Source organism: Phaseolus vulgaris, chromosome 8 (genome assembly GCF_000499845.2).
Source record: "Phaseolus vulgaris cultivar G19833 chromosome 8, P. vulgaris v2.0, whole genome shotgun sequence".
Classification (NCBI taxonomy): domain Eukaryota; kingdom Viridiplantae; phylum Streptophyta; class Magnoliopsida; order Fabales; family Fabaceae; genus Phaseolus; species Phaseolus vulgaris.
This window is the reverse complement of record NC_023752.2, coordinates 53,159,896-53,231,984: the sequence shown is the minus strand read 5'-3', so window position 1 is coordinate 53,231,984 and position 72,089 is coordinate 53,159,896. Positions and strand designations below refer to the sequence as shown.

The 72,089-nt window shown below is 31.0% G+C and overlaps 4 protein-coding genes, 1 long non-coding RNA gene, 1 other non-coding gene and 1 pseudogene across 6 annotated transcripts; 5 read left to right on the top strand and 2 right to left on the bottom strand.

Moving 5' to 3' along the window:
* Window positions 1–7,708: 7,708 nt before the first annotated feature.
* LOC137824495 (uncharacterized) lies at window positions 7,709–9,268 on the top strand. The gene is made up of 2 exons (XR_011083262.1): window positions 7,709–7,845; window positions 8,049–9,268. It is a non-coding gene; the product is annotated as an uncharacterized lncRNA (long non-coding RNA).
* A 2,342-nt stretch (window positions 9,269–11,610) lies between these two features.
* On the top strand, window positions 11,611–14,190 carry LOC137826421 (glycerol-3-phosphate acyltransferase 5). The gene is made up of 2 exons (XM_068632382.1): window positions 11,611–12,421; window positions 13,091–14,190. Exons 1-2 carry the CDS (start codon window positions 11,912–11,914, stop codon window positions 13,997–13,999), a joined length of 1,419 nt encoding a protein of 472 aa, XP_068488483.1. The 5' UTR covers window positions 11,611–11,911; the 3' UTR covers window positions 14,000–14,190.
* A 6,634-nt stretch (window positions 14,191–20,824) lies between these two features.
* Window positions 20,825–22,555, top strand: LOC137826035 (probable E3 ubiquitin-protein ligase RHC2A). Its single transcript, XM_068631879.1, has one exon. The coding sequence runs from the start codon at window positions 21,112–21,114 to the stop codon at window positions 22,255–22,257; it is 1,146 nt and encodes a 381-aa protein (XP_068487980.1). The 5' UTR covers window positions 20,825–21,111; the 3' UTR covers window positions 22,258–22,555.
* Window positions 22,556–27,123: 4,568 nt separating this feature from the next.
* Window positions 27,124–27,229, bottom strand: LOC137827395 (small nucleolar RNA R71; annotated as a pseudogene).
* A 9,758-nt stretch (window positions 27,230–36,987) lies between these two features.
* TRNAF-GAA (transfer RNA phenylalanine (anticodon GAA)) lies at window positions 36,988–37,060 on the top strand. The gene has a single exon. It is a non-coding gene; the product is annotated as a tRNA-Phe (tRNA).
* Window positions 37,061–38,604: 1,544 nt separating this feature from the next.
* Window positions 38,605–41,388, top strand: LOC137826701 (aspartic proteinase PCS1-like). Its single transcript, XM_068632789.1, has one exon. It carries the CDS (start codon window positions 39,613–39,615, stop codon window positions 41,038–41,040), a length of 1,428 nt encoding a protein of 475 aa, XP_068488890.1. The 5' UTR covers window positions 38,605–39,612; the 3' UTR covers window positions 41,041–41,388.
* A 9,283-nt stretch (window positions 41,389–50,671) lies between these two features.
* Window positions 50,672–51,486, bottom strand: LOC137826700 (small polypeptide DEVIL 11). The gene has a single exon (XM_068632788.1). The coding sequence runs from the start codon at window positions 51,449–51,451 to the stop codon at window positions 51,017–51,019; it is 435 nt and encodes a 144-aa protein (XP_068488889.1). The 5' UTR covers window positions 51,452–51,486; the 3' UTR covers window positions 50,672–51,016.
* Between the last annotated feature and the right edge of the window lie 20,603 nt (window positions 51,487–72,089).

Sequence of the window (72,089 nt, the reverse complement as noted above, 5' to 3'; positions counted from 1 at the left end):
ACATCATAATAACTTTAGTTAGTGTGAATCACACAGTTATACATAAGCCATCTTGTAATAATTAGTTGAGTTACAAAACTTATATTTTATGAAACCTACAATTAATCAATTATATATAAATAAATAAATAAACAGTTTTTCATATTCTATACATATTTGTACATACACGTTCTTTCATATAAATACAATGTTTGGTACACATATTCAATGTGACTGCATTTCACTTTCTAATAAGAGTAAATAATTATTGAAACACGATGATCAAGAGAAATCAACTACTATATACAATCTAGTTAAAAAAAATGGATAAAAAAAATATTTTTAGTTGAGTTTGGTCCAACAAGTTCTATGTATGTTTCTCTTTTAAAAAAAAAATAATAATTCTAGTTCTGATTCAATAAAAAATTGATCTTACACATCTTATTTTTCATATTTCCAGCCAAACTCAGAAATTTCTGAATTTTCATCAAATAACCATTTAGTTTAGTGTTTTGTCCAGATTATTTAGTTTAGTATTTTGTCCAGGTGAAAGGGTTTTTTTTATTAGTAAATAATGAATTTAATAAAATGAACATAAAAGTATGTCCACACCCTTTACAAAAAAGTCATTCATTTTAGCGTTTTGTCTAGGTGAAAGTATATTTTCATGAGTAGAGAATGAATTTTAAAAACTTATCGGTATTTTTGGACTTTGATTTACTATATTTTTGCAATTATGTATTTATTGTGGCATATCTGGAACACATAGCAGATTGAAGCATAATACTTTCTGGATTTTGGTTGCCACAGTTGCAAACTACCAAGAAAACTAAGTACTCTAGATAGCTTGTGATTTTGATCTTTTTTGTTAGTCATTGCATCACTATGTGATGTCTTAGGCTTCTAATTAGGTTGTTATGTTTAAGTCATTATATAGGTTTTTGAAATGGTATATTGCTGGATTGTAATGAGATTTTGCTTAACGGCATCTAGCCTCTTTTATATATATGGATTAGTACATTCCTTAATTATCTAATTTTATTTAATGTAATTAGTTCATTGCAGATAAAAATAATAATTATGAACCTTAAAAACCTATTGACATATAGGTGTGAAGAATTTCTCTCCCTCCAAAAATTTCTCACTATTTGTAGACACTACACAAATATATAGTGGCAGAGAGACTTATAAAATCCTAAACTTAAACAATCTAGATTTTTGTTTGCTCAGCAAAGAACAAAAATGAGACATTAATTTAAGGGATGTCTCAAACCTCATGTTCACACATGACCTTACAACCTTACGCCATACACAAAAATGGTCTAAATATTGGATCATCAATACTACCTGCTAATATCTTCCCATACCCCACAAATCAATACCAACCAGAAGACAACATATCTCATATCAACCTAAAAAATACCAATTCAAGTTGTGTTATTTGCTCGACACAACTTCAGTTGCTTAAGTTATAGAAGCTGACACATATCAACACTCCCAAGATGATTTGTGCGAAGCTGATGAAATGTTTCATCCATTGTGCAACTTTAACCATTCTCAACTTGCATGCATATGTTATATATTTCCAACCAAAGAGTTTTTCTATTAAGGTTAAAATGATGATTCTTGATCACCTTATCCCACATGGTTAGATTGTATACATAAACACTATAAAATTGAAAACAACAGACATGCATGTCCTTACAAAATCAATTCAGATTAATTACATATCTCATTCTCTAGTTAGATAAATTGAGACTTACACAGACTTGAGATAGATGATAAGACAAAGGTATCAATCTGATATCAGAAAGTAGTTTTGGGATAATTACTGGTTATCCATCCCCAACACCTCAATTATGTCACAGTAAACATTCCAACAGAATCTGTCACGCCATTTCTTAATAATATTATTCCTATGGTCCTACAAATCTCATATAATGGTCATCCACATACATTTCGAGACCCTATTATATTCAACACTGAGTTCTAAAAATTAAAAATGACAAAAGTGTAGATTTGGTTGAGAATGTGTAATCATACATGTCTATCTAGTGCACTTGCCCCAAACCTCCCTAACAAAATTGCAGATGAAAAACAGGTGTTTGACATTCTCATCACTTTTTATACACAGAGGACATAAGTTATTTACAACACTAAAATATTTTCTCACTTATTGATCTTTTGTGGACAACTTATTCACCAAAATCTTTCACACATAGAATGGAATTCACCAAACCCTTCCACACTTAGAATTGGATTATTCATAGAGATATAATTTTTATGTTTGTAAATAGAGATGTATCTCACTTATCAATTATAGAAAAGTGTAATTACTTAAACTACAAAGACGCTAAATAGAGATGTAGCATACTTATCATATTACAGGAAAATATAATTACTTAAACAACACAAATGGCACTAACTAGTACAAGAAAATCATGAAATAAAAATTAATTTTAGAGACAAAAAATAATTAGTAGTTATAGTAACTAAATTAGAAACCATTTTAGAAACTAAAAATATTTTTGGTTTCTAAATTAGTTTTTATTATTGTTTAATGATTTCTAAATTGGTATCTAATTAGCAACCAAAGTTTTTGCTATCAAATTTATAATTTAAATAATAGAAACTATTTATAAATTTATAATATCTAAAATGGTCTCTAATTTAATCAATATAACAACTAATTTTTTTTAGTTTCTAAAATTGATTTCAATTTAATGTTTTTTGTAGTGATATTTTTTTATTAACGTAATTTTGTAAGTGAAAGTGTTTCTGAATCACTTTTTTTAATCACTCCAGATTTTCTAAATCAACATTAATAAAAATAAGAGGTATAAGATGTAACCCAGGAAATCAAGTATGTAAAATAAACTTAACTATTTCAAAAATTAAGATTGAACCAGTAAAACACCACTCTAAAAGTGAAAAAAAAAGTTTGATTAATTAGCTTACACATAACATAAGGTGAAATTTAATTATTTAAGACACATATCAATAATTTTTCAACAACACTCATTTATTTTTTTTAAATGTTATCGATTAACCATCAAAATTAACAATTACGATTTTTTTTTATGATCAATAATAACATATAATTTTTTAAATGAAGTTAATTTTCATAGATTTTTATTATAACTAAAAATATTATTCACTTTTTAAAATTTATTCCAAAATATTTTATTTACAATTTAAATGGGTTGAAATGAATACTTTTTAATTGCTAAATTTACACAATAAGATAATGTAAGATATTATACCATTCTTGTCCATTTTTATCTCTCCAACTTAAAATCTTTTAAAAAAATGGTTTTGTGAATAAGAAATTTTTACAATGTGTTTTTTAATCAACCTCTGGTAAATATATTTTGAATTCATAATTATGTTTTTTAAGCTTTAATCCAACTTTACTAATAAGGAAAATATTTTAAAATAAAAGATTTGGGTTAAGTCTTAGTTAAGATTTATGTTTTTGTGGGGACAAGAGCACATGATTCTACTGAGTAAAAGTTCAGCAAGAAACTGAAAAGAAAAATCATATTATTCTTTTTGCTTCATCTAATATATACATGACTATACTACTCAAATGTTAGAGTCATTTTTGTTCCCCACTCTCATTCAGATTTAACTTTAATTCTGTTGTTATTGAGTGGCTTATATATCTATATATCTTCTTTCTTATTCTTTTTTAAATTAATATTTAATCTATATGTTGTAATCTATACATGACTATAGTGATTAGAAATTAAGCATGCACATGATAATTTAATTTTATATTATATGTATATAAAATAAAGTTTGCTATAAAACATTAAATCTATTTTAATTTTTTTTTTAAGTTTAAGAGAAAATAATGTGAATAAAAAGAGATAACATTTTATATCAGATAGTTATGAATGAGGCTCACGTGCTAGTATTAACAAAAGCGCACCCACCCAAAAAAGTTGTTGTAGCTAATTCTTATTATTATACTTTGTATATTAATTTTATTTTTGTTATTTTTTATTAACTAAAAATGAATAATAAAATATAATTTAACAGTTTTTTTTATCTCATGTTTGTTGAGACAATATTTATAGGATCAATTATGTATTTAAATTTTATCTGTTTTTAAGTTTGAAACTCTATGATTTTTCTTAAGATGTTTCACAGAATAAAAGGTATTGAAATTGTTGTTCTTTTTAACTCTAAATGATTTAATATTATTAAACTATTGGAATAGTTTTATTGACTTTAGAGTAGTTTATATTAAGGAAGAGGATTTTGAGCCAATTAAGTTTTTAAGAATTTACAAAGAAACAGATTGGAAGATTAAGGAATGAAAAAACTCATCATAAAATTCAAAGTCATACAAGACAATTTTTTTAAGTTAAAATTTAGTAATTTTTAAGAAAAAAAAGTATATCTAAGATCCAGCAACAAATCTGATCATTAAAAATTTCAAATACAAAACTTACTTAATTTAACACTATTGGAAAAATATATTATATTAATATGTAAACTAGATCAATTGACCATGTACATCCATGAACGAAATAAAGACCAATGTTTTTGTAAATATATATATATATATATATATATATATATATATATATATATATATATCACGAGTTATTATACAACAATACCAGTGTTAATATTGAAAATGAAAATTGATTGAAAAAATATATTTATTGACCTAATAAATGTTTATCTTTTGAAACATGATCTAATGACCCTATAATTCGTAATGAGAAAATATACTTAATTATGTTTAGATTAAATAAATTATTTACTTTTAAATTAATTTGAAATCAAATTTGAATTGTCATGTTTTTAATTAAAATCAGCTAAATTAATTATTTGTTATTTATAAAAAAGGGTGGAAAACGTTTTAAGGCAGCACGGCCCATGGGATAGTGAATGATCAAAAAAAAAATCGGTGAGGCCCATTTTGCTTCAAGCACTTTTAGCTTATGAAATGAAATGCAATGCAACTTTTCCCAACTTCTTTCATCCATTTTTCATTGGATAAAAAATGAATGAATTATTCTCCATGTATAAAAAAATAAAATTAAAATACTTATAATTGTAAAGGTCAAAATTAAACACTTACTCAATCAATATTACCAGGTTTGTAAGAGTTTAGTATTGAAAAGTCAACCATAAAAACCCTTTGAATATAAATAGGTTGAGATTGGAGATTTTCATGGAGTTGAAACTAGCAGGGATTCTGAGCTTACTTATATAACTATAGCCAAGAAACAAATTTACTTGCATTTAAGTTGATCCTAATGTGGAAAACTTTAGAATAATGTAAAGAGAGCATTAATATATATATTTTTGTTGGTGGTGGAGTCTTATTACATGGCACCAAAAGAAATAAATTCTAAAGTACAAAAGGGCTTAGATTTCAATTTTCTTATCAACCTTACCTAATGGGTAGATCAAATTTTCCACAGGAACAATATGACAAATTTTGTTTGAATAAGTAAAATAACTTTGTACATTTTTTTTTTGAAATGTTGGCACATATATTACAAACAATTAATTTTAGTTGAGCAATTGTGTACTTGTTTACAAGATAGAGAGGTATTGGGGTACATTTTCTGACCTACTTTCAATTCTCTTACCAAACTTGTTGTTTTGGGTTAAGCCATTTTTAGCAGCACCAAACATATTTCCTACCAACTTTGACTTTAACCATTATCATGGATTGTTAAATTTAAAGTCTATCGCATAACTTATAAGCAAAACATTAGGATAAAATTTTATCATTCTGTTGTTGGTCATCCTAGAATTAATTTGAATGCAAATGATATAAAGAACTTACTTTTCTTAGGAGAAAAAAACAAAAACAAAAAAATCAAGTAAATTATTCTTTTAAGAATTTAAAATGTTTTTCAATAACAAATAACACATACTTTATTAATTTTCATATATATATATATATAAACTTGATAAATCAAATATCAAATTAAATTTACTCATTTTTTATTATTTTTTAGTTTGGTAGAAAACTCTTCTCCCTCCAAAAAAGTATTTTTAAGATCTAAGTTAAAGTGCGTCATGAGTTATTTGTAGTTTAGAGTTATTTGTCGTGGATATTGATTAGAATTTTTGTTATTAATATTAATAGGAGTTATTTTTTATTTATATTGTTATAATTAATTTTGTCATTGTTGTAGATCACTATTATATCTTGATTGATATTATATTAATCATAGTACACATCTTTGCATCTTCTTGAAAGAATGAATGATAAAGAGATTATTACTATGCAATTATATTGAACTCTATAGAAAGCTGGTGTTGAATACATTTGAATTAATCTTGTTATAAAATTCACAATAATTGTGAGGAAAGAGAATATTGATGAATGTTATACGTTCATATGAGGGCATGGTAATTGATTTATGTCATATATTTTTCCCTAGTTCTCGATGTTTCTTGGAGTCTCATGATTGCTTTAACCTGCGGGATCAAAACTGGTTGTAGGTGTTTGTATTTGTCTCTGTTTTTTTAGGAAATGGTAATAGATGGATTCGTGAATGGGCTAGTTATCTGATTCCATGATTTCGGTATAAGAAGAACAAAGACGATCAACTTTTTTTTTTTCTTTTGTATATTGGTTAGTGTTCTTTTTTTAAGTAATTAATTTAATTATTTATTGATAAATAAAAGAGAATAAATAACTGTTAGATTATTTCTGAATAAATATAGAGTATATTTTTTTATATTAAGATTATTTTTGTTATTGTTGTTGTAGATAACTATTATTTCTTATTTTTTTATAAAAAAAAATAAATAATAGATGTATTTTAAAGATATATCAACTCTCGTATACAAAGGAGGCGTATATAAATTAAACCGTTAACGTCTTTTACCTATAAACAAAATTATTATTCCTTACCTCACTATTTATTTTTTTTTAATTTTTTTTAATGTAACTCATACAAACCAAAATGTAACCTTGATCAAAGAATTGGTATACAAAATTTTGATCCAAAAAAAGTTACTAAAAATAATTTATTTAACAAAGAATAAAATAAATTAAAAAGGTTAGAAAACCTCGAAATACAAAGACCTATCTATACATACAAAATAATACTTGGGTATATAGAGTACATCATTCCTTTGGAAGCTCTTTTGCGTTTGTTGGGAATCCAATAGCATAATGAAAACTATGCAACAGGTCGGTGGCTGGACTGATATGGGGTGAGATTGAAATCTCGAATGGAGAAGACAACTTTTTGAATGGAAAGAGAACAATTATCACAATTATAGAACGATAATAACAATATTTAAATCCAAAGGGAGGTTCAAGATAGGTTGATATGGCTCGTTGATTAAGGAGGTGTATACACAATCAAATATGCTTATAATGCCTTACAACAATCTAACTCTGAAATCTCTTGTTGTGCCTTGGAAACTTTGTGGAATATAAAAGCTCTCCTTAATGCTTTTACATTAGCTTGGAGAATCTTGAAAGGAAAAATTCCAACTAGGATGAACTTGATATAAGAAGAGGGGTCACCATTCCCTCCACCTTTTGCCCTTTATGTGATAAATTATATGAAATTGTACACCATCTCTTTTTGAATTGTTGGGTTGCATATCAGGTATGGTCTATGTGTTCAAAGTGGGCAGGGTCTAGGTTGCTTGTCACAATGATATAAAAATTCATCTTCACAATTTCACCTATTTCAGTTCATTTATTTATAAGAAGAATAGGGTTTGGAAAGTTGTTTGGGTTGTTGTCTTGTGGTGTATTTGGAATCACATAAATAAAGTAGTTTTCAAATAAGGGAAGGTAGATGTTGCAGAGATATTTCACCTACCATAGTTACAGGCATGATCTTGGTTGAAGTATAAAGTTCTCAGGTAAGCTTTTCTTTTTCAGAATGAGTTTTATACCCTATGTCTTGTCAGCAATCCCTGAGGTAGCTTAGGTCTTTGTTTTAAGCATGGAAAGTTTTTATGCTTCTGATGACTCTGGTAGGGTTGGTAAAGGTGACATGTTGGTTCATCCTGTTTCATTGTTCTGTTTTAACTTGAATTGTTTGGTCATGGTTTCTCTGTTTTAGCTTGTTTTGGTTGGGAAAGGTACTCCATGTGGGTACAAGGCTCAGTTGAGGGAGGGAGAAGAGGAACAAAATTTGTAAAGCAGATAGACCAAGCAGTGCATCAAGTTTGGGAGCCCAGTCTTGGTAATCGGTGGGTTGCTGCTACATTGAATCATGAAGAAATCATGTAGAAGTGGTGTGGTGTGGCGAGGTAGATGTATGATCTTGTCACTAATGTTTGAGGGAGAGTATGCACTCTGGAATAAAGTTCTATTATCTGGTTTATGCTTTGTTGAACTATTTCTATTTTGTTGTTCTTGGATCATGGGCATGGTCTCGATGTTTGGTCATTTATGGGTCGTTTTTCGACCTGTGTATCTAACATTATGAGGGAGCACAAGTCAAGAGATCTTAATCAATCAGACTTAATCATCTTTAATGACTCAATTAAGACAAAATCATGACTAAATGTGAAGAGGTTACAATTCAGTCTATATATACCTGATTATCCTCTACAGAAAGAGATCATCTAAACATTTAATCAACAACACAGGGAGTACTTTCAATTCCTATTTCTATTTCATATTATACTCATTATATTTATGCTCTTACTGACTTGAGCGTTGGAGTGGCATGGCAGGAGGAGCCCCTCTCGTTCCAGAAGACATTGCTCATCCAGATTCCGACCGATCTTAAGTTTGCTAGAACAGTTGTTATGCCCATGATTTTTCTCTGGTTTTACTCCCACCTACACGATTGGGAAAAAATGTCTTTGTTTGTTTTGCAGCTTTTGGAAGGCAATCTTGAGCTTCACATAAGCCATGTATGGGTATGACTCTTTAGGATGGTCTAGTGCAAACTATTATACGTGCAGCAACAAGGAGAACATGGTCGTTTGGGCTTCTGCTAGTAGAACAACCAAGCTATTTAACGTACCATGATACCATGGACAAGAACTTGAATGACACTAGAATGCAATTACAAGAACAACTGGGAGCAAACAAAGAAGCATAAAGTTTGAAAAAAGCAGCTCAAGTTACGACAAATGTATAAAGTGTGAAAACAACCCAAAAATTGATAGATTTAGCATCCAACAAATGTGATCTATCCCCAAATTAGTACCACAGTTTCAAATGTTAAGTCTAGGTGTATTCCACTTAGTTGTGGCAACTTGATGCACTGAATTGGACACTTAACCCAATCATAATAAGAAAAGTTTAGTTGAGGTATCTTATGATTCATCTCTTCAAGTATGTAAGTCATAGTAAGAATTATTAATATTAATATTCTGGAATTTTTAATAATTATTTACTACTTAAATAACTTTTTACCTTTCATGATATTTGAAGTCTTAAAAAAAAAAAATTTAATAAATCTACCTTGCTAAAAAAAAACATTTAAAAAGTTAGATAATTGAAATGATACCCTTAACCTATTTTAAGTCATCTTAATGATTATTAGTTTTCCCTATATTCTATAACGTATTTGAATGTCTTAAGTCATCTTCATGATTTATTAGTTTTGCATATATTATAACGTATTTGAATGTATTAAGTCATCTTCATGATTTATTAGTTTTCCAAATATTCTATCCCATTGATCGGCAAAAATATTCTATGCCTGAAGTTGTAACCTATACCAGAATGTCGTATAACTCTCAAACCACACGAGAAAAGTTAAATTGAGACTCCAGTAAAAGCACGATATCACAAGATAAAAATAACGTTATTTTTATAAGATTTTTGTCGTAATATTCTTTTTCCTACTTTCCCACACCATTTCATTCATCTTATTTTATATTTGTTTACCCTTGATATTTCTCTCTTTATTGTAAGATTTTCTTGTTATAATGTTTCGTAAAATCTAACTCTTAAAACAATTGGGCGCCCCACTGTTTGATTCTTATAACCCTATCGTTTTATTTTTTTAAAAAGTTTTTCTATTAATATTTTATTTGGCTCAATTAAAGATTTGGAGTTGGTTATTACTTAAAATACCATCATTTAATTATTCTTATTCTGGTTGGACGTTGAACGTTGAATCCTTAAATTGATTGGTTTTATTGATGAAAGTTTATTGGGATAAAATTTCAAATGTGTTATGCTGTGCTATGATTTTACCGTACCCGATTCAAAAGTGATTTTTTTTTTTTTCTGTGCTGATGGAAAAAAATATTTTTTTTTATTAGCAAAGATGGAAAAAACATTTATAAAGGCTGCACGGCCAGGGTAATCTTTGCATGTCTCTGTTTTCTATCAGCAACAATACACATCCTTCGAGGATGTTGTTATTTTTTATGGTTTGAAAATGCATGGTTCAAATATGCTACTTCTTTGCTTTTGAGAAAAAGGTTCTTTTTTTTATTATGATGGACTAAATTGAAGTTATTTTGGAATTTTTATTTTGATTTTGGTATGGATTTAATATAATCTTGATAACTGAACTCATGATATAATCTTTAATTGTAAAGGTAGATGATTATAAATTTAGGGTCTTTGAGATGGTTTCATGTTTTGACATATACAAGATGGATGGATGTAAGTTTGATGGTATTTTGTTTTTTTGTGTCGTTATGCATGCATATAGATGACGTGTTTGATTGTAATAAACTTGAGATATCTTTAAAATATCCTATTTATTTTGTTATTTCTTTTATTGATAAACAAAATTTAAACTGTTGCAAGCATATATATATATATATTAAAACAAATAAACACATAATTACTATAGTCATGGTTTAAGACTTAAAGGGTTGAGAGGTACATTAAATGCTTCAAAGTCTAGTACGTATGTAGAAGGTTGAAGGTTTTAGATCACATACACACTTGAATACGTAAAACATACGGTTATTGTATATGTAGCATACACTACTGACATAGATACAAAACAGATATAAATACAAAAATATGTATAATTTTTAAAATATAGGATTCGAGGATACGGATCTATAAAATTATATAATTATAAGTTATATAATTTGACAATAAAGAATTATATGCACAATTATGTTTTAGAATTTTTTTTAATAGAGAGATGTTTTTTATAGTTCATTCAAAATTATTTGTTTCTTATTTTTATAATTATAATAAAAATTTATTCAATAAGTTTAAGTTTTTAAAAAATTAATATATTTATTCTTTTTAAAATTGTGTTAGAACTGTGTTTGAATTGTTAGAAATTCAACAAATATTTTTTAAATTAGACACTTCACGAATACGTGTCCTACAAGTATCTATATATATGATACGTGTATCCGATACATACACTTTATTTAAAACAATATTCAAACTTCATAGAGGTTATTGATAATTAAAGATAATTTTGAATGCAAAGCTAACTAGTATTGATTATATCAACTTTGTATCTAGAGAATAGTCAACAGTAGTATGAGGGGATGGATATTTTATGTTATGAAACAAAAATATTGGTGAAAAGATACGTATTCTTCATCTTTAGTAATGGTAAGTAACCTAAAAATACTCGTAAAGAGACGCGTTAATTTTAATTAGGTGCCCAAAGACCAAAAGTACGTATCGCTTACCAACAGCGTTTTTTATTTGTTGGGGTTAAGTCATCCATCTTTGCGTATAAAAGTGGCTTCTAAACCTCTATTCTTCGCGGATATATCCACCCAAAAACAAAGACAAAGCAAAGGAAAAGCCAAAGTCCAGAGAAGGTGGTTGTGAAACCGCTAAACTGCTTTGTGTTAGAGACCAGTCAAATAAACCACACCCTATTTCCTTATACTCTTGTATATATATATACAAGTCATAACCATAAAAAACCAATTCATTTCATAAGGTGAAGCTTTGAAACTCAAAAATCACAAACCAAAGAATATTGTTGCAGAACAGCAAAGATCAATCAGAGTAAATCAATCTTTTATGGAGTCTGTGGTGTCAGAGCTAGAAGGAACGCTTCTGAAGGACTCGGATGCATTCTCCTACTTCATGTTGGTGGCGTTTGAAGCGTCAGGTTTGGTTCGTTTTGCCTTGTTGCTAGCACTATGGCCCGTGATTCGGTTCCTTGACATGGTTGGCATGGACGATGTGTCTCTCAAGTTGATGATCTTTGTGGCTGTGGCTGGGGTTCCCAAGTCCGAGATTGAGTCTGTGGCCAGGGCAGTTTTGCCCAAGTTCTACATGGATGATCTTGACATGGAGAAGTGGAAGGTGTTCAGCTCCTATGAGAAGAGGGTTGTGGTCACCAAGACGCCAGAAATCATGGTGGAGATGTTCGTGAAGGAGCATCTACATGCAGATGAGGTCGTCGGAACCCAACTCTCCTTCAATAGGTTTGACCTCGCCACTGGTTTTGTCCATGGTCACTCCAGTAATACCATTTCTCAAAGGGTTGCCAACCTTCTCAGCAATGGCGCACCCACTTTGGTTATGGTAAGTCTTATTCCACTGTCAACTCAAACATGCATGGAAGAGGAGCCTAAAAGCTACTTTACTTTTCTTTATCTATATAGGTAAATTGGAAAATAACTTCACACCTCTTTCTTTTTAACAATCATTTCACAATTATTTTGATGATAAAATATTATATTCAAATAATTATAATAATAATAAATATAAAGAACAATTTGAAATAAATAATAATATAAATAGTTGTATATTATATACCAGTCATCACCAATAAGTAGTTTGGTTGAATTTCAATTTTATTTTAGGTTTTAGCTGGTTTAGTATTAGATCAACACCTAGGGAGTTTTTTTATATAAGTTGGTCCTGCGGTTTAAAGTGACGTTTTGTCTATCTCGTGGGCTTATTTTTAGCAATTTTATGATATTTTCTTGATTGATGATGAATACTCTAACTTGATATTTTTTTTTATATTTGTACTAAAATTAAGACAAAAAAGTACTCAAGCAATAATATAAATTTTTATATATTATCATTCAATTACAAATCATCATTTTATTCAATTTTTTAATTTTATATTAAAATATCGTAGTATTTTTTATTAATTTAGGGTATAATTAATTTTATTGCTTTACGGTGCATGTGATAACTAAGTTATCTAAATATATACTAAGTATTTTCCTCCATTACATGCAGGACCAATCACATCCACCGGTTTTGACTGACCAAAACTACGACCACCAGCTGCTCCGGCCACTTCCGGTGATTTTCCACGACGGCCGCCTTGTGAAGCGGCCAACGCCGTCCACCTCCCTACTAATCCTCCTATGGATGCCGGTGGGCATTGTACTCGCCATATTCCGCATCGCCCTTGGCTCCATTCTACCCTTTTGGTCTATTCCCTACACGTCAAGGCTATTCACTGGCAAGATCATCGTAAAGGGCAAACCACCCGTCCCTCCCTCCGGCAGCAACTCCGGCGTCCTCTTCGTCTGCACCCACCGCACCCTACTGGACCCCGTCGTCCTCTCCTCCGTCCTCCGCCGCAGAATCCCGGCGGTCACGTACTCCATCTCGCGGTTGTCGGAGATCCTCTCCCCCATCCCCACCGTAAGGCTGACGAGAACACGCCATGTGGATGCTGAGAAAATCAAACAAGAGTTATCCAAAGGTGACTTAGTAGTGTGTCCCGAAGGAACAACATGTCGCGAGCCTTTCCTTTTGAGGTTCAGTGCCCTCTTCGCCGAGCTCACAGACCGAATAGTGCCCGTGGCCATGAACTACAGGGTAGGGTTCTTCCACGCGACAACTGCGAGGGGTTGGAAGGGTTTGGACCCCATTTTCTTCTTCATGAACCCTAGACCGGTGTACGAGGTTACTTTCTTGAACCAGTTGCCGGTAGAAGCCACTTGTTCTTCGGGGAAGAGTCCACACGACGTGGCTAACTACGTGCAGAGGCTACTAGCGGCGACGCTAGGGTTTGAGTGCACCAACTTTACTCGGAAGGACAAGTACAAGGTGTTGGCCGGGAATGATGGCACGGCGTCTCCCACTTTTTCATTGGTGGATCAGATGGTGAAGGTGGTGAGAACGTTCATACTGTGAAAAATTAATTATGCTACTAATTATTATCATTATAAGACTGTATGATTGATTAATTGTTTTATTTTGTTAATATGTATCTATGGATGGATGCTAGCTTGTCTACTGGACATCATAAATTTGTATTTTGTATAATCTTCCTTTTCGATTGTAGATTAATGGGTTGTTAATTTGGATTTCTTTTTCTTCTCCAACCACATACGTGTTTATATATATATACCATTATATATATATATATATATATATATATATATACCATTATATAAAGAGATATACCATTTGCTAATTTTCTTTTGGTTTCATCTTTTAATGCAATAATTTTATCTTTTAATAAATAAAAGATAAATTATTAAATTTATTTATTTAACAAAATAATTAAATAATTTTTTTATTTCAAAATAGCTAAATAAAAAAAAGTTCAGCCTCATAAAGTATTTCCAAAATGCATTGTAGTGGTTAGTATGATATTTCTAAATTTTATGTAAACAATGACTTTATCAGATTTTTTTTTTAAAGAGATTTGGTGCTGTTGTGTTGATAAAGTAGGTTACACAACAATATTTTATACAACTAGGTTTATTGGTTCAGTTATCTTTGATGTTGATATAGTTTGGAAGGCCTTTTCTATCTTCAAGTTGATATAGTTTGGAAGTCCTTCACTATTTTCTATCTTCCAGTCTTCCATGTTAATTTAATTATTTTTTCGTAAAAAAATTATTATTTTTTAAAATTATAATAACTATATAATTTTTTAATACTATTTTATATAAAATTATATTTATATATTTATATTATTTTTAAATTAGTTATTCATAAAAATAATAAATTAGAAATTATATATATTTTAATCTAATAAAAAAATGTGAATACAATATACGTATTTTTGATATATATATATATATTTAAATTGTTTTTATTTTATCTTTAATTATATATTTAAACCACAATACAAAATTTACAAAGAATCTAGGTAGATAAATTCACATTCTACGTATAATTAGGGTATGATAACTTTTTTAATATAATATAACTTACCTATAATGCATAATAAATAATAAATTTAATTATTTTTTTTATATATAATAAATATAATCACATAAAATAAAAATCATTTATATTTTATTTTTGAAAACAATTTAATGCATGAGAATGCTTTCGCTAATAAAAATAATTTATGTAGAGAGAAAATGAGATTACATGAGAGTTTTAAACCATGGGGTTTTAAGTGGCCGGAACTTTAGGAGGGTTTTCAATTTTAAATAGTAGTTAACCCATCAGGGACGAAGATGATGTGCGTAAAGAGTCTAAGAGCAGATGTTTATTTTTAACAAAGAATAAATAAATTAAAAACGAAGCATTTTAAAATATTCTAACCCTTATACATAACATCAGTTAAACAAATATAATTCCTGCTGGCTAAAGAAATATAACCTTTCAAATGTTGTTTAGTGTTCTTCTTAGTATAATTAATTATTTTAAAACATTTTCATTTATTTCTATTATAGGTAAAAAAACCTTAAATTGTAATCATTATCATACTATAGTGAAATATATAACATACTTTTACTTAATTATTAAGTTTTGAGTTCTATTAGTCTATACAATATTTAGGTATCATTTATCTTATTCCACACTCATTTTTTTATCTCTTAATAACAAAATGAATTTAATAACAATGTGTAAAAAATGTAGTTTTTTTTTATCAGCAGCAATGAATTAATTAGTAAAAAAATGTAGTTGTTAGATTGGTTTTGCATCCCACTTAATTTTGAAGTGTTTAAAAGTTTGGTGGGACATTGATTCATAGTTTACAAGTCCTTGTTCATCCTCTTATCAATCAAGAACAGATTTCAAAATTGTTGAAATTGCGTGCTTCACGACATGTTTGTCATTAGAGGACATGTTTGTCATTATAGGACTAATTTCTCAGACCACACACCAACTCAATCAGAATGTCACATTGAAGGGAATGCTACGTCATCTCTCTTATATAATCACTCATATTTTTCATAAATACATAAAACCTATTCAAACTATAAAAATAAAAAGTAAAATTATGCAAGTATAAGGGTCAACTAATTTGCTAAGATTGACAAATAGAAAACTAAGAATTAATTCAATATAAAAAAATATAATCCTTAAAACCCTTTTTATTTTTCTTTTCCTTTTTCACTCTTCAATTTTTTCTCTGACTAGTTTTTTCCTTCTTTTCTTATATTTTTCTCACCGCAATCCACTGCTTATAATCACTCTTCAATATATTAGGATTTACATTAATTAAAGAGAGCCTATATAATTATTTCCCCATATTATAAGATAGGAATATCTATCTTATTTTGTTGCCATTAAGTTAAGTTTCCTCCTATTTTTATTATAATAATAATAATAATTATTATTATTACTATTTTCAATTATATTGTTATTACTATTTTTACTTTCTTTTTTATGTCACTCTATATTTATTAGTTTTTTTCATTAATGTCACCATGTTGTCTATAATAAGTATTAGTTCATCCTTAATATCATTAACATTGTGAATTATGTTTTTTTATTGATAAAATAGAAAAAAATTATCAGAAAAGAAAATTGAATTAAATTGTGGACTTGAGTGCTTCAACTTTTATAAAAATCTAAACTCTTATAAAAAAATAAAAAATAAATAAATAAATATATATATATATATATATATATATATATATATATATAGTCTATCAGTATGTGAGTCATACACACCTACTGTCAAAATGTAAGTCTAAAACAAAAAATACATTGATCCCATTCCAATTGAATTGAGGATGTATGTTATAATTCCACACCCTTACAAAAAATTGCAACAAAGGTCTGAAGAACATTCAAATCACAAATTCCAATTATCCATAAACCTTTTCAAACCAAATTCTGGGGTTATGACTAAGATGTATGATGTGAAACTGTTTGAAATGTCACCTAAGGATGTCATGATGAAGGACCGTAATGCCTAACCAATTCCAACATTTATTCCAGAATTTGAATGCAATGTTACAGTTTAACAACAAGTGCTTGACAGATTCCTCATGCTCCCAGCACAAAGGGCCTTCATTGGATTCCTTGCTGGTTGCTTGTTTTGTGACTCTTTACTCCTTCACACTGACAAAACATTACCCATCCCTGGCCATATAAATAAAATCGTGTAGAGAAATACAAAGTGAAAATTGGTATGTGGTTCAATTTATGCAGTTGGAACTTCTTTCCTAAAGAAACGTTTAAACATAATTTATGGGATTAAGATACCAATCTCAATATGCAAATTGTGATCTAAGGAATTTGTTCTTTATACATGCTTATACCTCACGTATTATCTATTCAGAATTAACACTCACATTTTAAAAAACAATCAAATTTCATTGTTTCCAAATAGTACAAACCACCCCTTTCCAAACCAAATTCTGTTTAGAGCAGTGCTCTAACCCATTTACAAAATCTGTACAAGGTTAAACCACAAACCAACTCATTGCTTCTTACTACATACATGATTCTCCTTGCTCATACAAGGTAACATATCTATGTACTTAATCATCCCATGCAAGCTATGTTAGAAAAGTGGATCTATGGTTAAAAAGAAGACACCTTCGAAACTTAGGGGAGAGCTACTGAAGCGGCAAGCTTTCTGGATAATACTGTTGAATCTCCATCCCCTTGACTGATCCTTCTAAGACTACTGAATGGATAAAAAAGAACAGGGTTGTGGAGGGCCCCTAGATACACTGACACACGGGTTGATGAAGTGAAGTATTTGCTGCAAAAAAGCCCAGGTTTAAATTGCATATGGAAAGGAAAATGCAAAGGAAATTTCATTTTTAGGACAAACAAGTTACTGAAAAATCTTTCAGTTTAAAATCTATGTGACTAGACACTGTGCTGACTAAATTGGAGAACTTGTAGGTGTTTGTGTTGGATGTATAGTTCTGTTACAGGATCTAGGAATAAGTATGGACATACATACGTGCAATGATACAGTTTTGTGGTCCACGATAGATGCGATATGCAATTTCTTGAAGGGAGAAATATGCATATGAATTTCTCTAACAATGTCGACGAATTGCGCAAAGCTAATATCTTTATTATGGGATGGTTACTCTTTTATGCATGAGTGTGAGGTGCAGTCAGTGTGCAATTAAGCAAGTCCAGTGAAAGGTGGCAGGGACTCCAGTTTTGTTACCTATTATTTGGGCAGGTGGGTATGAGGCTCCTGTGTAGTATAGCAGAACGTGGAGACAATGAATGCACTTTTGTATCACTGATCTATGTTATAAAGTGTTTAGCGTTGTTAACAATGTGCCCTTTGTGTAATCAGTTTGAGGAAACGATTCATCATCTTTTTGTGGAATGTAAGATAGCATATCAGGTTTGGATGATGGTGGCTAGGTGGGTCGGAACACATGTAGTATACCACAACAACCTCAAATTCCACTTGTTACCATTCAACTTGTCACATTTTAATTCTAAAAGGAACAGAGTGTGGAAAGGTGTATGGGTTGCAATCTTATGGAGCATCTGGAGTCGAGGGAAGAAAGAAGGAAAGTTGGATGAATAAGAGATTTTTCACTTAAGCAAAATTACAAGCTTAGTCTTGAATGAAGAGAAAATCTCTGTTTGTAGCTTTTTTATTTTGATTGGGTCTTATATCTTCTGAATTGTCTATATTTTCTAGGTAGTTGAGGTTTAGATTTATGGTTGGCAGCCAGTGTCTTGGTCTAGTTGATGGGTTCTTTACAGGCTGTGAACAACAAACTTGTTTTAATATATAATGTGCTCTGTGAAGTTTTTTCTGCTAAGGCCAGGTGATGTTGCCATAGAAAAATAGGTTTTGCTCTTGGTTCCTTTCTCTGTGTCCGAAGGGAGTAGATAGGGAGGAGAGGTATAAATCTAAGGTGGAACGTGTGAAGGCAGAGAAGGAGGTTGGGAAGGAATCATGACATGAACGCTGATCAAGTTTGGAAGGGAGGAAGAATGTAAAGATGCTGGCAGTGAACGGTTAGTTGAGGAGGATGCAACCGAGTCCGTTGCTAAGCTGAGATGGAAGGCCTCTTTGGCTGGAAAACTTGGTTAAGCACTGGAAACTTCATCAGGTTTGTAAGATGTTTGAATATGAATTGAGGATTTTGATCTGGGATAGAAAGGTATGTATGTGCAGGTTACGTATCAAAGGAGTCGAAGATGATCTTTGAAGACAGATGCATCTAGGAGGAAGGAAGGTTGAACAGGAAGTTTTTGGCATGTAATCTTGTAGCTGCGATGATGCAGTGCTGCAGTATGTGGAAGCAAGTGCTTAATGCAATCGGCTGTCATGTATTTTTGCTCTGCAAATTCTACAGGATTGCTCAATGCTAGCATAGACGAGGGATGAGAACAAAGACACGAGATTGCTGCTCTAGGCTCAAAAGACTTGTGGTTTAGTGTTCGTGGTTGATGGGGGTGAAGGAAAATATACTGCTGGTAAATATAGAGAAGAAAATGTTGGAAGAACAAAGGCAGAATCATGGACAAAGAGCACAACTGTTAAGCTTTCAAAGGGGATGCAGAGTAGTTGGACCCTTGCTCTTGTACTCATGCTTACTGTTTTTGCAAGCATGGAAGGAACCTACTTTTGGATAAGTGTTGTCTGACTCTGCTAAGTATTTAGACAACAAGGTTTGGTTCTGTAGTTTATGCAGAGGAAGAGGAAAGAATTTGTCTTCTCCGTTGCAGGCTATGTTGATATGACTTTGCATACTATTGTTGGAATTTCTTAGAATCAATAGAGCTCTTTTGGGAAGGAACTTGGGAGTGCAAGTGTAAGGAAATGTAAGGGTAATTGTGCTGTAAAGGCATTGTGATATGAAACTTGTTAGTGCTGGAAAATAGGTTATGCAGAATTTGCTGCATAAATCTGCCATGAAAGTGCAGTGGAGACTAAAGTGTGCTAAAAAAGCATAAGCTTATATAAAGCTTTTTGTTGTTTTGTAATGCTTTTTTTTGAATTGTATAAAGATTTGAACATCTGTTATTTTTTAATTTTTTTCTTTTTATAAATGAGACAATCTCTTAATTGGATGTAATTTCAAAATTATGATTCCTTGAAATATTTGTTTTAATTTATTTTATTCTTTGTATAAAAAAAAACTAAATCAAACTCTTTAAACCTTCATTATAATAAGTAAATACGTAATGTACTTTGGTACACACATAAAAAAAATATAAATTTTGACCAACAAAATGTGGATTTTAACCAAATTCTATAAAGTCATTTAAAAAAGTCAATTATAAGATAAATTAAATTTACTAATGAAGTAATAAGTAAAGAAAATACTATCAAGTACTTTTAATTACATTGATTAGAGAATAAAAAAATAAAACGTCTATTAAAAGGTGTAACGGAATACTTATTCTGAATTTAAATGTAATATCAATTTAAAAAACTTTATTATTATTTTATTGACTACTTTTAGGATATTGGTCAGCAAACCTCATTAACTAATTTTAAATGTAAAGATTATAAATTTGATTTATTGAATAAACAAACCCAAAATGTGGTTGATGAAAACGGGTTTTGCATCTTAAAAATAGATTTCTGTTTTGTTAAAATTGAATAAGGAAAAGTGGAGGTTAAGGCAGTTGATGGAGTTATGAATAAAAAGTTTAGAAACAGGCTTTCAAGAGAAACTTCAAGCGCTAAGATCACGTAACAGAATCTTTCGTTCGCTATTCTCAGACAAAACGGCAAGGATGCAAGAAACAACAAAGAGCCTGTAATCTCGCACCAGCGTAACTCATAAAACTTAAAACTGTTCATTCATTCATTCTATGCTCAATACGATGTGTCGCGCAACCAACAACGTTGGCGACACGCCAGAAAAAACAACGTCGTTTTTTTCTTTAATGTCCTTCAAAGCCACACCCTCAAACACTAATCCATAATCCTTTCATTTTCCCTTCCCTTCCTCAATCCAAACCACTATCTCATCGAATCAAGGATCATGCACAACTTCTACTCTTCAAATATTTTCCCATTATTTTAATACCCCTATCGGAACCTACATCCTTGTATCATATACACCACACCGTATCCGTGAATTCGTATCTACACGTAGATCGTAATGTCTTCACATTGGTGTTTCCGGTGCAACAAATTTGTCAGAGTAAGGAGACAGGAAATGCCGATGTGTCCAGATTGTGACAGTGGATTCGTTGAAGAGGTCGACTCGTCCAGCCGCCCTGTCCATGTCGAAACGCGCCGCCGTAGGTTCCCCACGGCGGCTGCCATGTACATGATCGGCCACCGTTCTGGTAACTCTGACCGCATTCCCCGCTCCTCTCGCCATCATCATTGCAGAACCGTCGTCGGTGACCCGTCTCCGCTCAACCCGGTCATCATGCTCCGCGGAGAGGGGTCAAGCCACGAACGTAGCTCTAGCTTCGACCTTTTCTACGACGACGGCGCCGGTACCGGTCTCCGACCACTCCCTCCGAGGATGTCGGAGTTTCTCCTCGGAACAGGCTTCGAGCGTGTGATGGACCAACTTTCCGACGTGGAGTCTAACTCCGGGTCTGGGAGGCACGACCAGCACCACGCGCCGGCGTCTAAAGCTGCCGTGGAGGCCTTGCCGTCGGTTGAGATAAACGCGTCCCACATGGTGACTGAGTCACACTGCGCGGTCTGCAAAGAGCCTTTTGAGCTTTGCACCGTAGCGACAGAAATGCCATGCAAACACTTATACCATCCAGAATGCATCTTACCGTGGCTTGCGATTCGGAACTCATGCCCCGTGTGCCGCAAAGAGTTGCCTGTTGAGAACGCACGCGCGGGGTTGGAGCGTGTGGAGGAGGGGGAAGAGAACAACGTGGGGTTGACGATTTGGCGGTTACCGGGTGGAGGGTTTGCGGTGGGAAGGTTGGGGAGAAGAGAGGGCGAGAGAGAGGTTAATGTTCCTCTTGTGTACACGGAAGTGGATGGTGGGTTAAACTTTAACAACTTTGTTATGGGTGAACCCAGAAGGATTTCATGGTCGGTTTCGGAGTCTCGAGGGAGGAGAAGAGGTGGCGCGTTTAGAAGAATGTTTAACGGTTTGTTTGGTTGCTTGAGAGGTGGTGGGGTAGGGCCTCAACGTTCTTCCAGTTCTGGTTCTTCGAGAACCGCGATGAGTACCACCAGTGTTAGGGCTTCGCGTCCTAACATTGGTCCTTCTTTATCTTCGCGTAGAACTTGGTCAATGGATGTCAATGGTGGAACCAGACCATGGTAAGGGTAATGTTTTCAGGTTCTCGCATGCGAGGCAAGGAAGATTGAATTTGTGTGTGACTAAAAATGGAGGGTGCAATGCAATGATTGATTTTTCCATGTCAAATGGGGAATCACATGAGAAGCAATATAAGCGGCGTCAATGGAGAAGGGAAAGAGCAAGCCTCTGCGTTTATTTTTGTGTATATTTTTGGAGGCATTTACATGGTACCTTCGTGGTAGTTTGTAATCATTTGAAACACCTTCATTGTTCATGCTTTTTCTTACTTGTTTGTAAAGTTTGATTAGCTTCGGTGTTTTTGTCTGGCAAATTCGTGTTCTTAATTATCATTGTTTTAATTTAGCCGTACACATTCATATCTGCATGGTAAGCATATGCATACATTCAGGTTTTCTTTCAAATCTGGGAAACCTATACGTTGACATTGCATGCTAAGCACAGAATAGGCACGCATGCTTCCTTGAATTGGTTGATCATACATAAAAGCTAATCGACATCACATCTACTATTATTCTGCATGCTGCTTCTTGTTGATGGTATGTTTACATGAAAGTCAAGGTTGAGTCCACTATATTTGAAGATAAAAAAATTTGATAAACCTCATATGAAGTTATTTTAATCGTCTATAATAAATTTTATATTCATTTTTTTATTGTTTTACATTAACATATTAAAAAATAATAAAAGATATACAATCCTCTACTGGTAGAAACGAATTTCCTCCACAAAAAATGAGACGATGCCCACCAAAACTTTTTCTCGAGTGCAGCAATAGACATACGCAAACTGCCTGAGATCCTATCTGTTCTCCATAAAACTTGATTGTTGGCCTCTAACCTAAATTTAACAACGAGTAGAGATATATAATTTTTTAACGAGTGATGGTGGGTGAAATAAGATATTGAAATAAACATGTTATAAATTGGAGATTGGAGATGACAAGCTTCTTTTCTATCAACTCACTGCACGTTCTTGTTGGAGCACACCAGAACTCCATTTTATTAATTTATTGTTGCTGATAAAAAAAAAAAAACTGTGCATAATATAGTGTTGAAAATTATTCTCATTGCATCAGTATTCAGTTTTTTTTTTTCAAAAGTAGGATAGGGGGTTGGGTAAAGAGACTAGTTCAAGAAAAAAGAGTTAGACACGTGACATGTAGATTGCTTAAGGATAGAGTACCAACAAAGGTAAATTTCGTAAGAAGAGAGTTTCAATTACAACATACATTAGTGAATTTTGTAATCAGACAAAGACAAAGTAAACAGTTTCAGATATGTTCTTATCTTGCAATGTATCATACTCTGTCTAGTGCATGTCTGATAATTGGATTGAGAACCAATCTGTTCATCACAATGACATGCATCAACATTATCTTAATTTTAATCTAATGGATTTGAATGTGAAACAAAATAACTGTTGGAAGGATGTATGGATAGCTATAATGAATTCAATTTGGAATCACAAAAATAAGATTATTTTGGTATGACAACTGAATTGATGGGTTTGACTTTCAAATAAAATCCCCAACGCTAAGTTTTCTTGTTCGGACTGGGTTCTATGCCCAAAAGAGTAAGTTAGAACCCTCTAACTTGATGTTAGTCAGCTACTCTGTGAGGTATTATGCCATGAGCGGGGTGTTTATTCTTGATGTAGGGCAACAAAAGAAAATGCAGAGTCTTAGTTGCAGGCGCAGAGTCTTAGGTGCAGATGCAGTTTTTTGTACATGCTATAGAGAAAGGACCCAAAAGAACAAGTGGACCAAGCAAGAGACACAACAAACTGGAAGGAAGAAAGTGATTCTAGAATAAGCCTAAGGAAAACAAGCACACATCCTGGGAATAATAGTAGAATGTGTTCGATGCAGGGATATTTTGTTTTGTTTGTTTTTTAAATCACCCCACACAAGCCGTGTGCGTGTGAGAGTGAAAAAAGAGGCGAATGTCATTGATGTACTGCTGATTTAAAACACAATAGTAGGGTGTGAGGATGTGTTTTAAGTAGATATGTGTGATACAACGCAAAAATATGTCCAAAATGAAAATAGAGATCAATAGAGACATGTGAGCTAGGAGGGTCGGGCAGGCAAAACGTGATTGAGATTATGATCAATGGGAACCCTCAGGTTTCCAGCTGCATAGAATAGGAATCACTTGTTTTATTTTCTTTATTTCTGTTGGAACCTTTGGCACTTACCAATAGACAGGGGTGGACGTTTAGTTCACTGAAATAAATATCTCCTGTTTTGTTATTGATTCCTTGTTTTCCAGTATTGGTGTTTGTTCTGGGTTGTTTCATTGGTGCTTTCATTGACCCATCATGGCGGTAAACACAAGAATGAAAGACATTCAAGCAGATGTTAAACGCGTGACAAAGGCCCTAGCGAGTCATTCTACGCAGTTTCTCAAAGTCGATCAAACCTTTGAGGTGATGCAGACGCTTCTCCAGGGACAATTGAACAAGCATTAGACTCTATTTTATCTTTGCTACATCAACGCAGCGAGGCAACCACTTCTCAGTCGCTCCGCTCCGATGGGTCGAACTCCCAGTCCAACGCTGCTTCACGTCAGCTCTTTTCGGTGTTGCAGCCTCAACCTCACATGACCGAGGGTATTCCTAAATTTTCCACCGATGATGTCATCCAATGATTATACAAGGCTGAAGATTTCTTTCGAGTATACTCCATTCCCGACGATCAAAAGGTTTCTATAACATCGTTCCAATTAGATGGTAAGGAGCTGGCATGGTTTTAATGTGTTCATTATATAACAACATTGTTACTGTTGCATCATTGTTTTGTATTGAGCACTTAATTGTATGTACACAATTTGTTTATCTTTGCTCTGGTAGCCATTGGTTGGAGGTTTTTGATAGCTTGTCTATTTATCTATATGAGGGTTGGAGTACCCCAAAGTACTCAATTAATCTATTTATTTATTCTTTTCCAATAAAAAATAAAATTATAAGAAAAAGAGTGATTAGGTGTCAAAGATTAGTGTGGGCTCATGATGGGACGTAAATAGAGTCGGCCAAGTCAATGCTAAGTGGACCAAAAATAAATAGCGTGGATTGGACACTCAATGACTTGTTACGCTAGACACACATTTGGTTAACTATAATCAACGCTTCATTACATTTTATATGGGTGGCCCTGTAATATTACATTACAAGGCGACACTAGCAGCCAAGCTAGTCTAGCTAAGTTTCATCAAATCAAATGCTTGCAAGTGACTGGTGCAATTGCAGAATTTGATAAGTGCCAATGTGTAGTTTTTATGATTGAGAAAATTGAACACTTTGGAACTTAATTGTTGCTTAATGTAAGAAAATTACCCTAATTTGAGAATTATTGAATCTGATTATATATTTTTTGAACCAAGAAACAAATGAAGAAATTTAATCTCAATTTTTGTGTAAATTGCATATGAATATGAAGCATTGAAAGAATGTATTCAAGCTGGCATTGAAAGAAAAAAAAAAGTAAAAACTGAATTGGATCACAAGAAGATTTAGCTCAAGCTAAACACTACAAGAAAAACGCGAATTACATACGGATCAAAATCCGTATAAATTTTGGCACCAAAATATAAAACGTGCAATGAATGGGATTCAAAGCCAAGTTCCTTCAGATAAATCAAAGAAAATTTAACTACTACACCAAGCAAATGCTTTAATAAGATTATGATTTTTATTATTCTTATTATTATTAACAATATTAATATTAATAATATGAATATGAATATTAATATTAATAATATGAATATTAATATTAATAATATGAATATAATATTAATAATATGAATATAATATTAATAATATGAATATAATATTAATAATAATATTAATAATATTAATAATATTAATAATAATAATAATTAATAATATTAATAATATTAGTAATAATATTAATAATATGAATAATTGATAAGTTAGTTTTGTATTTGGTTGAATCAAACCCTATATCTCTTAGTTACTTTTGAAATATTTAATTTGGTAATGAACAAGTTCTCAACAATCAAAATTATCTTCTATACTTGATGAGTTTTAAAACAGAACATCTTAATTAGAATTGTTCCCTGTGGGTTCGACATTCGTACTTTAAAGAGTACTATATTACAGTTGATTCGGTACACTTGCCGAGAAATATCAACAAGTTTTTGGCGCCGTTGCCGGGGAACAATTTCTTTTAAGAATTTCTGAAGTATAACTCATTGAGTATTGTGAATATTTTGTTTTCTTTGTGAATATACACTGGTTTATATCTTATTCTTTTATCCTATGTTAATCCTTGTTTGAGTTGCCTTAGACGCATGCTATTAAGAGGACAGGTTCCTGAACATCAATTGGAATTTGATCTAGAAATTGAGAAGACAGCTAGAAGAAATCAGAGCAAGAAGAGAGAAGAAAAGAAGAAGCAAGGACAAACAAAAGGGGAATCTTCCAACACTCTAAACTCACACAATCAAACAGAGTTCCAAATGGCTGAAAATAGACAAAATCCACCTAGAAGGACATTGGGAGACTATGCTATGCAACAAGGACCGAGGCATTTCTCTAGCATAACCATACCTCTTGCCACCAAATCATTAGAAATGAAGCCAGCTTTTCTTAGCTTAATCAGCACTCATCAATTCACTGGAATGGATCATGAAGACCCTTATACTCATCTATCCACATTCTATGAGTTGGTTGGGACCATGGGCTTCGAGGAAAATGATATTGAATCTGTTTATCTGCGTCTATTTCCTTTCTCACTTGCAGGCAAAGCAAAAGAATGGTTAAAGTCGCATCCAAACCAGAGTCTAAGTAGCTGGAATGATATAGAAGAGAAATTCCTACACAGATTCTTCCCACTCTCTCGATATATCAAGGCTAAGTCTGATATCTCCACATTCAGGCAAGGGCCAGAAGAACCTTTTTGTGAAGCTTGGGAACGCTTTAAAATGATATTAAGAAGATGTCCTAATCATGGCTTTGAGGATATTGCTCAGTTGAACATATTCCACAATGGTTTGAGGCCTGATACTAAAATGATCTTGGATGCTGCAGCAGGAGGTACAATGATGAGTGTTGATGCAGAACAAGCTACAAGAATCATTGATGCCTTAGCCTCAACAGATTACCAAGCTCAACATGATAGATATACAGTGCAAAAGAAAGGGGTGCTGGATCTTAGTACTTCATATGCAATTTTAGCACAAAACAAGATTTTGACTCAGCAAATTGAGGCATTAACCAAGCAAATGTCAAAACTGCCTCAACAATTACATGTAGTAAATTCTCCTTCAATGCAGAATCAAGCTTTGAAGTGTGATTTTTGTGGGGGAAATCATCTTAATGGCCAATGCTCATACCAAAATCCATCAGAGGAAGAGGTTCAGTATATGAATAATCAAGGAAGGCAAGGTGGCTTTGCATATACTTATCCAAATAACATGGCTCAAGGATGGAGGAATAATCCAAATCAAGGATTTGGGTGGAAGCAAGAGGCTGAATCATCTAACAGACAAGTCCCTTATCAACAACAACCACATTATCCTTCCATTCATGAGAGAACATCAAAATTGGAAGATACTTTTGAGAAGTTCATGCAAGCCTCTCTATCCAATCAAAAAAATACTGAAGCATCAATAAGGAATTTAGAAACACAGGTGGAGCAGTTGGACAGTTAGCTGATAATCAAGGAAGTCAATTTTCAGCCAATACACAAACCAATCCCAAGGAGCATTGCAATTCTATCACTACTAGAAGTGGGATAGTTATAGGAAAAGGAATTGGGAAAAACTTAGTTGTTAGGGAGGAGTTTTTAAAAGATAAAGAGAGTGAAAAAGAACAGATTGAGTGTGAGGAAGGAGAAAGAAGGAATAAGGAAGATGTTGTAGATATTGGTGAGAAAATAGAAAAAAATGAAAAACAAGAGAGGAGTGTTCCTATAAAAGATGTACCTTATCCACATGCTCCTACAAAGAAATGCAAAGAAAGGCAATTTGCAAGATTTATGGATATTCTCAAAAGATTGCATATTAACATTCCTTTTACTGAAGCTTTAAAGCAGATGCCTACATATCCTAAATTCATGAAGGAATTATTGATAAAGAAAAGAAAATTCAATGACCAGGAGATAGTTGAATTGGAAGCTAGATGCAGTGCTATAATTCAAAAGTCATTACCGCAAAATTATAGAGATCCTGGGAGTTTCACTTTGCCAGTTACCATAGGAAATCTCACTGTTGGAAAGGCATTATTGGATCTTGGAGCTAGTATTAATTTGATGCCTTTATCAATGCTGAAGAAAATTGGAGATGTAGAAGTGAAATCAACAAGAATGACTTTGCAGTTGGCTGATAGATCAATCAAATATCCACATGGAATAGTTGAAGATCTATTGGTAAAGGTAGATAAATTTCTATTCCCAGTAGATTTTGTTGTAATGGATATTGAAGAAGATGCTGAAGTACCTTTGATATTGGGAAGACCATTCATGAAAACTGCCAAAGTTATAATTGATGTAGACAAAGGAAAATTGAAGATTTGTGTTCTAGATGAAGAAGTAAGCTTTAATGTTTTTGAAGCAAAGAAGTATTCAAATGGTCATAAAGAGTGTTTCAGAGTGGATATGAATATTGTTGAACCTTCAATGATGTTAATCAGGCGTCAAGCTATATGACGTTAAACGAACGCTTGTTGGGAGGCAACCCAGTGTTTTGTTTTGAAATGTGTCTTTAATTTTGTTTTGATTTAGTAGTATGTTTTAACATTTGATGTTTTTAAAACCAGTTTGATATGTGAAATGGTCATGTAGGTTTGAAATGTTTGGTGAAATGAATAGATGGAAGAAAGCTTAGAAAGGTTTGAAACTTTTGGCAAAGACAAAATGAAAATTTTCAAGAAAATTTCATTGCAGGGTAATTTTAGCTTAAGCTAGAACAAATCTGGTGCTCTCTGCCAAATTTTAGCTTAAGCTAAAAAGAGCTAGCTTGAGCTAGAACAAATTTGTTGCTCTCTGCCAAATTTTAGCTTGAGCTAAAATGAGCTAGCTTGAGCTAGAACAAATCTGTTGCTCTCTGCCAAATTTTAGCCTGAGCTAAGAAGCTCTAGCCGAAGCTAGTGAGATTTCTAAAAAAAAAAAAAAAAAAAACTGCAGCATTTTATAAAAATCACATTTTGAAAACCCTGCACCCTAACTCAGTTTCAGAAGCACCCTCTGTTCTAAAAAAATCCCAAAGCTTCCATCTACATAACCATTCTTAAACAAACATTTCATCTACATTGCCATTATCAAGGTAAGTAATTACTCTTCTCCATAATCATTTTCATTGCAATTTCCATTCAACCAAACCCAATCATGCATGTTTCTGCTTCCAGTTCACAGTTTCGTTTTTAAATTGAAAGATTCAATCTTTTCAATGTCTTGATGTTGAGTAGGATTGTGGAATAGGATAATCAAAGTTAAGTACGGTTTCCATGGATAAAATACCAAAACAAAAAGTACTCATTCAATTTCATTTTATACATTACATATCAAGTGTTTGTTGAAATGCCAATCAAATAAAACACTTTGATTTGAGAAATGTTTATTCTTACTTGTGCAGAAAAATGAGTCGCACCAAATCCACAACTGGTATTAAATAATCTGTCGTTGACACCCACTAAATTTGATGATTATCTATCTTGGCATGGGGACATACACAGTTTTTCAGGGGAGGCAAGAGAATTTGGAGTTGGGACTAGAGTTGAAGATACACCAGAAATGGCAGCTGGACCAATTGGAGCAGCAGATGATGAACATTCAAACCAAGTTCAGAATGATGATGTTGGCACAGAGCGGAACAAAGTCATAAGAGGAGATTGATACTTATCATGCACAATGAACAGAAAACTGGTTTTATCTTTTTGTTTAACTTTACTTTCAGTTTAATTTAGTAAGTTGATTTTAGCAATTTAGCTTAATATTTCTTACTTTAGCTTTTGTTGATGGCAAGCTTAAGTTAGTATAGTGGTTGATGTTTGCATATTTTGTGAAGTGAAATCTTGTATATAGATAGATGATGGCATAAATTTTTGGAAAAAGAAATCAAACAATAGTTTTAAATTAGAACAACTAAATGGATTGATCGGGGACTTAATTTGAAAAAAATTTGTGGCTGGAACCATCACTCAAATTGAGAAAGGATATTAATGTGTAAAAGTTGGAACAATGTAAACAGTTGAAAGCAATGACTGAGAACAAATGAGAAATTGAAATTAGTCAACCAAGTGAGAGTGTGAAACCTTTAAACAGTTTGAAGACTTTCACTAGTAAAGAGTTAATTGAGGTTGCCTAATTTTCTAGTCAATTTGCATCACAAAATCAAATATGGAGATGATTGAGACATGTTTAATAGAGTTGGAGGTGAGAAAACTCAGAACCAAACAGCTAACCTTTGCAATATATGATGAAATGTGCAGAAAAATAACCCTTTTTGAGCCAAATTTATTTTATTGCACCCTAGCTTCTGATATACATATATTGTCCTACCTTGTGGTATGCTAACAAAAGGAGAGCATAGGTGCAATTCAAATTTCTATAATTAAAAGAATTGGGTTTGGTGTGGCTGCTGGGATTTTGAGAATGAAAAAAAAAAGGGAATGACAAAATTATCCAAATTCTCATTCTCTTTTCTAAAAAAAAGAAAAAAGAAAGAAAAAGAAAAAGCAAAGGGGATTACAAGAATATAAAAAGAAGCAATGTGAATGAATCTTATGGAAGGGATAATGGATAACACAATTAGAAAGTGAATTGCAAATATGCTAATCTTTAGTTAAGTGTGCATTTTTTATCCTGGAAAAACCAAATTTTCTTTGTAACTCAGCCTCATTACAACCTGAAAAGACCTCAAGATCTATGTTTGTGAAAGTGTTTGTAATCAATTGGAAATGAAGGGCAACCTTAAATTAACTTGGAATTCAGTGGAAAAAAAAAGAGGCAAAACACTCACCAGTGAGGAATGAAGAGAGAAATTCCATAGTTTGATTCTTAGTGAAGAGTAACAATTGTTTACCTTGGAAATTGAATACATTCTTATCCTGTCTTGGTTTGAATTGATAGGAAACACCATAATTTTTTGTTGAATTATCTTGTGCTCTTTCCATGAAGTTGTTCTGATATTAAACTATAGATTTGATTTCTAAGGATTTTGGGGAAGAATGAACTCATTTTTTGGGATTCAATTACTTTGCTTGAGGACAAGCAAGATTCTAGGTTGGGGGGAATTTGATAAGTGCCAATGTGTAGTTTTTATGATTGAGAAAATTGAACACTTTGGAACTTAATTGTTGCTTAATGTAAGAAAATTACCCTAATCTGAGAATTATTGAATCTGATTATATATTTTTTGAACCAAGAAACAAATGAAGAAATTTAATCTCAATTTTTGTGTAAATTGCAGATGAATATGAAGCATTGAAAGAATGTATTCAAGCTGGCATTGAAAGAAAAAAAAAAGTAAAAACTGAATTGGATCACAAGAAGATTTAGCTCAAGCTAGAGGATTTAGCTCAAGCTAAAACTGTCCAGAGTTGATTAAAGGTGCAGTACAATTCTAGCTCAGGCTAGAATTGCTAGCTCAAGCTAAAACTGTCCAGAATTGATTAAAGGTGCAGTACTGATCTAGCTCAGGCTAGAATCGCTAGCTCAAGCTAAAAATGCACTGAAAGATCTAGCTCAAGCTAAAACAGGCTAGCTTGAGCTAAAGTTGATTATATAAATTCTGAAACATAACTCAAAACCAGCGGTGGAAAACAGATTGGGTTTTTTAGAGAGAGACTAGTGAGAGAAAGAGAAGAAACCTCTGTTCTTAGGAGAAGAACTTGCTCAGATCAGCCATTCTTATGCAATCCAGATCAAGAATGAAGATTGAAGGAGCTGTCATGAGTGGCTAAGTTCTTTCTAACTTGGGATTGAATGTAATTTATCTTGATCAAATGTATTCTTGGTGATATATTTATAAAATTCTTTTTTCTACTTGTTCTTGGTATTTTCGTTTTATGCTTATTGCTTGATTCTGTCTGATCAATAGAGTCTTGATTTTGATCCTTAAATTTAACTGGAAAGTACCTTTAAGGATCTGAAATAAACAAAAATATTTGATAACTTGTAATGCTAGGAATAGATTCCAGGTTATTGATTGCATTATAATTCTGTTCCTAAAGCTGGATGATTTGTTAAATATCTGAGGAATCAGTGTTTGAGAAATTATCTTATGAATTTCATTTGTGAGGAATCAAGATGAATGACTTTAAATTAAGCATCAAGAATAAGTAGTTTTGAGTATTATATATTGTATTATTCAAAATACAGATGATTGAGATAAACACAATTCAATCCCAAGTATCTTTCTCTATAATTGATAAGTTAGTTTTGTATTTGGTTGAATCAAACCCTATATCTCTTAGTTACTTGTGAAATATTTAATTTGGTAATGAACAAGTTCTCAACAATCAAAATTATCTTCTATACTTGATGAGTTTTAAAACAAAACATCTTAATTAGAATTGTTCCCTGTGGATTCGACATTCGTACTTTAAAGAGTACTATATTACAGTTGATTCGGTACACTTGCCGAAAAATATCAACAAGAATTATACATGTTACAACTGAGTTCTGAATTCTCTGGAAAAACATATTGTGATTACTTTCTATATGCAGCCAACACTTCATATTAATCTTGTACATATGTTTCCTCCATCATTGTAGAATAATGTAGTAGTATTATGAAAGAAAGGATTTATGTATAAATAAAATTATTCTTTCTCCTTAAGAAATAATAAAATAAATATGTAAAATAGAAAGAAAAAAATCCAATTATATATATATATATATTCATATTTTATCTTTCATTTTTTTCATTATTAAATTACTTGAAAAATAAATACCTCAACAAAAAATATAAACCTATTAATAAATCGATTATATTAATATGTAAAAAATAGAAATAAAGGAGCACGTTACACGTTGTGCTTTCTATCTCCCATTTGGGAAATTGCAGCCACCATTAATAATGTGATTGAATTTGGTGAGTCAAATTCAAATTACTGGTTTAATCAACACCAAATTTGAACGGGGACTGAAACTCTTTGCCTATGATGGCACACCACAAAAGATTAGACGAGAAAAAAAAAGTATCAATAATTTCCCATCATTAATTAAAGAGAAGGATCTGTTGTTCCTTTTCAACAGAGAAGAGAAATAAAAGTCTATTAACTATTCATTACCAAACGCGTGGCTCATAAAATCTCAAAATAGATAGCTTTTGAAACATGCACAATTTCAAAGCAGAAGAGCAGAAGGATGAGTTCCATTTGAAGTTTGATTGCTGGGATGGTCCCATCTTAATCATAAGGTAGCTGTAAGGAAATTAAATGGCTAAAATGGAATACAAGATGACCACTAAGCAGCCTATAGTTTTTAATTTTTGTTTTTGTTTACTTTTGCTGTTGTTGACAGCTAGAGTTGAACAGTGAGAAACTGTCCTTATGATTTATGAGCAGAAGATTGAGTAAATGAGTGATGGGTTCATCTTCCAAAATTGTTAGTTATATGTGTGTTTTCAAAGCATTGATCCTTCTGTGAAGGAAGTTTACAATAATTGTAGGGAAGGACGATAGGGTTATAAATATTGTAGCAATAATGTCATGGAGGACACTTACAAATGTGAAAGAAATACACCCAATTGAGCGTGATTTGTAGTTATTTATAGAAATTTTGGTTTTGCATTGAACGAAGTTTGTACAAGAAAGAAAGGCTATGAGCTCGGCTCAGCTGTTACTTCTTATTGATCGGACATTCAAAGTTATGGACCTTGATGAATTAAAGTTTTTTTTTGGCCTTGAAGTACTTAGATCTTATAATGGCATTTACATCTGTCATGGAAAGTACGCCCTTGACATCTTTGCTGACACTGGTTTTTTAGCTGCTAAGCTTGTTTTAACTCCCATGATGCAAGATAAAAGGAGTTTCTTTGACAAAAGTTCAACTCCTTATGACATTGTTTCTTAACAAAGGATCATTGAAAGACTCCTTCATCTGACTAACACAAGGCCAAACATATGTTACATTGTTCAGTTCTCAAGTCAGTTTCTAAAGGCTCCTACTACTATCATTATAATGTTACTCAATGTATTCTAATTGGACAATTTTCCAAGACACATGATGTTCCACTACTGGTTACATCTTTCTTGATTCAAACCCTAAACCACAATTTCACATTCTTCCTTTGAGGATGAGTATCGTGTTTTAGCCACTATCACATATGAAATTCAATGGATTGTGTATCTTCTGAGAAACCTTAGAGTACATCCTACGGCTCTTGTTACATTATATTGTGATACTCAATCTACTAGGCATATAACTTCCAATCTCAACTTTCATGAACACGCAAAACATTAAAATCGACTCTAAGCTAACTTGTTTCACTTTGTTCCCATTTCTTCTGATCAACAACTTCCATCGCTTGAGCCAAAGACCCTTAATATCCACGACACAACTTGAAGGGGGCTATTGAAGTTGCTTTTTTTGTTTTTTGGTTGCACGTTTTTGTGTTTGTTCTCTTTGATACGTTTTGCAACTCTTTATATTGAGTGTGCTTCTCTTTTGTATGTACTCTCTTTCATGCTTTTCAATAAAGTTCTTTGACTTACATGCTTTTGGTTTCGGTGGTCCCATAACACACTTATATTCTAGTGTAGTTTTTTTTAAATATACTCATGCATGCCTATCACACCAATTTCTAAACTCAGTCATTAATGTTCTCGAACGGAGTTGGAACCAAAAGAATTATTCGAGCTGCTCCTCTGCCTCCTCGGTCGGTTGGTCTGCACTTCTACTTCTCTCCAAGCATGCTCCTTATGCTCCTCCTCTCAATCTGTCATTCGGTCTCCACAAAGTTGAGACTCGAATGATACTAGCAAAAGACACTCCGACTTGAGTATTCGACACTTGGTACTCTAAGCACTATATAATGACTTATCTGGTTCTTGGATTTTGTGTCTATTTATATGGTTATTATAGGTCTTTTCTTATTGGGTCTTATTATGGAGATGGGTCATGCTTAGAAATGTATTAACTAGCTTTTCGTCGTTGATTAGCCTTGTTAATTCTATTTAGGCGTAATGATTTTTGCGGTGTCGATCGGCATAGTGACCGAGTTCTGAGATATGGTCTCGATCGTACGGGCTCTACCAGTACAATTAACAAGTAAAAATGAAAAAATAAAATCACGCTGCATGCAATAGGGATTATATTGAGAAATTTTTAATGATAAAATATTCATAAACTCAACAAAATAATAAGATAATTAGATAATAAATTTATCAAAATATACTTCTAATGAGAAAAATATATCTTTTAATGATAGATTATCTTATTACCAAAACTGCAGTGTTTAGAGTAGTGTTATGATGATAGAGTTTTATTGTCCACAATATTTAAGATAATTTTTAAATATTTTAAATATTAAAATCCTAGCACATTACTTAATTTTACCTCAAAAGGTTTATATACATAAATGTAAACGAAATTAAGCGTTTATTTATAAAGAAAAATGTTGCTGCTAATTAGTCCTTTCTTAAGTGTGGTTTAGCTCTAATTTCATTGTTGAATTTTTTAGTTATTTTTCAAAGACTGGGATGCTCTTTAAATACATTGTTAGTTTAACTTTTTTTTATACTTAATTAGTACTTTGATGATCCGTTGTTTACCTTATGTTAAGAGGTAGAGACAAGTGTTTACAAAGATCTAAAAATTTTAGATTATTCATAATATTTTGAATTTTTTAAAGATATTATGTTGACATCATAATTTTATTATATAGATATACAGGGTTGACACATTTTTAAAATGTTTTACATTTATTTATTATTTTTATTAATAAATTATTTTTTCATAGAGGATCTCCCATTACCTAGTTGTAAGAAACTGTCCGAGCTATCACTTGAAGCTAAGTGGCAATAATGTAAGAGAGGTCCCCTCAAAGTGAATATGAAGATTTGAGCAGCATTAAATGTTTTCTGCCTCAAATGCATCCATTTCTACAAAAGACATATATTGCTTTTGATGCAAGGCTAATAGAACCCTAACTAGCTATCAGGGTCCATGGCTATGGAAGGAAGAGCTAAGTCTGGCACATAGACGATCATGACAATCACTTTTCCTAATGATAATTTTTTTTATTTTTTTATCAGAAAAACATTGAAAAATTAATTAAATAAGGATGTTCCTAATGATAAATATTGCATTGTCATGTCTATGTCTGATGTCAAAGCCAATTGCCAAGGATTATGTTATATCATATACAGTCACCACTCACAACTCGCATTCTTCATTGCTTGTTCATTATTGGACACCCAGACCCACTCACAAATTTATCTCACTGTTCATCACTATATACTACATCACTAAGAGGAGATTAATAATATCTGTATAATAATCTTAGATTAATACATGAATCAGCATTCAAAAAGTATTAAAAACACAGGTAAACTAGTTTCCTAACCTTACACTTTTTTATCCTTGTAATTTAGCCTATCTATAACTTTGTTTCCTATAATTATTTATTGTTTTCAATTTTCTAATTGTTTGTATTAAGTATCTTTGATCCCATCCATTATTTAATACGTGAGGCATCGGGTGTTTACAGATTAACAAAGAAAATTACAATGTTTTAAGAATAACAAATGTTTAAATAAAAATAAATTGCGGGGATAGCTCAGTTGGGAGAGCGTCAGACTGAAGATCTGAAGGTCACGTGTTCGATCCACGTTCACCGCAAATGAAAGCTAGCTTTTTATTTTTTTATGTTAATTTTTTGTTCTCTTAATCGATCACAATTAAAATATATTATGTTTTATGAGTTTTTTTTCGAATATTTTGTTAAACTTTCAAAATCTATATGAAGAAACTTATTTCTTGAAACTTTTTATAAAAAATATTTTTTCTATAAAAATAAATATCTTTAATAAAAGATTTTTTTTAAAACACAATCAGTTTCCTCATTCCGTCCAAAAATATACATATTAAAAAAACTTGTGCATCACGTTATTTTTCATGTTTCCTTTTCTTTTCCTAACATATCATATAATGAAAAAAACACATTTATTATTATTATTATTATTATTTGCTGGAGTCCGTCCACTTCCTCTTATGTCACCTAGAGTCTATAAGTTTTAAAAGTGTAACAAAATGTTTTCATAATTATTGTTAATCTCTGTTTATGTTTTGTTTTTTCTTGTCACTATCAATATTTTATTAAATATAATTTTTTTTTAGAATTATTAATGAGAAATTTAGAAACAAAACAAGATAAAACTATATGGCAAATTTCAAAACCTCAACCTTCGACCGATTCTTATGACTTTATGGATAGATTCCCACTAAATTATTGTAATGACTTTTAATTTGATGAATTATCGGTGTAAATTTTCCTATATTATTGTTAATTTGGTGTCATTGCATTTATTAAATTTGACTAATAATTAATTATTAAATAAGATGTCAAACTCTCATTAAGTAAGATGTCGAACTCCTATTGCGTGTCAAAATTAATGATAGACCTTCTTATGGCTTTTTGTGTATCTCCTATCTTAGTCAAGAGAATTTATTTCTCAATAAAATGGTAATTATATTAAAAAAAACTCCTTGCAAAAGTAAATTATAATCATAATTATAATAGTGCTAAACAACTATTGAATTTTAATTGTTAATTCCAAATTTTAAAGGCTGAAAATATCAACTGTGACAACAAATTTTTTTATTAAATATTAATTAATTTAGAAATTAAAAATAATGAATTATTACATTAGTTAAATTAAATATTATTTTATTTAAAATTACTTTTATTATTAATAAAAATTTAAAACAATTTAAAAAAAATTGTATTTAATAGTAACTATCAAAATTTTAACTACTAATTATTTTAAATTTTTAATTAATCTTTAATTAAATTAAAGATTAATTTAAAATCTAAATAAATAATACATAAAATCTTAACAATTGGAGTTACATATTAAATTAGAAACAATTTTATAAATTCTTATTAATAATAAAAAATTATTTTAAATAAAACTAATTTTTTTAATTTATAAAATAATATTTAACTTAATTAATATAATGATTAATTATTTTTATTTTTAAATTATTTGATATTTAATTATTATTTCGAGTGTACTGATGCAAGCAAGACACTTTATCCTTTACCAATGAAAAGCAAAATGTACATGAAGCTGGAAAAGTTTGGTCTTCGATTTGATTAAGTGATTCATACTGTATAGCATGGAATGAACTTGGATGCTCTGATTAGTCAAATCATGCTTTAAGATAGTGTGCCAAATTTTCAAGCATTCTCTAAGTAGCAATTGTGTATTAATCCACAACATACACACCATTTGATAACTCTAAGCAGTAGTTTTTTGTTGTTCTTGGCACTTCCGGGTTTTACTACAACACTGCACCTTTTGTCTATTTGCTTTTTGGTTTCCAGAGCTCCTTTTTCTAAAGAAAGTGTCGGTAGCATGAACCTTTTTTTTTTCTTTGGACACTCTTGAAATAACCATGTGTTTAAGCACTCTGTGAGATTCAAGGACGCATTTTGTAACATACATGTTTTAGATTGTTTGATGTGTGAAAGAAAAAGATAAGGAAATATCACACTTTTAACTTAACCATATCAATTCATTCTAACTACTTGAGATATATAATGTGCATGGATTCATATCCAAAATCACTTTAAGCCTGTAATACGAATTGATTTATCATCCCTACCAACATACATGGCGATCATCGGTTGAAGACGGCTACTCGATCTTCGTTATTTCTAAATGAAGTATAAGGTAATCATGGTTAGGATAAAAAATTCTATTTTGCTTCATCTTGGTTCAAAACACCTACTACCCCCTAAATAAAAAGGTAGATATTAAATGTTTCTGAATCTATAAATAGAGATCTATACACTATCACCATAAAAAAACAATTAAATACTCAAAAGATAAAACTTCATTATATACTATCTCACTATCATAGACTCATGCAGTCAAATAGTAAATTAAATAGTTAACCGTCTCACTCAGTAAGAAATACTTGGTATCAACACTATCAAGGTTTGCATTGCATACTAATCACCCTTTTGTTGTTAAAAAAGGTGGAATTTGTTAATAGTTTTACCTTTTATAATACTAGAAAACAATACATTCATTTTCCAGTGAATGTAACGACAGGAATTGTCCTCTGATACAGCTATACAGGAGAATCTTTAGAGAGCTCCACCACACCTTCACACGGAGACCGTCTGATAGTACAATCCAATCCTTTCTCTCTCCCAATTTAATATGATTTGGAAGTTCCAACTCAGCTACTCAACTCATGAGATGCAAACCAAACCTGAATCAATACATACTCTGAATAATCCACCAACAAACACAAACCTGAATCAATATTCTCCTTTCATGGCCTCTTCTAAGTCTTCTCTTTCTTATCCTCTCTGTTCCTTCGCAATCCCCCTCCTCTTCATTCTCCTCCAAATTCAAACATGTGTTTCTTCATCACAAACACAAAAATCCCTCCTACTGTCTCTAAAAACACAAACACAAACACAAACACCCTCACCCTCACGTAAGCTCTCTTTCCAGCATAATGTAACACTAACCGTCTCATTAACTGTAGGCTCACCCCCACAGAATGTTACCATGGTCCTCGACACAGGGAGTGAACTCTCCTGGCTCCACTGCAAAAAACTCCCAAACCTAAACTCAACCTTCAACCCTTTCCTCTCATCCTCCTACACCACAACTCCATGCAATTCATCCATATGCAAGACTCGAACTCGTGACCTTATCCTACCCGCTTCCTGCGACCCCAACAAACTCTGCCACGTCATCGTCTCCTACGCCGACTCCTCCTCCGTCGAGGGCACCCTCGCCGCAGAAACCTTCTTCATCGGTGGCGCATCACAACCACGAACCCTGTTCGGGTGCATGGACACCGCCGGGTACACCTCCGACGCCGACGAGGATTCCAAAACAACAGGTCTTATGGGCATGAACCGAGGCTCTCTCTCGCTGGTGACCCAAATGGCGCTCCCCAAATTCTCGTACTGCATCTCCGGGAAGGACGCCTCCGGAGTTCTCCTTCTGGGAGGTGGGGCCGCCGCCGCACCGTGGCTGGGGCCGCTGAAGTATACACCTTTAGTGACGGCAACAACCTCGTTGCCGTACTTTGACAGCGTGGCGTACACGGTCCAGCTCTTGGGGATCAAGGTTTCGGAGAAACTTCTGCAACTTCCGAAGTCGGTGTTCGTGCCCGACCACACAGGGGCGGGTCAGACGATGGTGGATTCGGGTACCCAGTTCACTTTTCTTCTCGGGTCGGTTTATTCAGCATTGAAAGATGAGTTCTTGGAGCAAACAAAGGGGGTGCTGACCCGAATTGAGGACCCGGAGTTTGTGTTTGAGGGGGCGATGGACTTGTGCTACCACGCACCAGCGAGTTTGGCGGCGGTTCCGGCAGTGACGCTGGTGTTTGAGGGGGCGGAGATGAGGGTGTCCGGGGAGAGGCTGTTGTATAAAGCGAGGAAGGGGAGTGATTGGGTTTATTGCTTCACTTTTGGGAACTCTGATTTGTTGGGAATTGAAGCATACGTGATTGGGCATCATCATCAGCAGAACGTGTGGATGGAGTTTGATTTGGTGAAGTCTAGGGTGGGGTTCACCGAGACAACGTGTGACCTCGCCAGTCAACGGTTGGGCCTCTCTCCTTAGATCTTGGACACTCGTTTATACCCGTCTGATTATCAGAATCTTTTTTGGATTCACTCAGTACAGCCATTAATCAATTATCAACCCTCGGATTAGAGATACTGCTTAGGGAAAAACTAAAATCATCTTATAGAATTTGGACTCTTTAACTTTACAGGTAAAGTTCGTTTACAGTTGCATTCTACTTTAACTACAACTGCTTTGTTATTAAATGTGTATTATAATGATGTTTTGGATGTTAAGAGAAGTTGATTTTGCTTCAATGAGAAACTGTTTGATTTTTTCATTTAAAAATAAATATTGTATGAAAGCTTGAAGTGATCGTTTATCTTATAGAAATTGTCCTTCTAATGTGTGTTTGAAATCTCTGATTTGTGTCTATTTTTAAGTGTGAGTGTGTGTTTTGTTTCCGTTTGTAAGTGTGTGTGATTTGAGACCATTTTAAATGGATTATCATAATAAACTTTCAGAAAACCATTTTATTTTCTATTTAAGTTCATTCTTATAAATACAAAATTATATTTCGTTATTATTTAACTTTTTAAAAAGGTGTTTGGAGATTAATTTGATTAGGTTGGGTATTAATCTGTTGTGTGTCTGCGGTTGTAGAGATAGACTTCAGGTAAAGATAGATGTATACCAATGCAACTTGGTACAACCACTTAAGCATTAAACAAAAACACTTTTTTAACTTACTAAATTATTGATTTTAGGGTTAAATATATTTTTAGTATATATATTTTCACTTTTGGTTTTTAATTTAAATTTTAAATCTTCTCAGTATTTATAATAAAAATTTATTCTAATAATTTTCTTATTACAATGATAAAGTTTAGATTAAAAATAAAATTTAATTTTATATATAAATACAGAGACGAAATATATAATTAACTCCATTTTAATTTACTTCAAAATTATTAAGATCAACTAAAAATTTAAATAAAAGCAAGAGAAAAAAAAAATTTAACCATATTTATAACTATCCTATTTTTGCTTAGTCAATGGGAAGGAAGACAGCAGCATTCATTTAAATCAATTATCACATTTTCTTTCAGGGCATGTTATAATAAAGTCATGGCATGAGATTAGGGGAAAATAAAAGCACATCATATTAATGTAGGACACATAAGTTGTGTGAACATTTAATTTTTTTTGCCTTTTAAGTTATCTCAACACTTAATTTTGTCAGTCATGTCAATATGAACTTGCACTCAATTTACCGGAAATGACGAAAATATTTTTCTGAATGATCTTAAATAGAAATATTCTAATATGAGAGATTTTATAAAAATAAAATAAAGAAGGGTGTGGATAAAAAAAATATTTTCAGAACTTTTTTTCTGAAAGTATTTGTATTTTTAGAACACATTAATTTCGAAAATTCTTTTTTAGAATACATTTCTAAATTTTACGTTTTGGATTTATTTTTAAAATTTATTTTTTGTATTTTGAAAATTTACTTTTCTGAAATAAAACTTTGATTTTTTAATTGTATTTTTAGAATTTTGGATTTTTAAATCTGGAAGAGAGGATAATTTTTGGAAAATTTGAAAAATGATAGAGTGCAAGTTCAAATTGGTATGGTACAGGAAGAATTCACCATCAATAATAAACCAGATACCTTTATCCTTGTTGGGTAGTCAAAATTGGGCTTGTTTCAGTATGTACCATTTTTGAAATTTTCAAAATTATTCTCTATTCTGAATTTGAAAATCTGAAATTCAAAATATACCTTTTCAAAAAATAATTCTATAATAAATTATTGTGTTTTAGAAATAAAATTTCGTAATAGAATTCAAAAACAAAATCTATTTCAGAAAAGTATATCTAGAATACAAAAAATACGTTCCAGGAAAAAAAGTTTAGGAAACAAAATCTGAAAAATATATTCTAGAAAGAATTTTCAGAATTTAAAAAAGTGTCTATAAATCTAAATCTGAAAACGTATTTCAAAAGTTGTATAGTTGGCACTCCCTCTTTTATTTAAGGGCAATTTTATCGTTTTACATGTAAGTCGGTTACAAGTTCAAATTTGGTAAAGTGCAGAAAGTAATTGGCTATATATTCTATGTGCATTGGGGTCTAGTTATAGGGTTTTTTTGAATGGATCTCGAATGAATATTTAGGCTTTGACTACTCCATTTTAGCGAGGTAAAAGAGAAAAGGAGAAGAAAACTAAATATCTATAGGTTCTCAAATGTTAGGATTGTAACTCGTGCATCTAATCTTATAAATGAACCACAATTACTACAACTAGGTCCTATTTTGTGACTTGAGACTTTATGGGTCTCAAAGTTAGATGGTCCTAGCCTAAACAAAAAATTGGGCCCATAAAAATTTTGTATTACAAATAAAATTTTGAATTCATTAGTGATTGAAACAATTAAATAATTAATGAAGTTATCTAGATGATGAGAATGGTAATAAGTTCACATGTAAGGAGATTGGGTCCTAGAGTGTTTCGTGATAATCAAAATTGATACACTTGGAATTGATACACTTGGCTAAGAATCAATTTTATCATAAAGAACTAAGCACATAAATATCAAACTCCATTTTGAGATTCTAAAAAGGAATTTAATTCTAAAGACACTTTTTATGACAATTAAAAGGGACCTTTTATTTTGGTTATACGAAGCAACTAAGATGATGAAAAATTAAGGAAACAAAAGCTAAGTCAGAAATTTAGTAAAAAATTTCAATACTTACTAAATAGCGTTGATGAATGAACATAAATGGGGGAACACAAACCTATACACAAAGCAAAGACGAAACAAGCAACACCAATTGAGAAAGACGCAAATGGAGGAACCGAGACGAAGGCAATGGAAACAGAGAAAACCAGTGAAGAAGGATGAGACAAACAAAGATAAAACGCAATGGTGAAATGAAGACGAAGGAAATGGATATGGAAGGAGAAGGAAAATCCATGATACAAAATTGGGTGCAAAAGAATTATTTATTTATGTTACCTATCTTCTATCTTAGTATATGAGTTATTAATTAAACTGACATACTAAGTAAGTACTTACTATAAAATATTAAAACTTCAACATCATAATAAATACTTATGCTATCCATTCAATTAATAATCAACATAATGAGTTTTTGAATAATTACACCCAATTTAATAAGTTGTCATAAATTCATTTCTTTTCTCTTAAGAAAATCAACACAAATGACAACTCAAGTGATACATTAAGTGAGTTAAAAATAATTTATTATCATGGTTAGTTGTTTTTATTATTATTTTTACAATCTTAATACATAAGATTTGTATTTCCAAGCGAGAGATAATTAATTAAAACATTTATTCTATATTTTTACTTCTTTAGCCTAATCTTCAAAACACTGGGTTGGTGATTGAGAAAGTTTTTGTTTTTTCATAAATTTTGCACATCTGTTTCATGTACAGGTGAATTCTCTTTCCATACACTATAATTTTGCACATCTGTTTATCACGCTTAATACCCCCACACAGCACAAATCAAAATTATTATCTGGGCTTATTTGAGTCCAATAGCATCCTTCGTGTTATTTGCGTTGAGGAAATTGCTTCCTGCACCCGATCAATTATGACTGACACCCGACGGATTTTTAAAATTTCCATTGTGTCCCTCTCTTTTTTATTTTGAAAAATAGTGTATGGTGAGGTAAAGGAAGTTCATTGTTGTGGTGAAACTTTACTTTGAGTTGGAGAAGAACAAATGAAAAATTTGATAGAAACCAAGTGCCCTAAGTACCTAACACTAATATGGATATAATATCCGCAAAACAACATATTCCGAATAAAAATATTCGCAAGTCAAAAGTCCATTACGGATAAAAATATCTGAAAGTCACTAATCAACTACGGTAAAAATATCTGCAAGCCAATAATGAACTACGGATAAAAATATTCGGAAAGCAATACTCAACTACGGATAAAAATATCCAGAAGCCATGTCAGTGTACCTTGACTTCTTCGACGATGGTTCCTTCTCCGACTTTCGAAGTTGACCGTGGCAGCTGTTGCTCTGCCTGTGATGATGAAGGTCACTGACGGTGAAGCAAACAAACGGAGACGAAGGTGGCTGATGGTGGCTGACTGTGATGGTTGCGCCTGCGGCTGTTGTTGGTTCACGCACAAACGGAGAAAAAGAAGAATAGGGTTGGGTGTAGATCACACTTAAGGTATTTTCAAATTTAATAAGGATAGTTTAGTCTTTTCCTATATGCAATTGGATGTCAGTTCAAAATAATCGGGTACAGGAAGAATCAACCTTACTATTGCAAGGCCCAGCTATTGTTGTTTTTTGTACACCCAATTATATGGTAAATTCTTCGTGCATCTCCTTAGTTTCTTCTGGCCCCTTCATATTCTAATTTCGAAAAAATATAAATTATAATTTATATTACAAATTCTAAAATTCAAAATCCAAAACCCTAAATCAATTTTTATTGCCACGGTAATAACATTGGACGAAGAAGGTGGAATCGAGAACTGCTGTGAGACTGTAGAAGTGAGAGTTGTTGCAGCTGAGAAAGAAAAGAGATGGTGTTTAATGAAAAAGGTGAAAAAATGGATAAACTTAATTATAAAAAAAGGCACCAGCATATGAATAACCAAAATTTTACATCTTAGATTCATAAATAGCACGTGATAGTTTTGGTCATTTAACTTATAGAAACTAACTCTTTTTAGATGCAAAATTTCGCATTATTAAGAAATGGGAGCTAAAATATGAATAAGCATGGAACAGTTATCGAGGCCATAAATTCAAAAGTGATGTGACGTGACATTGCTCCAACACATATGAAATTGAAGGAATAATTCGTTATGCATGGCTGATTATTTGAATTTTTTTTTATCAAACTTATAATTATGAAATGTTATATTCAGAAACACAGACTCAACGAACTAATCACATTCATTAATTTAATGCTTGCAAGTTTATGATTTATAATTAGGCTTTGGTTGTGGATAATATTAACTTTGTCTTCTAATTCTTTAAGAACATAAAAGAAAAGAAAAAAAGGCAACAAGCTATTTATGGACAAACACACCCTCCTCCATTCTTCCTTCTTCAGAATATTTCTCTACTGCCAGCTAGTGCATGCGTGTCTCTGAGTCGACTTTGACTCTGACAACTTTTTTAATTAAGCAAATAATCCCATTCTATTAAATGAAACAAAGTACTAATCATTAAGATTAAGAATATAACTTAATTCATTTCCTAAACATTACATCCAAAAAGTATGCCCATAAACGAAAACCTTTAGTTGCTCTCTAATTTCGTAATAAAACATAAAAGGTTGGAATCTTTTAGGGCTTTTTGTATTTTAGTTTCTATATTAGTATAAAATATCATTTATTCACATACTTTTATTTCTATAAAACAAATTACTATTAATGCATGCATTTACATGGAAATGATACGTTGCGATTTTAAGGCATGCGTGCGGTGATGTGACGTTTGACCATACGTGGACCTATGCGCCATAGGAATTAGGTCAAGCCCAACATAACATCTTCATCTAACCCTATTTACCTTTTGTCTTTTCCTAGGCCCCACTCTTAACCCATGGGCTTTTTCTGTTGCAGCAAAATTTTACTCAATACATTACAAATTTAAGGATGAATTTCAAAGTTGCCTTACTTTTTAAGATTTTATCATATCTTTTTATATGACTTTGTTTATCATTTACTAATGTCGATTTTTTTTGTTTTCTAAGAGATCCTAATAGTAATATCAAAGTTTGATTTGATTAATTCAGATAGGTGAAGAATTTCTTATATTGAAAGTTTTCTTTAATAACTTGTTGGTATCAAATTTCTTACCAATCCGAGGTAATTTCTAGTTTTGTAGTATTAAATGGGACACCTCGTTGTGGGTTTTACTGAAAAATCTGATGGGCCTGGTAGTCTAATACTCTAAAGGGATAAAGTAATTCCCCCATCTCATGGTCTATTTTCTATATAGGGTATGTAGCTGTCTAAACTTTCTGGGTGGGGTTGTACTTGAACCAATTTTATTTTATGACTAATATAATACTAAATAGTACAATTTTTGTTGTGTATCTAAAATGCTGGTGAAGATATAAATACATGAAGATATTTGCTTTTATAATTTATGTTATTAATTGAGCAAATGGGTTATTATGAATAGAAATGTTGATACGAGTCAAGGTTAGTAATAGCATCACTCAACTCAGCTATTCATTAGCATACAAATAAAAGATTTGATGGGTCATGTGTAATAATTGTTTACATTTTCAATAAAAAAAAAACCAAGTGCATTAAATGACGAGTTTTGACTAATGAGTAAGACCCAAAAAGGATTGAGCTTTTGAAGAGAGTACATGAAGTTAGTGAATGTTACAAAAAGGAAACTTTATACTTTATATGCTATAAGTGAGCCTAAAATTGAATTATTGAGAGTAGAAATTAGAGTTTTGTTTAAGTTACACATATTATTTGAAAAATATATATATATTATTTGTAAATGAAATATTTAAAAAAAGTTAATTTTGATGGAAAGAAACGTTGGGAGAAGGGTAAAAAAATGAGAAGAAAAAGTAGGGCATAGAATAATTATGGAATAGGAGTGTAGGAGCTACGAACTAATAATTAGGAGTGGTGTAGTTTCATAATAATTCAGATGCGTTTACTGTTGGAGATCTTTCAACAAAACTAGACAAAGATGGATGGAAGTGGGGACAATGGTTAATCAATGATTTTGGATTACTTTTTGACCATAATTAACTTATTTAACTCATCAAATTGGTGTGCAACACTCACATGATCTAAAGATCATGCACCAGTATCTATCTCTGTTCCCTGTCACGTTCATTCAAAACCTATAATTACTTTCACAATAATCTTATTACTATAATAATGTTCTTTTATCCAATCATATATCTTCCTTTTTTCACTTTTCTTATTCTCTATGATTTATTGTGTAGAACAAATCATTGTTTCGTGAATGCATAGTCAAAAAATGTGGGGAAGGTGAGAATAATAGACACCACGCTGACTCTCTCAATCGTTTCCAACTCACACACACACTATTCACTAATACTTATTACTAATGCCATTAGAAAGCAGTCAAATAATATTTAATATGCTTCAATCAAATTCAAATATCGGTGCAGATTTCGTAGATCATCCAACTATAAGTGCCTTTGGATGTGGGATGATTATGTTTTCACTTTTCCAAGATTTGTTAACTAATATTTAAGGACTGTGTCGTCAATTAAAAACATTTTTCATTTATTAATTTCTTATTTTTAATACAAAGTCAAAAAAAAAAAAATTCTTGAGCCTTTTTTCTCTTATCAAGTTTATGAAAATTTGTCTGAATAGACATTTTTTTAGTTGCATTAATTCCTTCCTTCAACCGCGTACTTTTATTTTTCTAATTTGATTGTAATCGATGTCCTTTCGGCAAGTGCAAACAAATCTCAATGATTAACATCTCAACTTATCTTAAATTTTGAGAATGATTCTTCTTTGATTACATACCAACAAAGTGCACCAAAAGAAGGTTTTGAAGGAAAAGCAAAATCTTCCTTTTGACCAGAAAAAACCCATAACCTACTACACTATATGGCCATTAGAAACAGCCGAAAACCCGAAAACCGAAAAGATGGATGCTAAATAAATGCATAACCCACAACACAACAAGCATGAACAAATAATTGTGTGCCATGGAAAAATGTTAATAAATGCTTTCAAAGTACCAATTAGAGAAATACAAATATGAAACATGTTAAAACGATAAAACTCATCCAATACCCTTTTAAATAATTTAGATTACGTAATATGTATTCACTACTCTTAAAATAGTTTTAGAAACTTTCTAAACTTTATTATATACCCACACACAAACACAAATACAAGTTGCTTTTTGTACACTTTTATTTAATTATGCAACAAACGAATCTACATGTTTTTTTTTCTTTCATTCTATTCAACTCACCATATTAAATTAAAACTCGCTTCTATTTCATAAATGTCTTACTTAATTTATTGCTTCTAAAATAGAAACGAGACTGGGGTGAAATTTCGTTGCATTTATATTTTGCAATAACGGAAACAGTAAAATGTGAAACACCACCCTATTTTTGGTATGTACATCGAAAATTGTTTAGCTTTTAAATAACCAAAGAAAGAAAACAGTGTTCAGTTTCATTGTCTCTATATATGATATACAGTTATTATATTTTTTCACACATAATATAATACAATGTGAGATCACGTCATCTAATGGAATAGAAAAATGATGGTTCTGATTAATAAGAAGTTGGGTGGAACAGGATAAAGTCAAATGATAAATTTAAACGTATATGAGTTTGAAAGTAGTTAATGTAAACAGAAGAAAAGAGCACGTTATGTAAAATAGTCGTACATTATTACGTAACGATAATTTATAATATATAGAAGTAATAATATTAAAGAAAAAAAAGAGTGTTGGTGATATAATAATAATTTATGCGTGTGGTGTAGAAGAAGGTGTTGGCGTGAGAGAGTGTTTGTGTTGCCATTGTCAACAACTCATCATCCATGGCACTTCCTGCCAGCCTGCCATTCCCAAAGGCGTGATGATGAAAAATAAGAAAAAAATGAAAATGGTTTTACACTTTAACCAGGACAAACAAACTCTATAGCTTTTTACTGCACAAACCTTTACCACATGTAGAGGTTTTTGTGGAGTTAGACGCCAAAGAAAAGGGCATGATTTCCATCAAAGAAACGACCCAAATTAGCTAATGAAGCAATGGTTCGTTCATTCCCAAGGCCAAGCAATTCAAATTCACTCCCCACTTACCTCACCCTCAATCAATTCTTGGTCCAATGTACCCTCTAAATAATAAAGCAACGCACGTTCTGCTAAGGATCAGGACCAGGAAAAAGAATAACGCACCAAAAATACCTCCTGACCAAGATTATAGGGTCAAACTAGTCCATGCAGTGGTCAAACAACTCAACTCTACCTAGCACATTCAGGACACTTTCGTCATTCACATCGCACAAATAAACAATTTTGCATTAAGAGTCCTGCCAAAACAACGTTATCAGCAACCCCCCTCACCTTCTAGAATAACCTTCTTATTTTCCACTACCTTTTACCAAAACTAATTGCTCTTCCAATTCCTTAAAATAAACAAAATCAAACCTCCTCTGTGAGTTCCAATGATTTCAGCGACTCTCATCAACAGAGATTTTTCCTCACAACAATTGTTGAATTACAGTGAAAATGAGTATTTAATGCTGTCCATTTACGATTGTGATTAGAGAGAATAGTTCTTCTTCACTTGGATGGTTTCATTGTCATAAAATTTAATTGTGGCAAAAGATTATTAAACAAAGCCCGATGTTGCGTCAGCCTAAGCACGTTTAGATCTACACTGTAGAGAGACCCTACCCTAGCTTACCTCATATCTCAGCAGCAATGGTTTGAAGGGAATCTCAGAGATTTAAGATCTCAATCAAACAAACAAACACCCATCACTTCTTCCTCAATCCCAAAGAGCAACAACGCCCACAAACGGAAACTGGACCAAAAGCCTAAAAATATGAGAAATTGTATTTAAGAGCAGCATAGAAGAAAGGAAAAAAAATAATTTAAAAAGCAGCGGCACCAGGCAGAAATTGTATCTCTCTAAGCTATATCATATATTTCAATTAATCTCTCCATTCTAAACATATTTCTATCAGTTCTCAGACAGCCAAGAAAATTAACCAAAGGTAACACCAAACAAGACTACCCTCCATTGATGGGTTCTCAGAACAACCTTAAAAAAAGCAAAACAAAATTGAAAATTTCTAGCCAAGAGAAACAATTTTTTTATGTACAGTATATCTCAAGCGACCTCCATAACACTGAAAAGGGATCTGATCTAAAGCGAAAGAAAAGAGGAAGGGGACTCAAAAAGAGAGAACTTTATGCCCTCTCAACAACCCATTGCGTCTCCCTCGTAGACCCTTTTCTTCTCTTCACGAATCGCTGTAGTCACGCCAGCAAATGAGCATTGTCACACACCGCCTCATGATGTAGAAGCGCGCCCTTTGCTCCTTGACGAGCCTGGCACACTTGCTCGCAAAAGCACACCTTCTCTGTGAGGAATTCTTGATGAAAGGGGCGCTGGAGGACCTGCTTCTGGTGGATCCTTCTTTCTTCGACAGCTTCCACTTCTCATCGAAGTACAGAGTTGGAGTGGTGGATACAGAAGAAGCCATGGAGATGAAACGAAAGGGATTTTGCTTTGGTGGAAAGAGAGGTGAGGAAGGAGGAAAAGGAGAAACTTTGGCCTGTGGGAAGTGAATTAATTTACTGAGAGACTGAGTCACTGAGGAAGGGATGAGGGGGGAGGGTGAGTATTTATAAGGGGTTAGATTGGAAAAAGGGGTAGCTGATGAGGGGGGTCTCATGTGTGTGGCAGTGTGTGTCACCTGGTTCTTCCTTTGCCTTGAGAGCCCCACTTTAGTTTTTTTATTTATTTTAAATTGTAAATATTGGGAAATGACTTTTTTATTTTATTTTAATGTTATAATAGTATAATAATATATTAAATGTTGGTTAGGGAAAGTATTATTATAGTGAGGTGGGTTCCCAACGCACACGTCAGTGGTGAAAGGGAGAGACGGAAATTGAATGCAGGAAATCTTAGACTGATACTTTGTTCATTTTGGTAGGGAAAGAGAAGGAAATTGAGAAAATAGGGGATGGTGGACTAGAATAAAGGAGTGAGTGAGGTGATGTGAGGTGAGGTAAGGTAAGGTAAGTAGGTAACTGTAAAATTTGTGTGTGAATATGTGAGGGTCTGAAACTGAGAGGAAACTTTGTCAGCATGTGGGAGAGGTTTCACAGAGGATCAAATTGGGAGTGAAACTTTTAGAGTGAAAAACTTTTGTCATTGGGAAACCTTGGTGGTGAAAAAGAGCATTATTTGATTTTCCTTTGTAGGCTACAAGTGCCCAATGCAGAAGAGATTCTAGGAGGTGGGGGACCAAGAGTGTTTGTTTATGTTGCTGTTCACTAATTTTACCTATGTGATCTGGAACCCACTTTTACTTCTACTGTGGATGGATAAAGCTCTCTTGTCTGTTACAAAGCCTATGTTTTTTTCTTCAAAAGGGATTGTCATTTTCTCAGTGGAATTTAGGAATCTTGCCTCATATCTCTTTTTTAGGACAACAGCTTATTTATGCTCCTTTGTGTCATTTGGCCCTTTTACAAAACCAAATGTGCATCATATTAGTCCTGAGGTGACAACCAGATTCTAGTTGAAAACCGTGTCATACTTTACTTTATTTCTTAACACTTATTTTCCCCTAACTCCTATATCCTCATTAATAAAACTATCTCTATCCCTTTTCTTTCATTGCTAATAAAACCATCTTAATTTTTACTTTAACAACAAAAATTTTACCTCCGTTTCTCAAGTGTCACTCTGTATTTGGTTTTACGTGGGAAAAAGGGTATCAGAATTGATTCTAATAGCGTGTCTGAACACGCTTATTGTAGTAGTTTTTCACATTCCAATAAAATATACTATCCAACTAATTTTATCTTCTCTCAAATTTCATTATATATACACGTAAATCTTTACTTTCTTGTATAAATTTGAAGTTGTCTCAACTCAATTTAGTGCTAGTACTTTCTTAAAAACTACAATTCTTTTTGTTAATTATATTCATACAAGTTTTTAATAGATAATGTTTGATATTATATTTATTACAAGACTGTTTATTTTAAAATATGTATTGTAAAGTAAACTTTAATTCAAGGTCTGCACTGTTTTCATTTTATGATTAACTATGCGTAATGTTAAGATTGATTATTTAAAAAAAATGGGTTAATTTAATTAGTGTTATACCACATATTTTGAATCTTGATTGGATCATATGTAAGTTTAAATAAATAATTTGATCAAAAGGTCATATTAGACAAGAGAAAGGTAAACTCGTTCATTAATCATCCATAATTTTTATCATCAATGATTCTAAATTATTCCTCAAACATATAATAGATAATAGGATATAATAAGAAATAAATTTTCTAACACTATTTTTCAAAACAATCTGTCAAGGAGTATTTGTTTCATGTAATATACATTTTTTTTGGGCAATAAAAATGAGAATAAATATTTTTACATTTTTAAGAGGTTATGGAAAATATATTCTCAGGTATGAATGAAAATTATTATTCACAAAAACTACCTATTCTTATTATTACACTTTTATTTTTTCTATTTAAATTAAATTTAGTGTTTTAAATTAGTAAATACCACCCAAGCACATGATTATTAAAATATTGTTATCAAATATAACATTTCATATAATATAATTTCTGATTATACAAAATCAGTTAAATCAACGTCTCATTAAGTTTTAGTTGGAATTCATATGGATATGTTAGTTTGGAAACGAGATCTATCAAATAAAAAAACAGTGAGAACACTCATTTAAATTTACCAAACAAAGGATCGTTTGTTAGAATGAAGGTATCATATAATTCACACATTTCAATAAATAATAGTTTATTTTTCACAACATAGATAATACTTCCTTAAAGTAAAGTAGGCAATAATTATTTACAGTGTTAAATTAGTGAGAACATTTTTTGTATTATTATATATAAAACTATAAGAAAGATATTGTTGAAAACTAGTGTTTTTTATTATTTTTCTATAAAAACAAAAAAAAACAATCATTGCTTATTTATTTACCATAAACAGTGAATGATCATGTTCTCAAACATTTAAGATGAAATTTGTTAAAGTGTTAAAAAATGTTTCACTTACACTACTTAAAACAAAGTTTTAAAGTATTTATGTATTATATTAGAATTAAAAGAAGGGGAAAAGAAAAAAGAAAAGGAGTTGGTTGGGTTGATTCCACATAACCACCACCAAGTTGATAGGTATGAATTTTGAATGCAAAAGGTACGTGTGAAGAAGTGACGAATACCAAAGTCTCTCCTTTTTACCTACTCTTGGAGGTACACAGGCCTACAAAAACTTGTTCATTTTGTTGCTTATGTCATCTCTTAACTCTCTCAACCATTGTCTGCATTGGGTGCACCACTGAGGAGCCAGCCACCCAGCAGCAGCACACCCTATAAGCAAGTTGTGATTCTGTGAATCTTTGTTTTTTGCATCTCAAGTTTTCTCTGTGTAGGTTCTTGGTCTGTGTTAGGGTAAAAGATAAAAAATGAAAGGTGCATGATACATAGTGTGTGTGTGGATGTGACCGTACGTGGTACTCGGGGTCCATTCTACTACTTGTGCCCCATTGGTGAAGTCTCTCTTCTATCATCAAGGGAAGACTGTGTGACCCACAGCGACATATCAGAAGCCGTGTTTATTGTACGAACCCTGATCGAACATACCACCATTGTTGCTTTAATTAGCTACCCTATAAGGTGCTCATCTGCATGTGCAACAAACAAGTTGCGACGTATCCAATTTTTTTTCATTTACTTTAATTTCATCATCATCATCATCATAGGGCAAGAGGCAAGAGGCAAGAGGGCATGGCAATGGCAAAGCCTTACCATGCCCGTGATGGGAAATATCACTGCTCCTCTCTGTAACTTCTCATCAACTCTTGTGTTTACATTTCAATGTCCAAACAAATGAACCTCACCGTGAAAATGGACAATTCCTTTTCCAACTCACTCCCTACCAATATCAAACTATCATCAAACGTGACGGGGTTGAGTTTCAATTATTGTCACTGTCTTCTCATAATTGAAACCACAAATAATGTTTCCAAACTCTTTTTTTCCATACTTGGACTCTTTTCTTTCAGGTCATTGTATGTGGTAGCAATCATGGACCCCTGCTTTTAAAATTTTAGTCAATTATGTGTGCAAATAAAAGCGAGTGTACATTGAAACAAAAAACCTCAATTAATCGTTTAGCAATTTTGCACGAGTGTGACTCTGACTTTTCTGGACTGTTCCAATTTTTATTTACAGATTTAGTATGTACACTAGTAAATGCACTTTCCACTGTCCTACATCTCAAGCACTTCTCAACTTTCGCTACAAATTATGCTCTATTCTTATTTATTCCATGTCGGCATTCCTATTTTACTTATTTGCAACTAATTTACAATTACTTCTAATTCACTGTTAACAATTTTTTATTTATTATTAATTAATATATGAAACTTTTCACAGTTTTCTATTAGGGGTATTGGTAGTATGAATTAGATCGATCATGGAGGGGTGTGGTGGGATCATTTCATCCAATCATTCTGATTTTGTCATTTCATTTTTCCATCCTTTAAGTCTGATTATGCTACTTTCCTATTCACCCAATATAACCTTATAATTACAAATTTTTAGTTGCTGATAATTACGAACTGTTTTCATTTTGGCTGGATTACAATTTCATTATCTACATTGTTCTCTTGTCATGTTGTTGTCAGCATAATGTACAATAGTTTACTTGGATTGTATGTAACAATTTGCGTTTTCAGCTGTTATTATTCTAAATTTCTCGAGTTATCCTAAGTTCGTTGTCATAATCTTGTTTAAGGTTAATTCTCTAATATATACCTTAAATTTAGGTTATATTTGTGGATTTTAAAAAAATGGTATAACAAAGGGTTATTTAGTTGTGTTTTGAAATGCATGAGGATTATTTTAATATGCCACGTGAATTGCATTGAGATTACATATACCGCTGGACAATGTTATCTCAAAATTATGTGTATAGGCATAACCATGTGCATATTCATATATATATATATATATAATATTTCATTTATTAAAAAATATTAGAATGTATTATTCACGCCATATATAGTAGCACCATAAAATGGACTAGTACTCTTATAAGAAAGAGATTGTTTTTGTCTTTGACTTAATCAGGTCCTTTTACGGTCTTAATAGGATTAATACTTAGTGATGGTTATAAGAGCAATCTCAACGAAATTATTTATTTTTATAAAAGAGATCACTTTATAAAGTATTACTATAAGACCATGATATTTTTTTAACGAATTTATGTTCTTTTTAAAAAAATGAAGATTTAAAGCGTAAATATTACATGTAATTGACTTGAAAAAAATAAATAAATAAATAAATATATATATATATATGTATATATATATATATATATATATATATATATAAAAGTTGCTTGAAAGTGCCGGGAGAAGTGACTAATATGGTTCTTACATATTTATAAAGAAGTTTTTCCATGGTTAGGTGACTTAATTTTTGCTTTAATTTAGTTTCATGGATAGGGAATATGTGATTTTGTTGTTTTGAAGGAGAACGCACTTGACGCACAAGCAATCTCTAACTATAAGCCTAGAGTATTAGTTTTTTTTTTTTTTTTACGTTAAATTACAAATTTTGTAGATAAACTAGCTATGTTGGAACAGAGCTTAGAGGTTGGAATTGGCTTATGCATGACTTTACCTTATGAAGATTCTCTTTTTATACTAGGCATCTCTAGGACAACACATTTGTTTTTGTTCATATAGTTATTTTGAAGTTCAAATTAATAAGTGGGACGGAGAACCATTCTTGATGGGGTTAGTTTCTTTTGTTAGATTCTAGAGTGTGTAATGTAGTCTTTTTATATAGGTATTTTGTAAGAAGTATATAGGGAAAATAGTGTTTTCTATGAATGTTGGCTCATTAATCTCTTTTTTTGTATGAGGGTTGAAGTATCTCTAAAATACTTCTTTGTATTATATTCATTCTTTGTCAACAAAAAAATATCTAAGTTGTTTGACTTTATAATAATTATTTTAAAAATCAAAATATGTTGGAGATTCCACATCGACTAGAGATTAGAGTCTTTAATTGTATATAAGTGGGTGCAAACCTCAACCTTATGAGCCGGTTTTATGGGGTTGAGTTAGGCTTAAAGTCCACTTTGTAATATGGTATCAGAGCATGTTTTCGAGCCTATCCTAGCGAGTATTTGTTGGGCTTATCGTGCCACCCGCTATCGGACCCTATGAACCGATTTTATGGGGTTGAGTTAGGCTTAAAGTCCACTTCGTAACAAAATAACATTAATTTATAATTGATTGGTTGTATTAATTTTTTTATTCACAATATATAAAAAGTAAATTTATAATTTCATTAATACTAATCATCATAAAAAAAAATGAATTATAGGAAAGGGGTCAATTTATTTTTTTGATTTAGTTTATGGATTGGTATGAGAGATGAATTCTGATCTAAGATACTTAGATGATTGAAATTTACACAGTATCTTGAGTTATTAAACACTATTAAATGTTTAAATTTTAACTACTATTATTTAAGGATGAAATTTACATCACAATCTTCAACAAGTTGTGAAATATTACATTTGTGTTAAGAAGACTTTCTTTTTATCAACACAGAGAAAATAAATAAATATAGGTATTTCAGTGATACCTCAATCCTTGTACAAAACTATTGCACACAAGCCTCACAACAAAATCAGATAGTCCTAATAAGAGAGCTCTTATAGTAGCAAAAAGAAAAATTGCAGGAGAAACACCAGCAAGGACCTTCAATCATTAATACCAAACACAATCAGCAAAATACTTGGACACAGAACAATAATCTCATCCAATCTTGTAGACCGTAAATAGTCATTGAGTTGGTCCATTAGAAAAATTACAAACAAAAGCATTTACAATACATGATTTCTCTAGCCTAAGCCTAACACTTTACTCATTCTCTATCATTATCCATCATTGCTATTTCTACCATTGTGTTGATATAGGGATCGTGAACCAAGCCAACAACTAGAGAATAAAGCAATTCGAATTCTATGGTGCTAAAGGGTGGTATGTTACAACCAAGACAACCTTTACGACTATGTTTCTTCCTCATTGTTTGGCAGTAGCTATTGCACTAGTTAGCCTTCCATTTTGCTACATATAATTCTGCATACCGCACCAGAGTAGGTCCTAAGAATAATAAGGCCGTTGCACCAAGCACTATCATCACACAACAAATTTCTTCTTCGATCATCATGCTATTCTTCATAATTTGCTTTGTATCATCATTTGCTTCTATTCTTCATCATTTGTGTTAAGAAGATGTTAGCAATACATGTACAATAAGTAATATTTTCTCATTATATACATCCAAATATGTTATTTATGTTTCTATATATACAAGGTGATATAGGAACATTGCATGACAAAAAAAAATTATCTTCCACTCTAAAATAAAATAGATAAGTTACTATTATACAGGACACATAGCAGTATTTATACTATATATTATCTTTTGATTGTTAAGGGTATTAATTGGAGGTATAGAGAGACTGATGATATATTTTGTATAAAGGTTGAAATATTTATTAAGTGTTTATTTATTTAATTAATTTTTTTTCGTAAAAAATATAATTATAGGATTTTTCTTGTAAATAGTTAGATCATCCAATATATAACAACTTTAAATGATAACAACACAATGGTTTACACTGGTTTAGACATAATACTTGAGGTTATGTATAGTTTCTTTTAAAATCACACTTAAAAGGTTTCACTAATTAAAACTTTGATTACAAATAATTATACTGAGACTCTTGATTATCTCTTCTTAATCTTTCCTTAGGAATGAAAATACGAATATTATATTTTTTATTGTTATTTCTTGTTATAATCACATATAAGATAAGATGTAGAAACATTTATTCTAAAAAAAAATATGTTTTTTCACCAATGAACATCTTCATACATAAAATTTAGGGTGGAGAGTTATATAGATACCTTCTCATATATTATTTTTCAGAATTTTCATATTGTGTAATTTTCAAAGATGAAATATATTTAAAGAAACTTTGGAAAAAAAAATCTTTGACAATTGATGCTTGTTTAAGTGAGTTCAAATATAAAAGTTTGTATTTCTTTCTTTAACTTTTAAATTGTAAATAGATAAACAATGCAAATATATATGACCATAAAATACTTGCAATGTGATTGTCTGCTAGACATTATTTATTATATTTAAGATTTAGATTTAAGTTGAGCACATCTACTCTTTCCTAATATATGTTAATTTCAAATATAGTAAATACTTTTATTTGGATTTGATTACATCTAAGTTAACTATTAATTAATTATACATATTTATAACATCAGATAAGATTTTTTTAAAAGGTTTTAATGTATATAACTATAAAACTCCTAAACAAAAAGACGAGTTACAAGATTCTTCACTAAAATACATATTAATTCAAAATATTTGTTTATATTTATTATTCATCAAAACTTTTTTACTGGGACATCAAAATAGTGCAAATTTTTTAACAATCTTCCTTTTTCTTATGTCTTATACAGATAATATAAATATGGGATTAATCTTTACACACATACAAATGTATAAAAAACATGCATGTAGATAATTTATATAAAGATATATCAACATCTATTTTAAGGTTTTGAGAAAAAATCTTCCAATAAAACACCTTCTCTACTCTACATAGGCATTCGTCCATTCATATAATAACAAATTTGTCCTTTATCACATTTCATAACTTCAATCATTATTACTATCCGATTGAAAACAACTTCTCACGACAAACACTTAAAACTGGATAACATGTTTCTTTGAAAAATATAACATTTCTCAAAAAAGATCTTCCCTGACTAATGACTAATAGACGACATAGAGCACTGAGAACCCTAACTTAAACTTAGGGTCAAAACTTTCATAAGGGTTGTTCTCAAAGATTGTTATTGACCAATTAGAAGCACATCGTTCGTAAGTTGGCCAATGACCCTACTGTTTTATATGCATGACTCTTTCTTTTAGACTAGTTCAGTGTTTTTAGATTGTATATGCACGTGGAGTGTGGGACAGAATAATTCTTCATCCTAACCTAATCAAATTGAATTTTACTCGTGTCACTTCTAACAGTGAATGCTGTGAATTTAGCAACAGCTATATTTGCTTGCAATCATAGAAACATATATTTTTTTAACAATTTTTTGCTATGGATTAGGTTATAGTCCATACAACGAGTAAAAGATTTCTGTATAAGAAAAAATATAACTACAAAAATAAATAAATAAATATCTTTATAAATTAAATTAATTTATACATAATTTACGTCTAGGAGAGAAGGTTTACAAATTAATTCACACATAAACTAATTTTAATCAAGAACAAATTTATTTATTTTTTAATGTTTTTATAATTTTTTTATACAAATATGTTCAAATTAATTAGAATATATTAACAGTAAAATTCATTCTAAGATATTGTTATAAATTATTACACATATGATAAAACTATTAACTTTTATATATTATTTTAAAATCAGGTTTAAAATGGTTTTAAATTTACATAATATAGAATGAAAATTTTGACAACTTGGAAGAATTAAGATCTTATTGTTAAAATATTGTGACATTAGTTACTTATTGAAAGTTGAACTAATAATTTGTTATTAAGAAATTAAAAAAAAATAAAGTATATTAAATTTGAAGTAAATATAAAAAAAAAAACTGAATTTGTAGAAAGAATCTAGAGAAGAGTTGGTCTGATGTGTATATTTTTGAGTTTGTTATAAAGGGTAAAGGACAAAATAGGAATGAAGAGGCATATTGAAAGTGTTTTTCTTTTATTGCCTGGTTAAATTAAAAAACAATATTTTTTTTTTCCTTCCTTTTTGCGAACTAGAATCCAAGTTATAAAGTTTGCAGTGGATGGCAGCACATGGGAATGGTACAGCTAGTGGACCTTGTCTTGGAGTAGTTTACTGTGTAATTTGTCTCATATTAATTACAAACGTGTCGTTCATAAAAACAGATATATTTGTACCTACCAATCACCCAAACTACCCTATAAACAATGTACCCGAGACAAAAAAATATCCCTAAAACTTAACTCATCCAAATTTTCTTAGGCTTTGCGTGTGTCACCCAATTATATATATTATAAAAAAATAATTAAATAAAAATTAATTTTAAAAACTAAGATAACTAGTTATTATTTGAATAAATTACTAAGAAGAAAATTTTAAATCCAACTCAATCTTATAAAACTAACTTATCGGATCTGATTTGCACTCACTTATACAGTACTAAATGTCTTTATCTCTACTCGATGTAGAATCTCCAACATAAATTAGATATCATTTCATCAACTAAAATGATTTATATTATTAATCAAAATCTATAAAATAGTTTATAAATTGATATCTAATTATTATCCACCAATATCACTACAAGAAAATCATGAAATAGAAATAAATTTTTAGAGACCAAAATAATTAGTTGCAATAGTAACTAAATTAAAGACCATTTTAGAAACTAAAACAAAATGGTTTCTATATTAGTTTCTATTATTGTTAAATAGTTTTTAAATTGGTATCTAATTAGCAACGAAGGTTTTAGAGACCAAATTTAGAAACTAAATAATTGGTAGTTAGAACCTTGGTTGCTAATTAGATACCAATTTAGAAATTATTTAACAATAATATAAACTAATTTATAAACCAATTTTTTATTTAGTTTTTAAAATGGTCTCTAATTTAGTTACTATTGCAACTAATTATTTTAGTTTCTAAAAATTGGTTTCTATTTCATGATTTTCTTGTAGGGTATACCTACTACTTTATATTCTAAATTAGTTTCAATTAGTCTTTTAGAAATTAATTTATAATCTAAAATATTAATAGTTAAAACCTTATATTTAATTTATATGCCAATTTAAAAATTATTTTATAAGTTTTTTATTAATAATAAAAACTATTTTAGATATTAATAATTTTTTTAATCCCTTAAATATTATTTAATTTAGTTATTATAATAACTAATTATTTTATAATATAATATAATTTTTTTATCGATAAAAAAAATTAATAAATGTGATCCATACATTAAACCCCCGAGAAAACTCACTATCAACCTCACAAAACCAAATAGGTAAATCCTACCTCACCCAAGAGCCTTGTTAGCTAACTCAAAAAAAAAAAATTGTTGTTCAAATACTAATTCATTGAGTAGTGAGCTGAAAGGTTGATATGTAGAAAACTTGGTAGAATTGTAACAGAAAGTTAGATTTCATCTTTGCTATTGTGTAAGAAAGGTCCAATATTTTTTTTGCGGTGGTCATCATCTCATTCCAAAGCAACTTGGTCAAGCATGAATCATCTAGAATGATTGCTGGAGATATATTTATATATTTATGGCTGACAAGAACATTGTATTCAATCTTAATTAATTACCTTCATTTGTTTAAAGCTGTTGTTTTCAGAAATGGTTTGAAAAGGGAACCTTCTAATGGAAAGTGATCCCCAAAGAAAAACTAATTAAGTGGTCTAGCTAAATCACTCTCTTTTTCTGTCTTTTATTTTTGCACTATTGTTCTTGTTTGTAACTATCCAACATGCAATTTTTGGACGTTGGTAATCTACTTGACAACTAAAGAATATGCACCCACAGTTGAAACTTTTCCTTGCACTTTTTCTTTTCTTTTTCCAAGCAAAGTGTGAAACACAACCACTAATGGGGGACACATACTCCTTACAAATATTTTCTCAAACTCTCTTTTTTATGATGATCTTTTCTTGTTGGATTTGGATTTTCCACTTTTACTTTTTAGCTTTTTTAGCTGTGTTGACTTGGTCAACTTCTAACACATTCAACTTCAATATGTAAAACGTTTCATATCAAGCTCATCTAGAATGATTGCTGGAGATGTATTTATACGTAAAACTTCAATATGAAAATATTAGGCCTATTTTTTAATCATGCATAATTATTGAATAATCCAGCTTTATATTTGAGTATAACATTATGATCCTAACCTTCAAATAATTAGATAAGTGTAAACATCATACCATGCGCAATAAAGTTGTTGAAGTGTTGATCTTAGAGACAGGAATATTGTGTAAGCCAAGCATTTTTCTTTAATGAACTTCAGAACTGATTTGATATTGTTTGACATGTGAGGATTAATATATAAATCTCCAAATCATTTCAAACTGCTTTGTTTATTTAATTTTGAACTTCTAATCATTCAGTCTTATCTAAAGCCAAGTCCTCAACTGGTGAGTGGATGTTCTTAAGTGAGAGAGTCATGGTTGCTAAAATCTTTTTTTATGTAATTAACAGAGAAATTCTTAATCCACGTCATTAGAATAATTTATAGGGATTTGAACATATGCTGCATATCTATGGGAAGAGTTTCTGGTTTTTGTCTGATTCCATCATCTAATGATTGATTATAATTACTATTAGAATAGATTTTGTGTCTCTTTGTTGGAATTGAACCAAAACATTGAAATCTCGATATCGATTTCTTTTATGGTTATAAAACCTTCCAAACTAACCGAATTGAAATCTTGGCTGATAAATAAACAATTTTAAAGTTTCTGCTAGACTTTTTTTAGAGTGTTATGAATTAATGTGTTCATTGAATCTTTGGCAGTTGCCTAGTTGGTATTTTGTTACTCAGTCTTATCCTACATTCAATAAATGATGTTGGGCAAATAGCCATGGAGAAGACCCTCTAGTTCCTCGTCCCCACAAGAATGCAGAAACACTTTAGAAAATGATAATCTTTGTTATTCAAAACTGGAAAAATTTTCTAACTAAAAAAATAATGATATTTCCTCTTACTTCTTGTCCACTCAAATTGGTATTTTCCTTGCAATCTCAACATAAGATTTTGTTGTTTGCTTGATTCAAATTCTACTCACTCGATTCAACAAAGGCCAAAGGTTACAAGTAATGAAAACATATATTTTCACATAATTGATATTTAAGTCCTACCCTTCCTAAAATGAACCAGAAAGGTTATACAAGAACAGTTTTCGTATTCTTTTGTCACCTCTTATGATGCATATAGGTAACTGTCTCATCCTTTAGACAAAATTTATGTAAAAACACAAGCAGAAAACAGTAACAAGCTGCCTAAAAACATGCTAGGCTTCATTATATGGGGTTGATCAATGATGTAGAACAAATTTTCACATTTTATGCAGGATTCTAAAGCATTGGTGGTAGTTTTTTTTTGAATTATTTCCTGGTTTGAAATATTTCTTGATAATTACAAGGAAAAGACAACATAATACCCTTTGGTTAGGTACAAACTCCATGAATTGGCTGAAGCGACAATTGTACTAAAAGGATGACCGACAATTTTTTGTTTTCATCTGACATTTTCATTTGATCTCAAAAGAACAAAGTAATGATTGTCTCCCTACTGCATGGTTCCTTACTTCCTTGCACATAAATATTTGAAGGAAATGACTTTTCACCTTATCCAAGTGTAAATAAACTTTTCAGTTTTCAGGGAAGAAACTAATATCTACTATAAAGGATATTTTGAAGTTTGTGACATTTGACCATGCAAGTGAAAATCAACTTTTAAGGAAGAAAGCAAAATCTAACACAGAAGATATCTCAGAAATTGTGATCCTCCTTTGACTATAATGCACTCTGTCAAATTCATTGAACAGGAGAACTCCTATATTTGTGGGTTAAAAACAAATAAAAAAGTATACAGCAGGATCACGAATTAAGTGTCAGTATTTACACAAACACACTACTTGAACTTAAAGTCCACTAAATTTCCTAAACTCTTGGACAATGCCTACACTACACATGGTAATGTGTCATTCAACAAGTGTTTCACCTCCCTGAGTTTAGTTTGATCTAATTCAATTCTACTTGTCATGTCACTGGTCAAGTTAGTTGCATTTAGAAAAAATAATGTCACAAAATTGCTATGTTTTTAATTGCCTTATTTTGTCTGCAGCAACCAGAACCAAATCCCCCGAATCACGATCATATCTTTTGAACATTAGTCTAACAACTCCTCTTCCACTCAGCAGGTTGAATAAATTTGATGGCTTAAAATTGTTCTCTTTCTCTCAGGCTTCTTGTTCCTCTTTATATGTGAAACTATCTCTCTAAAATAAGGCAAGATGTTTCTTAACAGCATGCTGCAACACATACGAACAATTAATAGTTATTTCTCTATCAATAATATACTGTATTTTTCCCCTCCTTTCTTGTGCCATGCATATAAGAATAGTAGGAATTACATGATATGCAGTAACTTTGTTCTTGAAATGGGGAACAAGGAACATTTACTGTCAAAATATTTCAAGTTTTTCCCCAGTTGATAGTGTAAAATCATTATATTATTAATGTATGAAAGTTAAACTCCTATTTATCTACCACCTTGTGTAAGTTGCTTCTTTTTTTATTAACGGAACCTGCTAAATTGCATTAGCATGTACTAAAGAATTAGATTCTTGAAAGGCAGAGCTTATATTAATTTAAATATCATAAAGTAGTTAATGCAGGCATATTCAGTTTACAAATTCGATTCGACAAGTTTGTATTATACTCACAATTTCTTCTTTTGGCTGACATACTTAAAAGGTAAATTAAGGGGCCATATAACTTAAGCTAATATGTGGATAGCTTTGTTGAATTACCCTGGTTTATCCACACATTCTGTCAGCTTTGTTTATGGGCAAATTGTGTTACCAATACCATCTCCAAAATAAACGTTGAAACTTTGAATTATTTCTCTTTATTTTTTCTCGCTGAAGCATTGAAGTTAATGACATTATCATTGAGTTATGAATAAAATACACTCCACCAAACACAATGCATTTGAAAGATAAACAAAAGGTTTCTTATGTGGTGCATGTTCCTAGGACTGCTACATCATGTTGAAATATTGGGCCAAAGGGAAATTTCAATTGAGAAATTGTTAGAAGTTTTCGTATTATGAAGTTACTTATTCAATTGTCGCATGGATAATACTTGAACAACGTTAAACTTCTGAACGGCGCAGGATTCCATGAGTCTATTAACCTCTTGAACCAATAAAAAATTGTGCAGTACTTTTCCAAGAAATGGGAACTTGTTTGCTTCTGCAGTATTACAATAATGGACTTGGAGGCATCAAACTAAATTGATTTCACTGTCTTGTTTTTAATTGTTAACAATCAAAAGAACTGTTTCAAAGTTTGTGCAGACCCTGAAGCTCATAAATCAGAAACTATTTACATGAAATCATTTTTCTATTTCTCAATCTTGTGGTAAGTCATCAGTTAGATATGATAGATAAAGTTGAGCAAATAATGGCCATGGTTCAAAATTCTCTAAGACTGTAAGCCAATATCTTGTTAAATGGATAACCCTTACTTAACCTCAACACAACAAACTATAAAATTCTCTTACTTCTAAATTAGTGTCCTCTTAGTTACTTTATATCCACTCAATTGTAGTGTTATTTTTAACTTATAATTCCAAGATTTTCTGGCAAGCTGTATATTCCACTCTCACATTAACCTTCACAAACACCAATAGTGAGTATAGGGAGACATGTCTCACTTACAAATGATTGTTCACTACAAGTTCAGTCTATCTACCCTGAACCACAAAACGGAAAATGGACAAGGATCTGTTAACCTCTTTTTCTGCAATGAAGCATTAATTATCAAAATCAGGTTTTTCATGGAGCATTTATAAATGACTTCACATGGTATGTTATGGTGAGTAGTGAAATACAACCTTAACAAACCAGCAGCTCTCTAGAAGCATGCCATATGCTTTTGTTGTGTTGGGTCTCTAAAACTACGCTTCCCAAAAACTTATTATGAAAGCTGTTGATTTGTTGACTTTGGCCATATATCATTTCTGTTCAAATTATTCATTCATGACTAACCTTTTTGTACATAAATTTCACAATGAAGTAGTAGTTTGTATTGTTATTTCTGAATATGATTAACTTGTATCAGTATAAAATGATTGATGCTTGATTGTCATTTTTCATATTTGCTTTATGTATTCTTCTAAATGTTTCACTCTTTATCTTTCAATTAGCCTACTTACATGACTTTGCTGAAATTTTCTGCTTTTCAAATCGAGAACAAGGACTTTTGCTTTGAACTCTAAGAATATTAATGCTATACTATTAACTGATCTAAACATTCAAAACTAATATAATGGATGAAACAAAATGCTTCACACTAGGCCATGTATACACATGAAAAGCTGTCATCCAAATCCTACTCTGTCTTTGGTTGAGGCTAGACTTGGACCTAACATATATTCTGTAATTTATGTATACATTTCGATTCGTCCTATTATAGTCGAAAGAAAAAAAAACTCCTGATACAGCAAGGACAAGCGATTAGTTAAAACTGCATACCATGTTGATACGATCTTTTGTTCAGTTTTGGTACTATTCATTGTGAACAAACGTTGACATAGATAACAATCATAACATCGATGGCAATGAGAATATTATTTTCAAGAGTTGATTATAGAAACCACTTATATTATCCATGTAGTTCCTGAAGTGATCTATGATTATAATCTAATTGTATGATATAAAGATTGATATGAAAATGATTGTAGAAGAATATGTGTCCCTTCTTGATTGATTCTTTATAAGGATGTGGATTTGATCACAGTCCAGAAACCCGTTTGCTTAATCATACAAAATCATGAAGGGTAAAGAAGAGCAAAACTAGAACAACCTCATGTTACAATATTAATTGCAATGGCCTGGGAAACATCAATTGTCAGTAATGCTAGCTTGTTTTGGCAACATTCATGTTGCTTGTAAACTTTACATTGAAGAAAATCCTGGTTGACAGGAACATGTTTGAGTTCCCCATTGAAATTAATAAGTTTGTACTTCTATACAATGGATTTAGACTAATAACTCCAGGGGACCAAATAAAACCAAGAAGGAAAAAACTTGAGGGTTGAGACAAGAGGCAAGCCATTTTTTTTCAGTACGACAGTACCCATTTGCTGACAGTGTACAGAGACATTCATAGCTTCAAATTGGTGATGAATTATGTGACTCTGCAACAATGTCAAGAAACTTAGGGGTTAATTTACTTAAAAATTGTGACTTTATTAACCAATTTTCCCAGTTGAGGTCCCCACAAAACACATCACGTGCAGTTTCAAGCTACAGGAAACGTGTAAGCATGAAAATGTGCATTCATAAAGCCGAATGCAGAAACAGTCAGATTTTCCTATAATAATAGTCATATACCAACTTTAAAATTGAATCCAAAGTCTAATTCTACTCTATAAATGATGATGTTATGACTCAATTATTTTTTTAGACTTATTATTATTTACTTTATCAATTACAATACAATTATTTTAATATTTATTCAACTTCTTCAATTTAAAAATTTAGCCATGAAACCAGTTATATATATAAATATAAAAATTGATAACATTAGTTCTATAAATTGATTATAAATTTATTTTCTGAAAAATAAAATTCGAGAGGAAATACGTAAGGTTTTGTGTTTAAACCACCACTTTGAACATCAGACAAAAAATAAGCAAACATATTTTATTATGTGACGAAAAAATTGTATATATTTTTCTTCCAGAAGAATTGACATTGGGGTTGGAGAAGAAAGGCAAGTTGTTCACATGCAGTCATGTGTAAATAATTAATAATATTTTGCACATACACTCTTATTCTCTTTGGTCTAATTAGACAAAAATAGTTCAAAACTATAGAGAAGAGGAAACTTTCATTCCAAATAATACGCATTGCAATTTCTATTTCGACTCTTTTGATGTTCCAAACCTTAAAATATTAGGAACTATTTCTTGGTAGATTGATATGCGAAGAGTATTATATATATAGTCAATTGTTAACAGCAAATCAATTGAAGTTTTAACCAAATTTTATCACTAAAATAAAGTTGAGAAATTGCAAGAATACTTCTGACTTTTATTTGTTTCTTATAATTGAGAAATTTAATTGAATTATTATATCGTTAAATTATATGCTATAAATTACTATATCTATAAAATTGTGCATTTAGATAGTTAGTTGTGTGAGTTACGTTATATAAATAATTGTAAACTTGAGTATTCAAATTATGTTAAAAATAAAATACATATAATTTATTGAATATAAATAAGATCAATAACTCACTTCCTTGTTATAAAGTTGATCCTAATGATATTTCTTATTACTTTCTTTCACTATTTTTTTCTCAAAGAACCTTGTGATTTCTAATATAGGTTGACTTCCGCTTCTCTTTACAAAACAATTCAGTTTTATAAGAATTTAAAATTCAAAGATAAATTTAAAATGTATTATTAACATACAATTTATCTAAAACATAATATTATTTTTATACATCAAAGTACATATGTTATTATGTATGTAATGTGTTTAAACACTAATTAATATATATATATTTAATCAACAATTCTTAAACTATTTAATATTATATTAGTATTACAAGAAAAACATGAAATAGAAGTCAATTTTTATAGACTAAAATAATTAGTTACAATAATAACTAAATTAGAAACCATTTTAAAAATTAAAAAAAATGATTTCTAAATTAGTTTATATTATTGTTAAATAGTTTCTAAATTAGTATATAATTAGTAACTAAGTTTTTAACTATCAATTATTTAGTTTCTAAATTTAGTGTTTAAAATTTTGGTTGCTAATTAGATACCAATATGTTTTGTAAACAAAAGTAACTTTTATTGAAGATATTAAAGACAGTAACCTTCCACTCGCTCATATGCTGCTGTTCAAGCAAGATGGAGTGAAAAATAATTAATTTTAGACAATCTAAAACAGGAAAACTCTTTATAGAAAAGAGAGAAATAAAAAATTAAACATGAGTTATGACAGTTTTGGACTTAACTTCGTGTTTCTTCCCGTACCTCCAAAAATCTTTCAATTTCAAAATTATTCTTAAATAAAAAAGTGTAGGATTTGTTTTTTTTTTTTAAATTGTATAATCAGTAAATCTTCTGAACTTTAGAATTTAGAACATAAAATTATATTCTAAATTCTAAGTTCTAAGGTTTGAAATGTATTTTATGGTTGAAAATACCTTTTAAACTTTAAAATTCTAAATACGATTTTGTATTCGCATTAGAGTTAAAAAATTTAGAATCTGAAAATGAGAGAAGAAAAATATCAATAAAAAATTAAAAAATAATAAAATTGTGATTTCACGTATTCTATAGAAGTGCAGAAAGAAAGAATGGAGGTACAGGAAGAATTGCCCTATTTCTTTCAACCTCAGTTTAGTTGGATGCTCACATGGGCTCTGGCAATGATCAGGTCCAAAACTTTAGAAAGCCCAAAGTAGTTGGGCCTGTTGCTTTTATTGTACTACAGTAAATTCGACAAAAACTAATTTTGTATTCAGTACTAGCTGCTACCATAGGTAAACTAGGTGTATTCTCATTACAATTTTAATCCCTCTTATTTTTTATTTTTATCATTTAATATATTTATGTTAAGAATTTTTTAAAAACTATGTTTTATTTTAGTTTTTAATATTATAAAATTGTGATATTATGTTTATAATATTTTTTTATATGTTATTTAGTTATTTTAATAATTTTAACAAGACTGTTTCAACCATAATTGAAGTGAAATTTTAAAAACATAAGTTGTTATTATTATCATTATTATTTATAATAATAAAATAATTAGAGATTAGATAAAAATAAACACAATTGAAAAATGGTAACTAATATTTTTTTAATTTTTTAATATCAACATTTAATACAGTTAATTTTTAAAAAAATATTAAGTGATCAAGGCTATGTTAGTTACCCTAAGTAAAAAAATATAATATTATTTCAAAATAAATATTTTCCATAATTATAAAAGCTTTCAAAAGTGATAAATTAATAATAAGGTTAAATGTTGTTTTTACTCTCTAATATTTTATATTTTGATGTTTTGAGTAAGTTTAATCAAACAATTCGATATTTTTATTTATTTATCTATTGCATCATCTTCTAATAACCATCTATTTCCTCTACATAAAAGAGTCACAAATAAAAAATAAAAAAATAAACACATATTGTTTTCATCTTCCTCTTTGTGCTTCTTCCTCTTTGTCTTCTTTACCCTCTGATAAATGGCTTTTACATATTCGTATCCAAGAAGCCTTAGAACAAAACATAAACATGCAAATAAGCTTAAATTTCTCTCCAGAGAGCACACTGTGGATTAATCCAATACAAATATGTCTTTTATGTCGAACTATTAATAATAAACAAAATTAATTGAAGATTGGTAAAGAAAAAAGAATGAAGTGTTTTGTTATCATTACAGACACTTTTTGTTTACTCTAGTATTTTAGGTTTCACTTTTTGCTTACTCTAGAATTTTAGGTTTCCCAATACACATTTACTCTAGTTGGGTGTAACAATGCAGTGAGTTTCGAGTTCTTCTATTGTTGCCATAGTCGTGAATTGATTTTGAATCCTATATAGAAAAACACATGCATGTAAAGAAGATAGATAAAAAAAATATGAGAGTATAAAAAAGGATGTGACAAAAGTAAGTGAGGCTTTAGATATTAAGCAAGCAAGTTTTTGATAGGGAAGGAAGTGGGATATTTGTAAGAAAGTTACATTTGGTTTTTCCACTACAATAAAATCATAAAATAGAAATCAATTTTTAAAGATAAAAAATAATTAATTGTTATAATGATTAAATTAAAAACCATTTTAGAGACAAAAAATAATTAATTATTATAATGATTAAATTAGAGATCATTTTATAGACTAAAAAAATTTAATTTCTAAATTAGTTTTTATTATTTTGAATGACTTCTAAATTGGTGTCTAATTAGCCACCAATGTTTTCTACCAACATCATATGTTTTAAAATGTACTACACGCCCATGTCAATTTATTTATAACAAAAAATAATTGCAATATTTTCAGCTGAGTTTAAACAGTCTATTTACAGCCTCGATCAAGAAACAACAGTTTAATCAATGACTCTCTAGTTTGAGGACTTATTATTCTTATAAATAAATGCAAGTCTGCTTTTATTTTTCTTCAATTTTGTTTCTAAACATTTGTATGATAATTTTTTTTTTATCAGCATGTATTTGATGTGATAAAAATAAAAATAAGAATATCTTTATAAACTATAAACAACAACATAATTTTCCTAATAACAAACAAATATAAGGTAATAACTCTTAAAAAAAAGTTTGAACTTGTAATTATTTTATTTAACCTATACCAGAGTTGACTTCTTTGAAAGATATTTGTGAGTTTGTATAAAATATAA

Bases quoted from the DNA above. Each gene is read 5' to 3' on its own strand.
- LOC137826701 (XM_068632789.1), top strand. From the start codon at position 39,613: ATGATTTGGAAGTTCCAACTCAGCTACTCAACTCATGAGATGCAAACC.
- LOC137826700 (XM_068632788.1), bottom strand. From the start codon at position 51,451: ATGAGACCCCCCTCATCAGCTACCCCTTTTTCCAATCTAACCCCTTAT.
- LOC137826421 (XM_068632382.1), top strand. From the start codon at position 11,912: ATGGAGTCTGTGGTGTCAGAGCTAGAAGGAACGCTTCTGAAGGACTCG. The intron at 12,422-13,090 runs GTAAGTCTTATT...CATTACATGCAG, and splicing joins GCGCACCCACTTTGGTTATG to GACCAATCACATCCACCGGT.
- LOC137826035 (XM_068631879.1), top strand. From the start codon at position 21,112: ATGTCTTCACATTGGTGTTTCCGGTGCAACAAATTTGTCAGAGTAAGG.